The sequence below is a fragment of the Mirounga leonina genome, unplaced genomic scaffold, assembly GCF_011800145.1.
Source record: "Mirounga leonina isolate KUSES-001 unplaced genomic scaffold, KU_Mleo_1.0 Mir_154, whole genome shotgun sequence".
NCBI classification, from domain to species: Eukaryota; Metazoa; Chordata; class Mammalia; order Carnivora; family Phocidae; genus Mirounga; species Mirounga leonina.
The window spans coordinates 25,045,402-25,106,349 of record NW_023270389.1 but is presented as its reverse complement, the minus strand read 5'-3'; the positions used below and the strand labels follow the sequence as shown (position 1 = coordinate 25,106,349).

General features: G+C 43.2%; 2 protein-coding genes across 5 annotated transcripts in view; both read right to left on the bottom strand.

The window, feature by feature from the left end:
- Nucleotides 1-647: 647 nt before the first annotated feature.
- On the bottom strand, nt 648-36,265 carry RBBP5 (RB binding protein 5, histone lysine methyltransferase complex subunit). 3 transcript variants are annotated; one of them, XM_035010226.1, is made up of 14 exons: nt 36,109-36,265; nt 25,185-25,210; nt 24,105-24,277; nt 16,935-17,075; nt 15,930-16,092; nt 13,743-13,852; nt 12,607-12,726; nt 12,365-12,518; nt 12,197-12,268; nt 11,448-11,565; nt 9,696-9,765; nt 9,082-9,311; nt 7,845-8,036; nt 648-1,727 (listed from the first exon to the last, which is right to left on the bottom strand). In XM_035010226.1, the coding sequence occupies exons 1-14, from the start codon at nt 36,125-36,127 to the stop codon at nt 1,699-1,701; spliced, it is 1,617 nt and encodes a 538-aa protein (XP_034866117.1). In that variant the 5' UTR covers nt 36,128-36,265; the 3' UTR covers nt 648-1,698. The 3 variants fall into 3 exon arrangements, with proteins under 3 accessions (XP_034866117.1, XP_034866118.1, XP_034866116.1); XM_035010227.1 differs by having other exon boundaries at nt 7,959-8,036; XM_035010225.1 differs by lacking the exon at nt 648-1,727 and having other exon boundaries at nt 6,095-8,036.
- Nucleotides 36,266-56,127: 19,862 nt separating this feature from the next.
- DSTYK (dual serine/threonine and tyrosine protein kinase) overlaps nt 56,128-60,948 on the bottom strand; it is a 49,315-nt gene continuing 44,494 nt past the window's right edge. For both annotated transcript variants that reach the window (XM_035010222.1, XM_035010223.1), the window contains exon 13: nt 56,128-60,535. In XM_035010222.1, coding sequence (XP_034866113.1) covers nt 60,348-60,535 — 188 coding nt within the window. In that variant the 3' untranslated portion in view covers nt 56,128-60,347. The remainder of the gene's footprint in view (nt 60,536-60,948) is intronic.

The window sequence follows — 60,948 nt, the reverse complement described above, 5'->3', positions numbered from 1 at the left end:
ACACACAGGCAGAGGACACCGAGCTACTCTGCCCCTGTAAGTAGGGCAGAGACCTTCTGTATCACAGTTTGTGCAAGATCGAGATCACGGTGCACGTCCACAGAGAAATGGAATGGAAATAATGTGTGCAAAACAAAAAACCCGTCCAGTGAGCCACCTGCCAATCTCAACCACTGGTAGGATGTGAAATAAGAAATGAAATTCACAAAATGAGCATTTAAGGAAAAAAGCCGAAAAAAGCCGTGGCGGCTAAAAATACAGGCATTTCGCAACTGACTCAGGGGGAGCTCTTACTTCAACTACGGAATATTTTGGTTCTAAAAGATGGAGCAGGAGAAAGAGGCTCTTCCTGATGTAAGTCTACTTTGATTGCTATCCTAAAATCCCAAAGGTAACCCACTCGTGTGGGGCTGCCCACAGGAGCACCCAGCTGTTGGCGGGACTCTCCCCGGAGGATGCCGCACCGATGACAGCCCAGGTCAGCTAAAAGCTCTCTGCAGAGAGTCCTCTCCACACCTGGGACTCTGGGTTCAGAGAATTCTCAGAGAATTTCAAACACCTCAGGTACACGTCCATCCTATCTGCTACTTTGTATATAAAGAACAGCAAAAGCAAGAAGCAGGAAGTAAAAAAATTTTTTAAAAAACTAAGCAACCTTTCACAGAAAGGAAGAGACTGAAAACATGTCGTACGGAGGAGCGGGGATACAAGAAGGAGAAAATGTCACAACAAAAGGGAAGGGACAGAGATCCACACGCGATAAAAAAAATTTTTTTTCCTTGATCTTTGATTTGAACTGTGTTGTTGCTGCTTTGATTGTGGACGGTTTGACTTTAGTCCTTGCATAGATTCCCCCACCCCAATAAAAAAGAAGCTCGTGGAGAGACCCCTTGGTTTGTTTCCCTCTCTGGACACCAGCACAGGTGAAGCAATATGAACTACTGATGATTCTTTGCTGCAGATAGATGAAACTCGCTATCTTCAAAAACCATGATTAATGAGAATGAACCACTACTGGAGGAAAACATGCAATGGAAGGAAAACAAAGAAAAACCCTGACCCTCTTACAGCCCAGCTTCTGGAGCAAAATTGGGTATGCCAAAAAGAGGGGGCCTTTCTTATCTTTCTTCCCTTTCTGAAAACTTGAAAGCTTTCGAGCACTTTCTTTTCTGCCCATCCTCTGTACAAAATAGGGAAATATAGGAGGTATCTGGTGAGAGAGTTAAGTTTAAAAATGGAAGACAGAATATGCAACAGAAGTTTTTCTAGGATACCGGCAGCAAAACTTCAGATGAGAGTAAGTCACTCGAGGACATGCACGGAGGATGGAAGGCAAATAGGATAGGAAATGTCAGGTCAAAATGATCCTGGGCACAATAGTTAGATGAGCAAAACTGGTCTCTTTTCTCCAGCCACATAACTAAGCACTGAAGTCTGAATGAGTCAAAACTCCTGTTTGATGTCTTCACAAATCCTCATTCCTGAGAGCCTATTTGGACTTATGCTTGAAAGGGAAGGGCCGTGTACTCTTCTTCCATAATTCACTTCGTCATTCAAATATACGATGCACTCCTTCCACCTCCTGGGTTGGAGGGAGAGGCCTTTGTTTTAAATTAAAGTCAATCTCAAATGACTGACCACAGTGTCCAGAGGCCACATGATGCCAAAGTGGGGAAGAACGAAGAACTTCAAGCGTCTTCATAACAGTTCTGAGATTGCTCCCCCTGCTAAAGAGATGAGACACAAAAAAGACGTCTTTTAGCATCAACCTGGACCAGCAGCGTGCATGACCAGAAACACTGACCGATGCTGGATGATGCCTGACACGCCCACATGCGCTAAGAATTCCCCCTTTAAGTTAAAACCAATGCAACTCCCATTTACTCTTTACTGAAGCAACAAATAATCCAAATCCCAAACTCCCATCCTACTACTTCCCTTAGTACTGCCCCAAAGGGGAAAAAAAGGCAAAATGATCAGAGTTCTACACATTTTCTAAGCTGCTAACCATTCTCCAACATGTTGATAAATGCTTTATAATCCAAGGAGTGCAGTAAGTAGAGGAAAGGAAATTCTAGGGTGCTACTTCTCTTCATCTTTCATATATTAATGACTCACTAAATAATTAACAATGAGCAAGAGACCCTTTTCCAAGCACCCCTGGGCCTTAACTGACATTCTCCTCACCTTAGAATCCCAATATGGTGAAATGTTAATGAAACCTACTGCCGGCATTTCTATGTGCCAACAACTGATCAGTAAATAAAATCCTCAATAGTAAAATCAAATGAACACTTCCCTGATTATTCCATAGAAGCTGTTCAACCTCTGAGGGACATCCTTAAATGGGCTGCTGTGAAATATTAACTAGGAAGTGTAAGAAGAGAACAAGGTGAAGAAAATCCTCCCAGATGTCATCAGAATTGGGGTGGGGGGTGCGGGAAATATGCCACTTGAAGGTATAAAATGGTTAAAAAATAATTGTCCCAGTTATGAAAGAAAAGTATCCACTTCTAAACTTTGCTTTTAACCTGATTTTTAAAGTAAAAGTTCAAGCACAGATGAAAACAGGCAATAAAAATATATTCCCATTTGTCTGAGGACAGATGAGAAATTAGGAGATATAAACTCTTCTGGATGCTACATTGTTAAAAATCAAATTTAAACTTTACACATTTCAGTAAGAGAAAAAGTTTCTTTAGCACTTGCTTTTCAAAACATAACTTCTTGATTTTTTTTTTAATTTTTATTTATTTTTTTTTAGATTTTATTTATTTATTTGACAGAGAGATAGACAGCGAGAGAGGGAACACAAGCAGGGGGAGTGGGAGAGGGCGAAGCAGGCTTCCTGCTGAGCAGGGAGCCCAATGCGGGGCTCAATCCCAGGACCCTGAGATCATGACCTGAGCTGAAGGCAGATGCTTAACGACTGAGCCACACAGGTGTCCCATTGATCCTTGCGGTGGGGGAATCCACTCCACAGGGTGCAACACCATGCCTTTACCGCGTTAAGGCCAATCTGACTGAGTGTTCCCACAGGTACCCTGACCAATCTTCTCTTAGCCATTTAAAAATGAACACACCACTAACGTTTTAAGCCTAAATCACGACAGGAAAAACTGGTTTGATCACAAATCAATAGTATTAATAATGAGCACTCAAGACGACTAATGAGTATAATAATAATCATTATACTGATTATCTGAGGTCAGTTAATGTTTCAGTATAGTTCTCATTCACATGGACAGACCAAAATAAGTAAATAAGTAAAGGCTTGTCAAGGCATCAGGTAACAAACCAAAACCACAGCCAGCAATACTACTATGAGTAGATAAAGAGCAACAGCAACACAAGAGAAGAGCTCCAGGCTATTTAAAATTCTGCCCCGAGGATCCACAGTATTTTGCTGCAACATAAAGGAAATCGCCAGTAACATAAAATTAAGAAAAACTGGGCTCATGATGAGCTGTTACTGGTCCTCCCGACGGCAGCCAAAGCTAAGGCGGCCTAAGAAAACGCTGGATATGAACTCTCAAATATTACCTTAGTCCGCTAGTAAGATCACAAAGAATGAAAAAGAGTATCTACTAGCTATCTGATTTTAGTAGGAGTTCATGAATTAGTCTTTGAAAGACTGATCATTTAAAAAAAAAAGAGAGAAGAGGTGGGGAAAAAACCCCCACTCCCTACCAAGCACTCAAAACAATCGGATCGAGGAGGTGGCTCAGAGGCCTGGGGTGGTGCCCGGCACCAGGAGGGCGGTGGCACAGCCACACGCAGGGAAATCCGCATGGCGTCCACGCGCCCCCAGAAGTAGCACCTCTGCTCACTTTGGCCTTTGCCACCCCCAGGAGACCCAGGTATATACCAACCACTTCATGCCACCTTTCCAAGAGCCCTTTAGACCATGTATGTGATGGGCCACAACTCTGTCACACTTGCTACTGATGACATTTACTGCCAAGAAGCCCTAATTCCTGGGCAATCCTTGAGCCCTCACAGGACAACAAGGACCCTGCTGGTTCTGCTCAATGTCAAGTTTCTGTTCTGAGGACTGTACTCTGGAGAGAATCTAATAAGGAAATTTAGGGGAATCACATAGATGGTGCTGATGTTGATCGGGCCTTTTCGAGAAGTCCCAAGCTCAGGGCTATCCTCACTAAGTAAGCTTCCCCTGATGGGTCCTCATTCATCAGAGAAGGTGTGTCTTCATGGGTGTGGGTCCACTGATGCTAGCTAAGACCAATGAGCTGTTTGATAGGGAAGAATTTTCTGTAGCCCCAGATTCCAGATGGCCAGATTATTTCTATAGCAGTCTAGGTGTCTTCCAACCTTCCTGCATAATCTCCTATAGCAACGTCCAAAAGACCGTAGCAGCTTTGTCAGGGCCGGTGAAGGCTCATGCAATAGCTCCTTCCATAACTGGTCAACTGCAGATTTTAACAAACAGTTGCCATTTATCTAGGCTGAGCAACAACACAGCCTGCACCTATAATTCCTTCAAACAATTTAGCTCTAGGGGCGCCTGGGTGGCTCAGTCATTAAGCGGCTGCCTTCAGCTCAGGTCGTGATTCCGGGGTCCTGGGATCAAGCCCCACATCAGGCTCCCTGCTCTGCGGGAAGCCTGCTTCTCCCTCCCCCTGCTTGTGTTCCCTCTCTCGCTGTGTCTCTCTGTCAAATAAATAAAATCTTTAAAAAGAACAACAACAACAATTTAGCTCTGATGGAAAAGTAGGGCACTGGGGCAGAGGCGAGATCCACAAAGCCTTGAATCTGCAAATACAACCTCCAGACGGAACTGACTCTTGAAGATGCTTCAACCTCAGGCATTCTGGATCAAGTTTCGCTTCTTATTATCTCCCGGAAAATCTACAATGACCGCATACCGCTTTTCATGGAAAATCTGAGGTGTGGAAGGATACAGAACTCAACTGCCGAAGAGGTTTTTTTCACCTCAGTGGCCTTTGCAGGGAGAACCAAATGAAAATCAGCATGTGGCAGCCAACCTTTGCCCGCTCTGGACCCTGCAGGCCAACCCCGGCCTCTGCCCCAAGAATCCCACACAAAAGGTATGATAGGTTGTCTCGAAACTCAGACGTCTGATGGAGTTATAAGACACCCAGTTTCACCGCCTGTGATGTGCAGCCTCCACAAAGCTCCAAGCCACACAGGGTGCAGCCCTTCTGAGAAAGTCGTGGAAGCAAACCACAGTGCCCCCGCTTTGAGGTTTTTTTAAAGATCCTGCTCCTCAGCACTCTGGTTTAACCCGGCCACTGCAGTTTTGGAGATGTCCATTCAGGCAAAGGTCAAGGAACAGGGCCAGAGGAGCAAGGAGAAAATGGGAGGAAGGAAGTGTAGTTTACATGGGGAAGGATGCACTGCACACAGTCACGAGAAGCTGGTGGGATGTTTGCATCATCTACGCAGTTGCTCTGTGTGTGTGTCGTCAGAAAAGGTACCACCGCCCTGGCCTGTATGCGGAAGTCTCCTCCAGTCCCTTTGGAGGGTGAAGCTGTTAAAACAGCTGCCTCTCGTGCTCGCTTCGGCAGCACATATACTAAAACAGCTGCCTCTCTCTAAGGCTGATCAACTCAAGCACCCAATAAAAATAATGCACAAAGTGAAAGTCCAGTTTACAGCACCTGCTCAGGATACAGGTTCTAGCCTTTACTGAGGTCAGAACCTCATTTAATCTTGTCAGCAAAGTGAGCAGGAATACACTTCTAATAGGTCCTAGATCCTGGTATGCACTCTTGCTAGGAGCTTTCAAACACGACTTCTAATGCTGAAGTATCTATTTCACACACAGTTCAAAATTTCACTGCGAGCTATTCAATATTTTGAGAATTTCAGGAAATAAAAATGGCTGAGTAAACTTTCCGACATTTGATTTGGACTCTCGTTTAGACATTTTTGAAGTATCGCTGGGAAACACCACTGCTCTTATACTCTTGAGCTTAAAATCTAACAGCGGCTCATGGTGTCTCTGACAGAAACCCAAGTGGGGAAGGCCAGAGATACTTACTTACTGCTAGTGACCACATCAATTATAATTAAAAGTTGAAATCACTGTATTAAAGAGAGGAAAATGTGAATTTTCAAAAACTTTTAAATGGTTTATATGCCATACACATACTGTTAAAAAGCAAATGATTAATTACTGGCAGGTTCTGAAGAAGCTAGGAGACTATGTCCTACAGTATTTCAATTAATTCAGTATGTCTGGCCACATTTTATTTTAAGTAGGCCTCATGCCCAGGGTGGAGCCCAATGTAGGGCTTGAGCTCACGAACCTGAGATCAAGACCTAAGCTGAGATCAAGAGTGGGACACTTAACTGACTGAGCCACCTAGGCATCCCTCTGGCCATATTTTAAATCACCCTGAAGCATTTCAGCTTTTTAAGCCAGAGGAATCTACTGAAATTTAAACCGTGTTTTTCTGTAGTGGCACCAGCTTGTACAAAAAATAGGTTATAGAGGGATCTTTTTTTTTTTTTTACATCAATCAATTACTGACCTGCAATCTTCATTGGCAATGGCCATGTAACTCTTCTCAGCTATTCTAAAATATATAGAGAGCCTTAAGTGTACTGAACGTGGAGGTGCAAACTGGTATTCAGTGGAACACCATAAATACTGCTGTTGAGGAAAACATGTTGGTGGCTCAAGTGTCATGTGTTGGCTGTGAACACCTAAAATTTAAATCCAGCGCATGTGAGGTGGAATTACTCTAAATGAGTAACTGAGTAGGCTTTAGCTTCCCAACTGAAGAGAATTCCCGTTCACACGATTAACTGCAGGTGTACCTCAAACAAGGAACTCAGTTTCACCGTCTAGTCATGTGTCCCATCAGCACACTGGGGGTCACACCCTGAAGTTGAAAATTTTAAAGCAAGAGGGAAAAAACCTGAATACAACCACTGGTATTTTCCCAGTCCTATGTCTGAGTCTACTGAGCTAGCCGCAGGATATTCAGACCACTGTATTCACTAAAGTAGTGCTCATATACAGAACATTTTCCAAAAGCCCAAAATGTCTGAATACAAATGGACTCCATTTGATTACTGTTTTCCAAACAAGAGACCATCTACCCTACATTCACAAGTACTTGATAGGAAATTCAAATTGTTCTCCGTCCCCCAATAAACTCCCTCCATCATATAAAAGTGACAAAACTCAGGAAGTTTCAAAGGTGTAGGTGTTAAGAAGCTACACGGATACTGTAATTGCTGTCTTTTTGGTAATAATCTCCTATATGGAAAAACATTTCACCTTCTTCTTTAACATGCTGGTATTACTGACAAGTTTTTTGTTATTGCTTCTAGACTACGGAGAGAGAGAACCACCATCTCTGGGATTTGAATAGTTTAAAGAAAGACAAAACACTACAGTCAGGGTTGTATAAAGCAAACTTCTATTTCTGGTAATCTGTCTGGCTCTTTCATTTGAGGCAAAACAAAACAAAAAAATCTAGAAGCAAATACAGGCAAAGAAATGAATTAAACCAGGGGTTCTTACCCTTTTGGGGGGCCATGGATTCCTACAGGAATCTGATGAAAGCTATGGGCATATCTTCCCCACAAAAATATTCACATAGTATTTTGTATATAATATCAAGGGAATATAGATCCCCTGAGATCTACTGATGGACCCAAGGTTAAGAGCCACTGAATTAAGCCAAATCTGGTTTAGCCTACCCTTGGTGGCAGCCTAACACTCTGCGAAAATCCACCAGCGGGAAAAGGAGGGAAGGAAGGAAAGGGTGCTGCAGTTAAACGGAGTCAGGGGCTGTACAAAGCAAGGCCGCGAAGCAAGCCAGACAGCGCTCCCAGTGTGTCCTTACCTGCCAATGGCTGGCTGAGCTCCGCCTGCACTTTACCCTTCGCTGATCCTTCCAGAGGTAAACCTCTGTCCCCTTTGTAGAGTTTCGGTTTAAATGGAGAATCTTTCTCTTTACCTTTTGATCCTTTAGGCCGGCCTGCTTGCTTCTTCTTGGATTTGCCATCCCCCTTCACACCCAGTAGTGGATGGACTTCTGTAAAAGGACAGAGAGGCACGGGAAGGGATCCACACGCCGCCCATCCCAGCGCCCCAACCAGGCACAGGCCACACACCGTGACTACCCGGGAGCAAAGAGTGCTGCCCTCATGTCCCAGACCCCTTAATACCAGGAGAGAAGTGTGCATTTACTAACTATAAAACTATATAAGAGTGGCTATTGCAGGAGAAATCGCTGCTTGGCCACGGGCATGCAAGGCCTCCACGGCTCAGACAACAGCTCCAAACCAAAAAGGCGGCTGAGACACAGTGACAATGGAGCACACTGAGCCGTACCAGGAACGCACACAAGCACACTGGCAGGGGAGGAGAGAAAGGGAGTGGGGCTTTGGATCCAGGCCACCCGGGGCGACAGTCCTGACTCCTCCACTCCCCGAGACCTTGGGCAAGCCGCCTGACCTCTCCAAGCCTAAATTTTCTCCTCTGTAAAGCAGAGAGAGTAAAACAACTTGCGGAGTTGATGTAAAACTCAGCAGTGACACAGAAACAAAACAACAGTGCCTGAAGCAAGCAGGCGCACCATCAGCAGCATCAGAGAGACACAGAGCTGCATCATGAACGGACTGCGGTCAGCTAAAAGAGGGGGATGGCCAACAGTAAACACACACACATACACCCCCCGACCTATCCCAAGAGGTGAGAATAAAGGCTGCCCAGTCAGACTGTAAAAGCAGGGAGGAAGAATGAAAAGACTATCCAGGTCTGACCAGTACTTTACCACCTAATAAAACCACTCTACAGGAAAAAAAGAAGAATGGTATAATGAAACAAACTCTGAGCCAGAGGTCAGAAGACGGCACGTTGTCATTTAGGCAAGTACTAGAAGGCACAATTTCTCCACTTTAGAAGGGAAGTGAAAGCAGATGAAATCGTTACAAAGTCATAAGGAGTTATTAAAAAAAAAAAAAGACTCATGGGACATTTCCTCCGAGGTAAAATCACTCAAATGGGAAGTTACCAGACTGTGTCGGAGAGTAAGAAGTGATGTCTATCAGGCAAAAGGGAGAAGACGCAGCCCTTACCATCATTAGGTACTCCTTGAAGTTCTATATTGGTTGTTTTGGGTTTCTTCTTCGGTGGCTGGGACCCATCCGCTGAAGACTGCCTCTTCTTCTCTGAACTAGCCCCTTCATCCATCAGGGAGGTTTGGACAGCATCCGGTGGGGGGCCATAAGGATTTTCTTCCGGATCTTCTACCTCAGGGGCAATGGGTAAATATAATAGAGCCTTTGAATCTTCCAGCTCTTCATCACTATTTGGAACAGGATCAGGCAAGGGATTGGAAAAAAGAGGAGACAGTTGCTTAAACCATGAACCCTTCCTCTAGGGCAGAATCACCTACATTAACCATAAGCAACAGGTATGGATCTAGAACTTTAAGAAAGCCAAGATGATTAAGAGAAAATCAGACAATATGAGTAACAAAATCAGTAGTAAAAACAAACGGTATAAATGAATTATCTCAGTTTTCCTTAAGATTTTCTATCAGGGGAAAAGGGAAGGGATTTCTTGTACACCAAAGGACTTATTACTTTGAACTAACACACGCAGGACAGCCGGGGGAGGTGAGCGTACACCAGAGCCTGAGGAGGAGGGGGAGGAGCGCCCTGCGGCCTCGCCTGCAGAGGTGGCTCACCTGCTACAGAAGGCAGCAATTGGGTCCACGCTGGTGACATCCACTTCCTCATCCTCGGCAGCATCAGCCCCTGCAGGAGAGAAACGGCACAGGTGTAAGAAGAAGGAAAAACACGGCTTTTTACTTGCAGCCTAATGATTTCCATAAACTAAAATTCAGCAGAAACAAAGGAGGACAGCCAAACAGTTCGTTTTACTCAATAATTCAACAAGTAGGTGTTGAATCTCCACCCTATGCTGGGCACTGGGGATACAGTGATGACCAAGAAAGCCGCACACAGTTCTTCAGTAAAAACTTCACAGCCTAACCAGGGAGACAGGTATCAACAGATAATTTCCATTCAAAAAAAATTTTTTTAATTTATTTGAGAGCGAGAGCATGAGACGGGGGAGGGTCCTAGGGAGAAGCAGACTACCCGCTGAGCAGGGAGCCCGATGCGGGACTCGATCCCAGGACTACGGGATCAGGACCTGAGCTGAAGGCAGTCGCTCAATCAACGGAGCCACCCAGGCACCGGATAATTTCCATTCAATTCAGTAAGTGTGCTACGAATATGAGAAGGAGGAACAAGTTATCTGAGTTTGGAAAGGCTTCACACAACATAATCCAGCAACATCAATACAATACAGAACAGGCCGCCTCCCTGGTGATCCTCCTAAAACACGGGGGCATATATGTGATCTAATATCACACAAGTGAGGATCAGCACTTCCAACCTGGAAAAACCAACCTCAGTCCCAATTCCCTGATTCCTGGCACCATCAAGTGGTCCAGCAGGCGATGACCTGTGACATTAATTCCTTAGTGAGTAATTAACTTACAACCGGGAATACTAATAAGCATTCATACACACGAACCCCCATTAGATATAAAACCCTGTGTTAGACAACCATGCGGATTAAAAAGTCAAATCTTTATTCTAAAGGAGCTTCCTATCTAGTTCAGAAAATGAGATAAGAATAACAATGAGGGGCGCCTGACTGGGTCAGTCGGTAGAGTAGGCAACTCTTGATCTTGGGGCTGTGAGTTCAAGCCCCATGTTAGGCAAAGAATTTACTTAAAAAGCAAACAAACAATGAGCACTATCACAATCCTAATCGAAAATAACATCTGAATGCTTACCTTGGCCTAGGTGCTACACTGGGTCCCTTACACGAATTACTCCCCACAACCCTAAAAGGCAGGTTCTATTATTACCACTATTTTACAGATGAGGAAATTCAGGTTTAAAGAGTAATAAGGGGCGCCTGGGTGGCTCAGTCGTTAAGCGTCTGCCTTCGGCTCAGGTCACGATTCCAGAGTCCTGGGATCGAGCCCCGCATCTGGCTCTCTGCTCGGCGGGAAGCCTGCTTCTCCCTCTCCCACTCCCCCTGCTTGTGTTCCCTCTCTCGCTGTGTCTCTCTCTGTCAAATAAATAAATAAAATCTTAAAAAAAAATTAAAAATTAAAAAAATAAAGAGTAATAAGCTTTTGCCCCAGGCAGTTGGACTCCAAAGCTCATGCTGTTTACCTTTATCTTCCTGCCATGGGGGTGACAATACCTAATACAGACTGAGCACCCAGCATGTGCAGGTGATCAGGTGATCATCAACAATTCATCAGGAAACACAGTGATATAATAAGAGAGCTGTTAAACCCTAGTAAAAATGCTCACAGAGGCCCTCAGTTGGTGCGTTCCACACAGAGACTCTCAGAACACCGTCAAAACTGTGTAAGCGTAAAGAAAAAGAGACTGCAGTCGAGAAATATTACCTGTCTGCTCAGGCTCACTCTTATCTTCATCTTCAATATCAAACTCTGATTCCCTTTCCTCATATTCTACATTTTCATCCAACTCCTTGAAGTCTGGGGCAAATGCACTCCAATTTTCCTATGCCGCAAACAAAATACACTACTTAACCGTATGAGAAAGCAATGGTCTGTAAACTCGACATTACTGATAGAAATGAAAGATCGGAGCACATACAAGACTTAGAACTCTGAGAACAAATCTGGCAGATAACAAAAATAAGGTACCTATAGGTTTTACTGTCTTAAGGTATTTGGATCTTAAACGCTCCACGTTATTAACTACAGTTCTCTCATGAGAACTGCCATCTTTAATCTTTTAAAGATATAATTATCAGATAAAACACTGCATTTTCTTAGGAGTACACGGATTACAAACATGATTAAAGTTGTTCAAAATAAAACCAAGATGTAAAACAGAAACTAACTGAGCTGAAAATAAGAAAAGCAAAAGAAAACTCTCTCTCAGGTAACAGAAAAATGTTAACAGAAAGTACACCAGACTTTCTCCCTGAAGACAGAGGTAGTAAATCAGCTTTGGACCAAGACCTTCCCAACAAAATAAAGCAAAACTGAATCAATTTTAATTAGGTTACAAGAATCACATGCAAAAGAAATTAAATAGGTCATTTTTTGCTTACTACCTGTAAGGTTCTTTGATATAAAGAAAGGTTATCTAGCTTCAAAGCAATTAAACCAGAAAAAATACTTACTACTTGATTTTGTGCCCAGATAGATACCACTCCACTTGAAATGGATGCTATGATGGGTCGAACAGGGTGCCACTAAATTTAAGGAAGGAAAGAAAAATCAGCTCTAAGAATGGATCCAAGATTATCTGTTTCACATCAGTAACCAGAGCAACCTCTCATTCTACTCACAGCTACATCCAAGAGGAGTTCTCCTCTCGTCCCATGGAGAATCTTCACCAGGTTGCCAATGCTTTTCTCCCAGATGTACAAGGCATGCTGCCGGGCTGAACCAGCCACTATGTATTCTCCATCCCCAGAGAAACAACATTTCTTCCACGGGGTCCTGAAGGACAAAGAAAGTACCCAAGGAGAACCAGAAGCTGAGCTCAGGTCATGTATTGCCCCATATTCTTCTAGGTGGTGATACACACCTATTTACCAAGTCCTGTAACTTCTGCATGGGTTCAGGCTCTCCATCTCTTCCACAAGTTAAGATTTCTCTGCCATCATAAACTCGGATTATCCGATCTGCTGTGTTAATTAAAAAGCAACTAGAGAAAGGATAAAAATATCAACACAAGAGGTCAGAAATGTTTCTGTTAACATTTTCTATTAATATCTGTTACTTAGAACAGTACCACAGAACAACTACTCCACATAAGCTAGAACACTTATGTACTTACTTGTCACCTTTCAAAGCAAAATAGAATTTGAAGTGAAGATATGTTGTATACTTTGTGTATCCCTGAACCCTATATGCACAAACTGATCTTCAGTATTTATTTTTAATCTTTAGTATTTGATTGAAATCCATGACCTCTAAAGTGAAACCAGCTTGCTGAATTCACAAACTTATAGTTAGACATACAATGCATACTTCATTTCTCTGGCCTATCTTATACATAACATATTCTTCCTAATGAGTTAGTAAACTATGTCATTTTAAAGTGTTCTTTTACTGTAATGACATTGGAAATCTGTCTAAAATGTAAGTTATTTCACTACCTTCCTACAGATTTCACTAAGCTTTCCTGAATTCTAACGAATTTTGAACATGAATGTCCTCTAAGTACATGCATGCTCCTATACAAGACAGAAGGACTGTCACCTCTCATCCTGACACCAACAATCTAATTCTTCTCGTTTCTGTTGACATATCTACTTCTAGTTGGGTAACCACACTTATCAGAAAAACATCTGAAAGTAAAAGGGTAAATAGTTTTATGTAAATAGAGTGTATGTCCAATTACTATGTGAATTCTGTGACATGACTTTGGATTATAAAAACAGGTGATCTTTACCCAGAGCGTACTATGTGGCAGGCATTTTAGTTCTAAGCATATACCACCCCGATATCTTTTCTGCCTAATCATCTCCAGAAAAAGAGGATGTGACTACTGGTTCAATGCAATAAATTTTATGAACGTAAGAACCAGATACTGACAGTTTCTAGTTATTTTTTAAGTAAATTTTCTTAAAGATTTAATATACACAAAAACTGTGAATCTCAATGTATTTTTGCATTCTACTCACTTTTAAAACTGTCCCTAAAAAGACAAGGTCTCACCTCCCCTTCCGGGCAAACTCTATGGACTTAATAGCTGTGGTATTGCTTGTTCCAGTTGTTACTCTGAAGGAAGCAACAAGATCCTGAGAATCTGTTTTTAGGACCAAAATCTAAAGTTCAAAGGAAAAAAAAACAAAACCATTAAGTATTCTGATAACTTACAGTAATTAGAACTGGCTTCCATTTCTAAAACTGGGCAAAGACTGGGTAAAAATATAAACATCTCGGGGCGCCTGGGTGGCTCAGTCTGTTGAGCACCTGCCTTCGGCTTAGGTCATGATCCCAGAGTTCCGGGATTGAGTCCCGCATCGGGCTCCCTGCTCCGAGCCGGCTCCCTGCTCCACGGGGAGCCCGCTTCTCCCTCTCCCTCTGCCCCTCCACCCGCCTGTGCTCGCTCTCTTTCTCTCAGATAGATAGATAGATAGATAAAAATCTTTAAAAAATATATAACGTCTCATGTATTCAACCTGATTAACTGATACTGCCTTTTAATTCTTCAAATAAAGAACCATGTCTTAATCTATTCTCAAAATACAATGTTTAGTGTTATTCACAATAGTCAAAAGGTGGAAGCAACCCAAGGATACGTCAACAGATGAAGGGATAAACACAAGGGGGAATGTACTCCAGTGGGACAGTACTCAGCCAGGAAAAGGAGGGAAATTCGGGCACATGCATGCTGGGCATGAAGGAATCTTCAGGACATCAGGCCGAGTGAAATCAGCCAGTCACAAGAAGACAAATGCCATATGAGTCCACTTACATGAGGTACCTAGGGTAGCCAAATTCACAGATATAGAAAGTAGAGTGATGGTTGCCAGGGGCCGGGGAGGGAACAAGGACTAGGAGGTCCCTGCTTAACAAGTACAGAGTTTCAGTTTTATAAGACGAAAAAAGCTTTGGAGATACATGGTGGTGATGGGTACACAATAATGTGAATGTACTTAATAGCACAAAACTGTACACTTAAGAATGGTTAAGATGGTAAATGTTATGTTATATTTTATGTTACGTGTATTTTACCACCATTTCCAAAAATGGCCACTTTCTAAGGTAGCCATGAAATTATACTAGCCTATACACCCCAATCACCAAAAAAAAAAAAAAAATCAAGTTGCCTAATGGAACTACAAACTCTAACCTTTATTAAAGGGGCGCTGGCTCAGTCAGTTGAGCATCAGACTCTTGGTTTCGGCTCAGTTTGTGATCTCAGGGTCACGAGATCAAGTGGCAGGGAATCTGCTTCTCTCCCCCCCAACTCCCTCTGCTCCTCCCCTCCACTCGCACACATGCATGCACGCACTCTCTCTCTCTAAAATAAATAAATCTTAAAAAACAAAACAAAACAAAGTAAAACAGGACCTTAAAAGCCCAGCTAACCTCTTACTCCACAAAACTGCAGGTTAAGTGGGCTTAAATGATATAATATTTACAGAACTAGGTATTAAGACATTTTTATCAAATGTATTCCATTTTATACTATGACTTTTAAATTTTATAAATGAGGGGCGCCTGGGTGGCTCAGGTGTTAAGCATCTGCCTTAGGCTCAGGTCATGATCCCGGGGTCCTGGGATCAAGCCCCACATCCGGCTCCCTGCTCCGTGGGAAGCCTGCTTCTCCCTCTCCCACTCCCCCTACTTGTGTTCCCTCTCTCACTGTGTCTCTCTCTGTCAAATAAATAAATAAAATCTTTAAATAAATAAATAAATAAATTTTATAAATAAGTAACGGCCCTTCATTATTAGCAAAAGGCCCTTCTACGCTTTCTAGGCTGAGTAGTCTCTGATCACTCTAAATCAAAAGAACAGAAACTATCATGAAGGCAGGGCGCCTGGGTGGCTCAGTCGTTAGGCATCTGTCATCGGCTTGGGTCATGATCCCAGGGTCCTGGGATCGAGCCCCACATCGGGCTCCCTGCTCCATGGGGGAGTCTGCTTCTCCCTCCCCCACTCCCCCTGCTTGTGTTCCCTCTGTCGCTGTGTCTCTCTGTCAAATAAATAAATAAAATCTCTAAAAAAAAAAAGAATTATCATGAAGGCATGACAAAAATAGGCCACATTTGCCATAGGCACGAGACATGCTTAGTCCAGGGATAAAAGATATTTCAAAGGAAGCAGAACAAGTAAACATGAAATAAGCCAATGCACAGGATGACTGATGCTTATTTCACTAGCTTCCAGGCTTACCTTGCCTTTTGCATTTCCTGTATAGATATATTCCCCTCGCCTATCAAAAGATGCAACCACGTTCAAATCGGAGTCATCGTCTACCGGCAGAACAACATGCTTGGAATCTGAAAGGGTCAACATGACAGGAGCAGATTTCATGGGACACACGAGAACCTTGTTCCTGTTTAAAAATATGAACAGTACATTGGCTGTTGCTTTGGTATCAGAAGGCTGATTCTCCTGCCCTCTTCCCTGATTCCTGTCACTACCTCCATCAACTCTCCCAGCTCAAGCAAATTTAAAATAGTGAAAAAGCTTGAAGTCTAAATGTCTAACAATAGGGAAACGACTGAATATAAGCTATGGGATCCTAGTTTGACAAAATAAAATGTAGTCATTAAAAATAAATACGAAGAAGTAGCGAACTAGTAGAAGAAGTAGGTATGCAATAAAAAGGCAAAATGCTAACTAAAACTATGTAAAAATATGGAATTTAATACACATCTCATATGCATATAACTTGCTTTGTGGGCTATAAAGCACTAGATAACAAGCATTACACTTAAAGAACTTGACTAATAAAGAACCAAGAGAAATGAAGACAGTTATGTCTGGGTAATGGAATGGTGGGTAACTTTTTCTTAAATGTAGTTTCATTTTTTTTTAAATGTAGTTTTAATATTCGAACTACTTCCCTCTAAAGAAATTCAAATAACCGGCGGGGTGGGGAGGTGTTGGTGTGGAAAGCTCCAGGTCAAGGACCAGTTGTTATTCTTCTTCCTACCTCTGCCCACTTCCAAAGTCTGAATACTGCCCAGTTTTTAATTATATGATACAATAACACTCTCCTTAAAATCTATTCAGTAGAGACAACCTAGACAGAAACATTATTTTATGTAGAAGATTTGAAGAGATGTGTGCTTTTGCCTCCCACAACCTTAAACTGCAATTGTCATGAGCCTGGAGCTAGTCCACAGAGAATGAGACCCTGCCCCAGGAAAGAACAGCACAGATTAAACATACTGATCTCGTGGATGGTACTGGACTTTTAGGATGGGTGAAGGGAACCGAAACCTCTGGTCGCAGTCGCCTGAAAGAACATCCCACTGTGACACTATGTTATCAGTGGAAGCACTCACGAGCTTATGACCATCTCGACTCCAGCTGGAAAAAAAAAAGGTGGGTAATTTAGCATATATTCTAAGTTAAAGTAATTTAGCACAAATTCTAAGTACATTGTACTGCTCTTAAAGATAAAAATGTCTGAGTCACACATCTGCCCTAGCTGCAGGAGTCAACAGTATTCCTTTTTTTATATATATATATACTCAAATCCACAAACTTTCCCAACTAAACAATGAATAAGAATATTTCATGACATTTTTGTATGTAGTAACAAAAGCTCGTAGTAGTTCAAGATAACAGTAACAAGTGGCTCCAGGAAATAAGACTCAAACGTTTAAAAGAGTCTATCATCGGCTTGCCCTTAAATGTTGATGTAACAAGTATTTAGGGAGTGGGAGGTGAGGGAGTATCTGAGCTTTCTGAGGTTGTCCCAGAAATAGCACCATCACAGTGTAAACAAAACAGTAAAAATAAGTATCTGTTATTTAAAATAACTAAGAAAGGAATTAATTCCTCCTGCTAAGTATAGCTAAACACCCTGGACATTACACATAAAACACAAAGACACCGGCGGGCGCCTGGGTGGCTCAGTTGGTTAAGCGTCTGCATTCGGCTCAGGTCACGATCCCGGGCTCCTGGGACTGAGACCTGCGTCGGGCTCCATGCTCAGTGGGGAGTCTGCTTCTCCCTCTCCCTCTGCCTCTGCTGCTGTTCCTGCTTGTGCTCTCTCAACCTCTCTCAAATAAATAAATAAAATCTTTATTTAAAAAAAAAGACTCTGAAGGGCAGAGCAAAGACTGATTGGCTAGAGACTACAGGATATGAGGAATGACACAATAGAAAGTTCCCTGGATTTTCTTTTTTGCCTTATATATCCCAGACTGAGTGATGGAGAAGCCAACAGCCCAGTAACACCAACAGGCTCACTCACACAAATAAAGCTCAAGAAGAGCCTGCTTTCACTAGCCAAAGGACCAGGACTGGACAGCACAGCACAGAGAGACAGAAAACTTTTAGGCAATAATGACTCTTCCAGCAACCACCGTGAAAAAAACTGCAGCCCCACCTCCATCCCAGTCAACAAAATCTAAATAGAATCTAGACCTCCACCCTTGCCTAGTTACAGCAAGGTACCCTTCTCCACTCACCGCACTGGTGTCAGAGAAAGCTCAGGGGGCAGCCAGATTTCCATAGCCATCAGCCTGTAATAAGGACTCCCACTGAGTGTTAGTGGAGGCCACATGGAGAACAGGAACAAGGTACTCCTATCCTTCCCCACCAGCATGGTATCAGACCAGGAGGCCAGTGGGGAGCCTGAACTTCCCACCGCACCTAGCATAATGATGCCAAGTAAGAAGCTTGGACTTCTAACCCATCTGGCAATTAACAAGATAGTGCCCTCTCTTCTCTCCTCTCAAAGGAGGCCAGTTAAAACATAAGATTTAAATAAGCCCTACAGTCTTAGGATACCCAAAAAGCCCAAGTTTCAACTGAAAATGACTATCAATCCAAGGACACAAAAATCTCGAATGAGAAAAGACAATCAACAGATACTAACGGTGAGATAACATAGATGTTAGAATTATCTGACAAGGATTTTAATGCAGTCATCATAAATATGTTTCAATAAGCAATTATGAACATGCTTGAAATAAATGAGGAAAAAAAAAAAGTCTCAGCAAAGAAATAAAAGATGTAGAGAAGACCTGAATTTTAGAAATGAAACACACAACTAAAATAAGAAACCCAACAGATGGGTTCAGGAGCCAATGGAGAAAAAAGAGGAAAGAATCAGTGAACTGGAAAACAGAATAATAGTTATCCAATCGGAATAAGAGAAAAAACAGACTAAAAAAAATGAACAGAACCTCAGGGACTTGTGGGACTATAATAAAAGATCTAAGATCCACATCATCAGAGTCCTAGAAGAGAAGAAAGAATGGGGCTTCAAAGTATTGAAGGAATAATGGCTGAAATTTTCCCAAACGTGGCAAAAGATATGAAACCTACAGATTCAAGAAGCTGAGCAAACGTCAAACAGGGTGAGCTCAAAGAAATCCACTTCCAAGATACAGAGACAAACCTCTGAAACCTAAAGACAAAGAAAAAAAAATCCTTAAAGCAGCAAGAGAGGAAGGACATCTTACCTATGGAAACAAACAATACAAACAGGCAAACACACAAAAAATTCATGTGACAGCAGATTTCTCACCAGAAAGCATGGAAGGAAGTGGCACACTCAAGTGCTGAGAGAAAAAGAGCTGCCAACCCAAATTCTATTATCAGCAAAAATATCCTTCAGGGAACAAAAAGGTAAATCAAGCTATTTGGCCAGAAGATCTACCCTAAAAGGATGATTCAAAGAAGTTCTCTAGGGCGCCTGGGTGGCTCAGTTGGTTAAGCGACTGCCTTCGGCTCAGGTCATGATCCTGGAGTCCTGGGATCGAGTCCCATGTCGGGCTCCCTGCTCAGCAGGGAGTCTGCTTCTCCCCCTGACCCTCCCCACTCTCATGCTCTCTCTATCTCATTCTCTCTCTCAAATAAATAAATAAAATCTTAAAAAAAAAAAAAGTTCTCTAAATGGAAAGGAAATGATAAAAGAAGGAATCTTAGAACATGAGGGAAAAAGAACAATGAAAAAAAAGAATAAAAATATAGGTAAATAAGATCAATTTTTTTCCCTCTAGTTTTGACATTTGAACCAAAAATTGTAACACTGTCTTATGTGGGTCTCAATGTATATAGAAGAAATATTTAAGACAATTATATACAAAGAAGGGTAAATGGAAGTACGGTTTCTACACTTCACTTGAACTGGTAAAATGTCAACACCAGTGGACTGTAGTAAGTTAGGTGTACACAATGTAATACCTAGTAACCACCAAAAAGTTATACAAATACCCTCAAAAACACTATACAGTTCTCTCTTATCCATGGGGGATTCTAAGACCCCCCCAGTGGATGCCTGGAACCACCAATAGTATCGAATGCCATGTAGACTGTTTTCCCGTACATAACATACCTATGAGAAAGTTTCATTTATAAGTTAGGCACAGTAAAAGATTAACAACGACCAATAACAAAACAGAACAATTAACAATATGCTGTAATCAAAGTTGTCTGAATGAGGTCTCTCTCAAATTCTCTTACTATACGCACTCTTGTGATGGTGTGAAATGACCAAGTGCCTAAGTGAGGATGGGAAGCACAGGGAGGGAGGGACACAGGCATCGTGATGCAGCCTGAGGCCACTACCGCCCTTCTGACATGTCAGAATCATCTGCTCCTAACTGTGGTTGACCACAGGTAACTGAAACCACAAAAAGGGAAACCACAGGTATGGGGGACTACTGCAGATGAAGTGGAATTCTAAAAAATGTTCAAGAAACCCACAGGAAGGCAGGGGAAAAAATGAAAAACAGAAGGGACAAAAATAAATAAAATTTAAAACATAAAAAAAAAGAAACAGAAGGGACAGAGAAACCCAAAACCAGTATTTACCCAAATTTTACAATAAAGAGGAGTTGCTACTGAGGAACTTGGTTGGCTGTATACCTCCGTGGTTAAGAACATAGGCTCAAGAGTCAGACTTATGCTGAAGCCTGGACATTACTCCTTTTAGCTGTGTGATCTTGGGAAGTTATATATCCTTCTGAGCTTCAATTTCCTCCCCTATAACATGGGCTCAATAATATTACCTAACCAGCAGAGGACTGTTGGCAGAATTAAGATCAGTATATATAAAATTCCTATCCCAATGCCTGGCACATAGCAAGTGCTCAAAAAACATTAACAATTATTTGTATCAGAGACAAGATGAATGTATTCCCAGACTTGGGGCTCAAGGGGCAGAGGAAGGCAGGGGTAAAATAAGGAAGTGAATATAAAGGGATCAAGTTCAAGTCTGCATACGAAAGGACTCTTGTGCCTCTCTCCCACCAGCTCTAGAACACTTGCAGTCATGCTTACCCCTCAGAAAGGCAAGTAGAAGATCCTTCTAGAGAATGTGAACCTAAAAAAAAAGAGGCCTGAAGATGCCCTTCTGTTAGGATTCACAAAAAAAAGCCAGTGACCCACCCCATTTCAGTGAATGATAGAGGAGGGTAAGAGGGTAAGCTAAAACTTGCATACAGTGTAACAGTATGTCCATGGATAATTTCTGAAATTAACAAACCAAGAAAAAGTAACATACACATGTTATTTAGAAATATGGAGATAAATATCAGAAGAAACAGACAAAAAAATGAAAGCAGACAGGGGACCAGACCATAATGGAGTGGGGCGAAACAAGGGACAGCTTTCGTTGCTGTTCTTGTAAGCCTTACAGCGCAATCTGAATACAGAACAGAATGTTAGCTATCATTCCATTTTTTTCTTTAAGCCCTTTTGTACTACAATATCCTTTCTCTTTTCCCCACAATAAGCTTGTATTTCTGTTAAAATAGAAGGGACTCTAATTTTGAAAACAAAATTATTAACAAGTGAAAAGTAAAAGGGGCTCTCCCACTAAAAAACATAATATTAATATATCTGACAATTCCAAATTCCATAAGCAGGCACAAAATTAGAAGCTCAGGGAAAAAAACAAACACAAAAACCAGAAACTGGGATTATAGCAGTAAAACAGCAAACAAGGTTCATAAATCACAGCACTTACCATCTCGCAGGGAAGATACTCATAAGACAAATATTTGCAATAAAATAACAGGAGACACACAGCCATGATCTCAAACTTACATTTCCCCCCTCAATTTTACATTCGTATCTTCATGCAAACCAGAAGTCTAAGGACCATCCTAACTTCTGCACTTCACTCAGACTCCTCATCTGACTAATGACCAGGACTCTTACTTCTGCCCTCTCCCCTCTCCCCACCGCTCAGCCCCAGTCCTGCTGCCACTGTGCTCATCATCTCTAGCCAAGATCTCAGCACTTCCCTTATCTTCATTCTCTCTTCTTCAATCTCTTTAACACATGCTGTCCTAGAGATTTTTTAAAAAATAAAAAGCTCATCATATCACTTTCTTTCCTACAATGTCTTAATGGCTTCAGTTACCTACAAGATGAAGTTCAAATTCATACTATGGTAACACAGCATCCTCCATAAGGATCTCAGTTTACTGGCTCTTGCCATTATCACATCTCCCACACCACAATCCAGCTATCTTGAACTACCTGCAGTTCTCCATCTTATTGTGCTTGTTTGAAGCTGATGGACCTTTGCCTGGGCAGCGTCCTTTGCTTGAAATACAACTGGCAAACACCTATATCTCACAAGTTTGAGGTTAGAAATTATCTTGCCTAGGAAGCCTTTCCTGACCACTGTTCTCCTCCAGTACATGGATCATCTCTTCCTTTGCACCTTCACCTCCACTAAATCTCAAACACAGTTCTTGTATAGGAACCATAAAGCTTCAGTACCTGCACCTGCTACACAATTCATGCTCAACGTTGCTGAATGAATGTATAAGTGAACAGGTTTATGCACAAAGACGTTTACTAAACATGTAGCAGAGACACTAGCAAAAAACTGTTAAATAAATTATAATTTATCCATGAGAAGACATATAGCCATAAAAAAGGTTTTTAGAGGTATGCAAGTAGGAAACTGTCCGGTGTTAGGGAGAAAAAAAGCAAAATATAAAACAGAACATAGCATGATTACAAATTCTGCCTTTTTTTTTTTTTTAAAGATTTTATTTATTTATTTGACAGAGAGAGACACAGCAAGAGAAGGAACACAAGCAGGGGGAGTGGGAGAGGGAGAAGCAGGCTTCCCGCTGAGCAGAGAGCCCGATGAGGGGCTCAATCCCAAGACCCCGGGATCATGACCTGAGCTGAAGGCAGATGCTTAACAACTGAGCCACCCAGGCACCCCCAAATTCTGCTCTTTAAAAACTATATACAGAAACATACTAAAATCTTTACAGTAGGAATACTTGGGTGGTGGGACTATGGGAGATACTAGTACTTCTTTTTGCTTTGCTATATTTTACATAAGGTTCTAAATGATTATGCATTATTTTACAATAAAAACAAACGCATTATTTTTAACAGGTGGGAGTGGCTGGTACTCTCATTTTGCATATTACAGACAAGTTTTGGCCAAAGCTAGTTCATTAGCAGCCAAACCTAGACTGGGATTCAGGCCTCCTTCCAATCCAGTGCTTTACAATATAGCTGCCATTTCCATTTACACAAAAGGAAATAAGCTTCATAAATCTAGATCTGATTACGGGGCACCTGGGTGGTTCAGTCAGTTGGACGTCTTACTCTTGATTTTGGCTCAGGTCCTGATCTCAGGGTTGTGAGATTGAGCCGCACATGGGACTCATGCTCAGTGTGGAGTCTGCTTGTTCCTCTCCCTCCCCCTCTGTTCTTCCTTCCCCCAGCTCGCTTGTGCGCACTTGCTTGCTCTCTCTCTAAAAAAATAAAATAAAATAAAATCTTAAAAAAAAAAAAATCTAGATCTGATTAGGTGCTTTTTTTGGCCCCAAGTTCATTTAGAAGAGCTGCCCTAAAATAAAACTTTCCAAAGCAAACACAGTAGGTCCCAGAGAGTAAGAAAGAAATCAATGGGAATGTATATTACACTAGATTTTAGCTCAATCTATTTGACAGAAAGCCTTAACTATAATTTAGTGAAGGAAAAGACATGCCTACGATCACTAAAACTGATGGAATTCAAGAACCTGGACAAAGCTGAAGTAGAGGACTTCCAAGTTTCCCTCCTCATCAAGACTTTCCATTCTAAATGAAAGGTCAATATCACAAATACTACTACAGCTGCAAACTTTTGTAAATATCTCATTTCAGTACTGAAATATTCTCAGACAGAGCCTGATACAGATCCACAAGTACACTCAATTTCTCCCCCACAAAGGTATTCCAAGGACAGCATTTTTTTTCAAGGTCTACAGATGCTATGAGAAATTGTACTACTAATGACTGAACATTTAAAATGCTAAGTATTAAAATATCTAGTTCAATGAGACTGGCAATTTCACAGTCACCATTCATCCCCCTAATTCAACTCATATTCAACACATTAATATTAAAATTCCTTACCATAAAGAACAAACTGGATGGATGTGCGCACTAATTATTTTAGCAATGCCTCTTGTCAAGAAATCCCAGATGACAATTCGGCCATCATTACAGCCAACTGCAAGCAGTGTGCCCCACCTGTTAAAGGTGCAAGTCAGGGCCATGCTGATACAATCCAAAGTTCCATCGGCTTCCTAAAAATTAAAATGAATACAAGAAAATAGACAATGCCACCAGGTACCCAATTATTTCTTAAAGATTCTCTATCACCTATGACACTTCTCTTTTAATTTAAATGACGATGTATACCAAAAGAAACTCTATGTGTGTTCTTATACCTATTAAACTAGCCAAAACAAGGAAATATTTGTAAACAGATGTGATACATCCCATACATTACCAGTATGACTTTGTACCCACTGTGCACGGCAATTAGGCAAAATATAACAAGATTCATTGAAAAGAGTCATCCTACTGACCCAATAATCATAGTTCTTGGGATTTACTCCAAGAAAAATAATTTAAAACAAAACCCCTAGAACAACCTGTATGTGCAACATTAGGGAAGTCAAATACATTATTTTATATTCGTATCAAGCTATTTAAAATCACCATAATGGCTACACTTGAAATACATTTCAAATATTACAAAATATTTTTGCATTTATAAAAGTAAAGCACACTTAGAGCATACATATTATTACTATGCAAAAACACTGATTGAAACTAGAAAAGCACACAGAAAAAAAAAATCTACGTATAGGTGATGGTACCGTTTGTGAAAAATCCTTCAAAGTATTGAAGGATAAGGAAAAGAAGGAAAAAAAATCCTTCTTTTTTTAATTTACTGGGAAATGAATTGCTTAAGATTAAAAGGTGATGGTGAGATTTCCCACCAGTACTGCCTATCTATTTCCTCTCTCCTCAAAATTAAACACTGAGTTCTTTATTATAGCACTTAAAGCTTCTGTAGTCAAAGAAAATGGGCAGGGCGGGGGAATCAAATAACATTTTCCGCTCAAACACAAAAGCTAGCAAGTTACCATACTCCTAAATTCACAATAAGACTATACTCTTAAAAAAAAAAGACTATACTCTTACCTCTGGATAATTCTGCCCAAAGGACTCTGCAACAAAGCAAAGAAAGAGTTCATGGAGCATTTGCAACACAGCAGGAATCCTCCAGCTCTCGAATGGTGGATGCAATGGTTTGCAAAGTGTGGATGCCTGGCTCAGGGACTCCAGGGGGTCACACCTATTTTCATTATCATACCAAGATGGCATCTGCCTCTTTACTCTCCTGTCTCCTAAGTTTACAGATGAGCTCTCCTGGGGCCACAGCACCAGTGATATTTTAACACAGTGCATGCAAAAGTAGATGCAAGAATTCTGCCAACTTCTACTTAGGCAAGCATTAAGGACAAATTGTAAAACCGTGAAACAATGTTCTTCTCACTATTTTTGTTTTAGAAAAGTTATTTTTCACAAAAAAAAATGTTATTTATGTAAACAGGTAATGGGGTTATGCTGGTTATTTTGAATTACAAACTTTTAAATATCCAATCTGTCAAACTATCTTAAGTCGGATGAACTCTCTAAAACCTTCATGAACACCAGCCAACCAGCAGTGCCATTTCCTTCCTAATAATGACATTTATATTGTCACATAGTCTGGTAGTTGATTAAAGATGCAATTCTCTATATTAATTTCTTAAGCAAATGACATTTGGGGGCCAACACCCCTGAATGCTTTTCCTGTATGAAATGCAGTGTTCACACGAGACACAAACATCTCGAGCTGCAAATAACGGCATGATGCTACCCCCTGCTTCTCAGAAGTGTCCTGTCAGCAGTAACACTGTCTTTGTCAGGATGTACTTACAACATTACCTAAGTATTGTACTACAGTGGTTTTTAAACTATATTGAGAACTACAGATCCATGAAAGTTGTTTCACACATAAGGCACCCAAATCAGATTTCATTTTAAAAAAGAAGTCTACTGCTTAAAAAAAAAAAAAAAAAAAATTTATAAAAATTAACTGAAAACTAAAGAGTGGGGGCATCTGGCTGGCTCAGTTGGAAGAGCATGCGACTCCTGATCTTGGGGTCATGAGTTTGAGCCCCATGTTGGGTGTAGGGATTACTAAAAAAAAGAAGAAGAAAGAAAAGAAAAACTAGAGTGAAAATATTAAAACCAATCAAGGGGCGCCTTGGTGGCTCAGTTGGTTAAGCAACTGCCTTCGGCTCAGTTCATGATCCCAGGGTCCTGGAATAGAGTTCTGCATCAGGCTCCTTTGCTCAGCAGGGAGCCTGCTTCTCCCTCTGCCTGCCACTCCCCCTGCTTGTGCTCTCTCTCTGTCAAGTAAGATCTTTAAAAATAAATAAATAAAAATAAAACCAATCAAAAAAAAACACCGGCCCTACAACAAAAAACACTAAAAGAAAGATGAAACTAAAGGCAAATGTCCCCAAATTATCCTGATGTATCTAATGTGAACCAGATTTAAGTGGCTGACTGCATTCAATTATGAAAGAATGAACTGAAATGCTGAAACCAGATAGAGAGGTTTTATTTTTTTATTTTTAAAAATTTTATTTATTCATTTCAGACAGAGCGCAAGAGAGTGAGTTTGGGGGGTAGGGGCAGAGGGAGAAGCAGGCCCCCCACCAAGCAGGGAGCCCGGGAGATCACGACCAGGTCAGAAGGCAGACGCCCAGCCCAACTGACTGAGCCACCCAGGTGCCCCAGATCGAGAGGTTTTTGAAAGAAATATTCTCAAGTTACTGAAGTAATACATGTAATACAGAAATGTGTAATCAACAAATGATCGTTTCCTCCCTGCAACCCACCACCAAGGTAAAAAGCTTCCATATGTTTCTTTTTTTTTTTTTTAAAGATTTTATTTATTTATTTGAGAGAGAGAGAATGAGAGAGAGAGCAGGAGAGGGAGGAGGGTCAGAGGGAGAAGCAGACTCCCCGCCGAGCAGGGAGCCTGATGTGGTACTCGATCCTGGGACTCCAGGATCATGACCTGAGCTGAAGGCAGTCGCTTAACCAACTGAGCCACCCAGGCGCCCGGAACAATGCATTCTAATGTACATCCTTAGTCAAGAATGTTTGTGTAACGGCCACACGACCCTATCAGTAGATACTGAAAACACATTTGCTAAAACTCCATAATCACTTCTAATGAAAGAGAGGACTACAATAAATGATAAAATCTATCAAAAACACAATTATCATTCCAAAAGGTGAAATATTAAAACCATTTCAATTAATATCAGCAACTAGGAAGGGATATATCATTAGTTAATACCATCCTGATGGTTCCAGTCAATGGAATAAGAAAATGAAATAACTGGCTTAACCACTGAATATAAGGAGCTAAAACTATTTCTCTTTTGCCATCATTGAATACCCAGAAAACACAAGAGACTCTAATAAGAAAACTATTTAAATTAATAATAAAATAGGGAAGGGGCTCCTGGCTAGCTGAGTCAGAAGAGCGAGCAACTCTTGATCTCAGGGTCATGAGTTCCAGCTCCACGTTGGGTGCAGAGATTACTTAAAAATAAACTTTTTTAAAAAATAAGAAAATAGGGTAAGGTGGCTTACTACAAGAAAAATATTCAAACATTAATAGCTTTTCTTTACATTAGCAATTACTATCCAAAAATGGAAATACAAGGAAAAATTCCATTCAGAATGGCTACAAACATATAAAATATTTAAGGAATAGTAATAAGGTAATAAAGAAGACAGACATGTATGAAGAAAACTATAAAATCTTAGGTAAGGTCATAAAATCTAAATAAATGAAAAGACAATCTACATTCTGGGATGGGAAAACTTAATGGTTTTCCCTAAAAATTAATAAATTTTACATAATTCCAGATGGAATAAAGACAAATGTGAAAAAAATTCTAAATGTACTGTAAGGCTGCTGATATATAATAAAGGTGGCATTTCAATTTAGTGGAGGATTTATTTAACATATAGGGAATGACAAGTGACCATCTGGAAGGAGGAAAAAGTTATAATTCCTCTCATATTACATATAAATTTCAGGTAAATTAATGTTTTTATTTTTCTTATTTTTTAAGATTTTATTTATTTGACAGAGACACAGCGAGACAGGGAACACAAGCAGGGGGAATGGGAGAGGGAGAAACAGGCTTCCCACCGAGCAGGGAGCTCAATTAGGGTCTCGATCCTAGGACCCTCGGATCATGACCCGAGCCAAAAGGCAGGCGCTTAACGACTGAGCCACCCAGGTGCCCTGGTAAATTAAAGTTTAAAAGAACAAAAATCTTAGAAGAAAATCTAGGGGACTACATACATGTATAATCTAGGGTAGGGAAGACCTTAACCAAGTGAGGAACACCAAAAGAAAAGAGAAATAGGTTTAATTAAATAAAAATTGAACATTTTGCATGGCAAAAGCTCCCATAGGGGCGCCTGGGTGGTTCAGTTGTTAAGCGTCTGCCTTCGGCTCAGGTCATGATCCCAGGGTCCTGGGATCGAGTCCCACATCGGGCTCCCTCCTCGGCGGGAAGCCTGCTCTCCCTCTCCCACTCCCGCTGCTTGTGTTCCTGCTCTCACTATCTCTGTCTCTGTCAAATAAATAAATAAAATCTTTAAAAAAAAAAAAGCTCCCATAAACAGTCAAGATTTAGAAACAAATTTTCAAGGCAGATGACTGATAGGAGTTGATACCTGTATTACAAAGCAAGTTTATACATCAGTAAGAAAAAACCCAAAAGACAAAAAGAATATGAATAAACAAGTCACAGAAGAACAAAATCAGATGGCCTCTAAACAGGAAAATGTAATCAAACTCAGTTGTAGTTGGAGAAATAAAAATGAGATGCCACTTTCATCCAACAAACAGGTAAATTTAGGGACACGTTGGTGGCTCAGTCGGTTAAGCATCTGCCTTCAGCTCAGGTCATGATCCCAGGGGCCTGGGATTTGAGCCCCGCATTAGGCTCCCTGCTCAGCAGAGGGTCTGCTTCTCCCTTTCTCTCTCCCTCTGCCTCTCCCCCTTCTTGTGCTCCTGCTCTCTCTTAAATAAATAAGATCTTTAAAAAAAAAAAAAAAAACAGGAAAATTTAGGGAGAGAACACCTGGAGGTGGAGGGGAGGGCAAAGGGACATTTTTACACATTATCTGTAAAAATGGGAATTGTTATAGCCTTTTGGAAAATGGATCTGACAGCATCTATTAAAAGCAAAACATAGGGGCACCTGGGTGGCTCAGACGGTTAAGCATCTGCCTTCGGCTCAGGTCATCCCAGGGTCCTGGGATCGAGTCCCGCATCGGGCTTCCTGCTAGGCGGGGAGCCTGCTTCTTCCTCTGCCTCTGCCTCTCTCTCTCTCTCTGACTCTCATGAATAAATAAAAAAAATATTTTTTAAAAAATAAAAAAATAAAAGCAAAACATATATAGTCCTTACTTCAGCCATCCTACAGTTGGAAATCTAATCTCCATAGATGTAAACACAACAGTGGGACAGAAGTACAAATATTTCAAGTATTGTTCTTGGTGGCCAAAAAACAAAGAAAACCTACCCAAACTGGAAACAAAGTAAATGTCCATTAATAGTGGAATGGATGAATAAATTACATTGTATTCAAATATAAAAATACTAATAAATTATGCTAATTCTTAGAGAAATTTGCATTGGTGTTACTAAGTAGAAAAAAAGGCAAAACACAAAGTGTATATTATATAATCTCATTTTTTATTATCATGTGCACGTGCGCATGCACACACACACACAAGTATATATAAGCACAGACAAAAATATGGTAGTAAATACATGGGATTACCAACAAAAAGGAGGCAGCAAGGGAGAAAAAGACCACTTTTTTTTTAAAAGCATGGAAATTTTACCGTTAAAATTATGTATCCTGTGTGTGTACCTACATGAATGCATTAAAATCTATTTTTAGATCTATTATCTCCTAATGTGTAGGAATAGCATCCTACAGTGTTAAGTGAATAAAGCAAGTTTCAAATAATGTGTATAAAAAGGTTCTATTTCTGTAAAAAGGCAAAAACAAAGCCCTAATAAATTTGTTTAAATGTTTGTGTGAGCAAGGAGTAAGCTATAAAAGGATAAACTCTAGACAGTTACAATTTGGGGAAGGGGAGAAAGAGTTTTTTCTGCATGCGTGTTTGAACTGTTTCCACTGTTGTGATAAATATGTGCTATATTTGTTCGTTTGAAAAGCAAGAAATTAAAGAACCACAATGAGATTTCCAGACTTAAACTCACAGTGGCTCATCATTTCTCTCAAGTGCTAAAACCTGTATTTATCATTAGCAGCTACCCCTTATTGAATGCTGATGTGTCCGACTCTGTAGTAAGGTCTTCCATATATTCCCATTCAGTCCTCTCCATTCACTAGTAAGTGACTACTGCTGTCACCAGCTAGACCCCAAGACCTGACCTTTACTGCCCACCTGCTTGTACTCACCAACCTCTGTCCCACATTTTTCCTTAAGCTCTTCTTTCCCACTGATCTCTTCACTCACGCAAATGGAAACTGAAACCACCCCTCAAGCAGCAGGGACCAGACCACCCAGACCAGTTTGAGTATAACCCTTGCCTGGTGCCTGTGCAGGACCACGGAGTGACCTCCAACTACCTTTACCTCATTATAATACTAAAATCTCCGCCAGACGAGGAGCACAAGCCTCATTTACATAACAATATATGTATAGCAGGTTTCCTTAAGGGGCTTATGTGGCCTTCTGTTCACCTCTACGTGCAAGGACGAGGCTTCCCAACTAAATATTCATCCTAACCCTAAATAGAAGGAACCCATTCACGCTTGCTCAGAGTCATGGTTTTGGAAGTTATTCCCCATGATCTCCTTACTTGCTTCAAATAAAGTTTATTTTGTGCACCAACTCCATCTGCTATATCTGTAACTCACCAAGGAGCAAACTCCCATTGGTTCAGTGACACTATTACATTCCATTTCACAGATAAAGTTAGGCTTCAAGGTTAAGTCACTTCCCAAGTTCACACAGTTAAAAACCGGCAAAATTGGAACCTGACCCAGAAACCATACTCTTATCTACACTAAAAAGCCTCTAGAATCTTGCCCGAATCTGACCTCAAGGTTATTAGTCTATCATCTGTAAAACACAACACACCCACCCTTTATTGAAAGTCAAAATGTGTCCATGTGCTTTCCTTCAGTACATCTCCCTTTCTCTCCACAAATCTCAAAGATCACCACCAGTTACTCCGTCACGGCCAAGGAATGTAATTCAACCAAGAGAAGTGAGCTAAGTGACCTACCTAAAATCTCCACCTATTGAGGGTTTTTCTTGGCAACAACCAGTGTTCACTTTATTTGTTCCAAAAAACCATGCTTTTTCCCAGAAAAGACAAAAGAAAAATTAGAAGCTTCCCACTTCCCCTCTGCCAATAAAGCCCACAGGCGGCACACGAAAGGTCTTTGCTGAGCGCTGAATGAATAATTTTGGTATTACACCAACCAGCCCAACCAAGCAGGAAACTTTTTTTACTCTTCACTCTCCACAGAATGTTACAAACCCTTCCTAGTTTTACAATCACTTTTACAATCTTGGCCTTGGACCACACTAATTTTCCTGACACTGTTCTTCAAAACCTGTGCTCAGACCTTCACTTCAGCTATGCGCCCTTTCTTTGCAGCTGCCCTTCCGGAACCTGAGTTCACACTGCTTCCAGCACAGCCACACCAGCTTCCCCAGGGGCCTCCTCCTTTCTGTCCTGTGAACATCCCTCCTCCAACTGCCCTTCAGCTTGCAGGCCTTTCCAGCCTTCTTCCCCCCGGTCTCCTGACACGGAATAAGGTCTATTCTCTACACTGCGGAACATCCACCTCCTTAAAGACCTATCATGAGCTCTAAAACTGCACGGACCTTTTCTCCCAATGGCCCTATTATTTTCGATTCCAGCCAATTCCTCCCTGTTGTAACGGTTAGGTGCGGAGTAGCAGTCTCCATTGTTTCCTCAATCTAACAAGTGAGGACACAGTCGGTGGCGTTTCTTTTAGAGAAATGCAACTTGCAGGTGTCTAGATAACGGATCCCACCCCGCCCTCATCCGATGCCCTCACTACCATAATTACTACATGTCCTTGACTCCAGTCTCGCCTCCATCACAGAGCTGCCACAGCCAACTTCCAAAGACCCAAATCTCACCTGTCACTTAGCTGCTTAAAAATCTTCCTCACCCCACAATATACTAAACTTTTAAGTACAATTTTTAAAAAGTGATTTCATTCTGGCCCCAACCAGTATTTTCCACTGCATGTTTAGCTAACTTCCCATCAGCACCTAGTACAGAACCTCGCATAACCCACCCTAAGCACCAGCTGTAGATTACTGACCATTTCTTGAACATACCACATGCAGTCATGCCTCAGAACATTTGCCTCAACTCTTCTCTGCGCTCATTACCTTCTCTAACTACTTCCTCTGGAAAAACCCTACCCTATCTGTACTGTCTGGGTTAAATGACGCTTATCATCCCCAAATTCTACTGCCAACCTCAACAATGCAGAATTAATTGCTTTCAGCTGAACTCCCATAATGCATTCACTTATTACGGTTCCATATTAGACACAGTATTTATGTTTCACTCCCCCTAGTTCTACATATTTATTCAGGGCCAAGGCTGTATTTATTTCAGTGGTTTTCAAGCAGTAGGACCCAACCCACCATAAGTGGATAAATCAATTTCGTGAGCCCCAACAAGGTTTTTAATAGATTAGAACAGAAGACATCAGAGGACACTGGGCATAACAGGGATTAAGTATAATTTTGAGAAACTCAGTTATATATATTTGAATATATGACGGGTTGTGATAGAAAACAGAGTTCTTGGGCATCTTGGGTGGCTCAATCAGTTGAGTATCTGACTCTTGATTTCGGCTCAGGTCACGATCTCAGGGTTGTGAGATTGAGCCCCGGCATCAGGCTCTGCACTGGGCATGGAGCCTGCTTAAGATCTCTCTCTCCCTCTGCCCCTCCCTGCCCTCTCCCTCAAGAAAAAGAAAAAGAGATTTCTTACTGTGAGTTGTAGTAAAAATAGTTCTGAAAAACTCTTATTTAACTTTGTATCTCCAGTGCATACTGTCGGATACATAGCAAGGGCTCAAAAGTGATTGCAGAAATAAAATTAGTATCTTGAGTTCACATTAGGAGCGTTATCATTCCTTTCCTTTATCCAGATATTCTTTCATATGCATGCTCCCACAATCACTCACTTCTGCTCCTTTGAGCTTTTTATCTGCAATCATTAACTTTCTCCTTTAAACCTCAGTCATTTCCATAGAAATGTAGATTTATGGGCCCAGCCTTCTTTTAAATTGTCTAACCTTCCTTGGGTGCCTGGGTGGCTCAGTCAGTTAAGTGTCGAATCTTGATTTCGGTTCAGGTCATGATCCCAGGGTGAAGGGATCAAGCCCCACATCAGGCCCCACAGTCAGCATGGAATCAGTCTGCTTGTCCCTCTCCCTCTGCTCCTGCCCGGCCCCCAACATGCGCTTTCTCAAATAAATAAAATCTTTAAAAATAAATAAATTGTCTAAACTTCCAATGCTAAATATTCCTAAATTTCACCCTCCCAAATCTTCTGTATCATTCAAGAAAAACCTCTCCCATGACTATTTCTTTCAATGTACTAGCCTATCTATCACCTTTCCTCCATCCTGAAGTTTTTAAAAATAAGGGTCAACCTCTGGTCTCCACTCCGCCTCCCACACCTTCCTAAAATGACTGTAATCTGGCTTCCACTCAAGTTGCTGAGGGGTGTCAAGTGCCTAAGGACTATACCAAGCAGTCCTTTCTCAGCTCTCAGCCTCAAGTGCTCTTCACCTGGCTTCTGAGAGCACACCAACGAGTATCCTCTTCCACCTCTACATGGATAAATATATAGAAGCATGCAAAAATTTGCCTAGCTCATAATAAGTACTATATAGCTCTTAATTTAATGTCATTTATTCCTCCTCCTAACTCCAAAATATAGGTAATTGTCCAAGATTCTGCCCTCTGCAGTTTTCTCTTTCTGCCCCTCCCACCTTTTCCCCTGGTCTTGTCATCCACTCACAAGGTTTCAACAAGCCCACCTGCAGTAAAAGTACACATCTCTCTCATAAATCTAAACCTACCTCCTGAACCCCAGATCCACACTCAACATGCCCAATGCTCTCTTTTCCCAATTTCCTTAAAAGATTATCAGTAATACCACCATTGGCTCCCATGATTTTCACTTCATAGTTCCTCACCACCGGCACTACCACCAAATGCAGTCAATTCCCAAATTTTGTGAACTCTACCTCCTCAGTGTCTCTTCGTTCCATTTCCTAGCTCAGGCCTTCTTTATCACTCATTTACTCTAGACCTCCAAACTGGTTTGACACCAACCAAGACTCAACGACATGTTGCTGTCAGATAAATCTTTTTTTTTTTTTAAGATTTTATTTATTTATTTGACAGAGACAGCGAGAGAGGGAACACAAGCAGGGGGAGTGGGAGAGGGAGAAGCAGGCTTCCTGCTGAGCAGGGAGCCCGATGCGGGGCTCGATCCCAGGACCCTGGGATCATGACCTGAGCCGACGGCAGACGCTTAACGACCAAGTCACCCAGGCGTTCCACTGTCAGATAAATCTTTAAAAAAATAAATAAAAAATAAAAATCATAGCTCTGATTAAGTTACTTACCAGGTCAAAACCCTTCAATGGATCTGCCCTACCTCCCTTAAAAAGCACAAACTTTTCAGCTGGGCATTCAAGAGCCTCCACAGAACAGACAGCATCTCTTGGCCTTCCCTTTATTCACAGTACCCACAACCTGGCCAAGCAGGAACATTCTTTAGGTGTTTTCACACTGATGTCTTAGCTCAAACATTCCTAACACGCACTTCTCCTTATATCTTCATGCTTCAGTCTTTCACTATTTTACTAATCTTAAATGTCCACTCAAAACTCCCAACTCCTCCATAGATTTTTTTGTTCCTGGATACCCTTCTTCCCCTGCCTCAAAGACATTCACTCCCTCTTCTAAATGTTCTTAGCGCTTGGTAATGACCCTTAAAGGCCTATGTTCTGCAATATATTATGGCTATTTAGATAATCACCTCAATCTCCTTGCTTTACAAAAAGCTCCTTAAAGGTAAGGACAATTTCTTTAAAATCTCTGTAGCCCTTTTAACATCCAGTAGAACTTCTGAGTTTTGTTTGTGTTTTTTCTTTTAACTTTACAGCAAGTCATTTAGAAAATCTGGAAAACCTCAGATATCCCTAGGCTATCACGCTAAACACCTAATGAAAACCTAGAAGGGCCTAAGTTTTTAAACAACTTGGATAAGGGATAGGGAGGAAATGACTCACAAAGAGGTTGACAAAAAGCAACTGCTTCTGTAGTTCTCAGTGTTTTACACACCGTCCCCGGGAGCTGAGGGGTTAAACAGAAAGTCAAGATAACTGGATTCCAGTGCCAACTATGCCATTTACTCAGTGCCTTCCAGTCACTACCTCACTACCCACTAAGACTTTTTTCATCTGTCCAATGAGGGACTTCAACTAGAAGATCTCCAAGTTCCCCTCCTTAGGCATCCTGTATTTCTACAAAACAGTCTACCTTTTCCAGGCACCCAAACCCCTGACATGTCTTCCAAGCTTCACCTCAAGCCTCACATCCTCAGATTCCTTCTTCTCCAAAAACTCTGGTCCTGCCTGCTCTGGGCTACTTCAGCACCTTCGATCCTTGTAATCAAACCGAAATCACAAACTGCTTGCCGCTCCACCACTGATATGAAAGTAGCCTCGGGAAAGGCAATGCATTCTGCTTAGGCAGAAGGTGGGCTTCCTCCTCCCGTTGCTGTTCCATAACAGGAGCGCCCAATGATCCACAGCACAACTCTGTCCCTAAGGTTGCAGCCCGAGTCTCTCCCGCCCGGGTTCCCTCCTTTCCAGGACCAAAGGGTTTTCTAAGACGCAACCATAGCCCTCCTCACCCAGCAACTCGAGGTTCATCCCTGAGGACTCCGGCCGCCTGGTCTCAGCTCCAGGTACGACGCCTTTTCCCCCCGCCTGTTTCTGAGACCTGCGTGTAAGTGGGGGGCGCCGCAAATAGCTTAGCGCAAGCTCCGGAGACTTTCTGGTTTAGAAGACCCCGCGGCTTCCGCTTTCTTCCCCCGCCTTCCTTGTTCGTTTCGAATGGGCTGTCCATATAAATGCCTAATCCAAAAAAAAAAAAAGAACAAACTCCTCGGAATCATTTCAGGACGCTATTGACTAAGGGACAAAAATGTTATCGTCACTTAGTACTTTAAAAAGTGCAAGAATTTGAAGCCGTTTTCTCCCGAGTCATCTAAGTGAGCTAGAAATTTCAGGCATATAGCTAGACTACTAGGCCTGGCGGTGTTGTGTGTTCAGGGGCGATGTCCGGGCAGGCTGCTTCCGATGCCGCAGGAAAGGTTCCGGGCAAAGTCCGAGGGATGTAGCAAAGCGGGAAGGGTCCGCCCGCAGTGCTCCGGCGTGGAGCGGAGCTATTAGTCCTCAAGGCGCGTACTCATCAGTGTGTAGGCTTCTTGCTGTGTATGTTTCAGTCTCGTGAAAATTACTTCATATTTGTAAGGCTATGCCTTTGGTCCCACGGAAATGTACGATAGCATTTGTTAGGCCTCTATCTAAGGGTTTACAGTGTACCCAGCATTGAGCAGGACGCCGAAAACGAACTGGAATGAGAGGTGGGCTGAGGTCCCGGAGCTCTATCAGACGGGACTGTGATGAGATACACAAAGCAATCAGAGAAGGCCAGTTGGTGGCTTCTAACGAAGAGCAAAAGCTACATAAGCAAGTTTCGACTATGGGTTCAGAGGGCTATCCTAAGAAGGAAAATAATGGCGTAGGCTTTCTGGAAAAACAGGACTCGAGCTACATGCCCCTGTGTAGATTTAATGTCCGTAATCCCAGCTCCACTCCTTGGTGACCCCGCCCCTTGGGCAATGTTTTATTTTATGGAAAAATGTGGGTGATACTGAGAGGACCCGCAGGCAGGATTATTGTGAAGGTTAGATGAGCTAACGCATACGAAGCCCTTAGAACAGCAAGCGCCCTGTAAAATGTTAGCTATTATTATTTACAAATCACTTTACCCAGAATTATTTCACTTCTTGAGGCCCTTAAGGTAGATATCAGCCCCATTTGACCAAATTCAGTAATTGAGGCTCAGAGACAGGAAGCAGTTTGCGTTTGCTCACAAACCCAAAACGTGGCGAAAACGACGTCCCAAAATACCGGACTACCAACAGCCGTAACTAGGAGTACTTCTGCACGCTCTTGTAATCATTCGTTGCTATCAGTTCTCTCAAACTCTGCCAGTTGGATAGGGGGAAATGTCTTTGTTACATTTATTTCGTGATGAGCATGAGCAACTTTTCACATGTATCAATGTGTATTTTTCTCTTCTGTGAGGTGGCCTGTTCATGAACTTTGCCTGTTTGTCGGATGCAGTATTTGTCTTGTAGGATATTTAAACGAGGAATAATGTGATCGGATCGATGTTTAAGAAGGAAAACAAGGACAGTGTGAAGTAGGATTGATTTGAGGAGTAGAGAGCAGGTAGGAGATCACTGCAGTAATCCCGTGGAGAGATGAGGAAGACCTGACCCAAAGCCACGACAGAGGGAAAGAGGAAGGCAGTGCTTTCAAGAGAGGGGTAGGGGACAGAACTGATGGAATGGGGAAGATCTTTTGTATATGGAAAGCAAAGAACTTCAGGAGACTGGCTCAACTTCCATGTTTCTAGTTTGATGGGAGACTCCGTTCGACGGGGCAGAGAATGCAGGAAAATGAACAGCTTTGGCAAGGTAGATGAAGAGTCCAGACTGGGACATGTTAGGCTTTTGGATTTTTTTTTAAAGAGATATGCTCTTTTTTTTTTTTTTTAAGATTTTATTTATTTGAGAAAGAGTGTGTGTGCGCAAGCAGGGGGAGGGGCAGAGGGAGAGGGAGAAGAAGGCTCCCCCCTGAGCAGGGATCACTATGATGCGGGGCTCCATCCCAGGACCCTGAGATCATGACCTGAGTCAAAGGCAGACGCTTAACCGACTGAGCCACCCAGGTGCCCCATGGGACATGTTAGGTTTAAAGAGCCTGTGAGAAATTCAAATGACTATCCTGACTTGGAGTTCAAAGAAGAGGTTTAGGCTAAAGATCTACTATACGTCATCAATTCTGATATGCACATGTCCCCACATTTAAAAATCTATTCAATTGTATCTCGTAATTATTTAGCAATGGGCTTTTTCTTATTTTTTTTTTAAAGATTTTATTTATTTATTTGACAGAGAGAGGCAGTGAGAGAGGGAACACAAGCAACGGGAGTGGGAGAGGGAGAAGCAGGCTTCCCGCGGAGCAGGGAGCCCGATGTGGGGCTGATTCCCAGGACCCTGGGACCATGACCTGAGCCGAAGGCAGACGCTTAACGGCTGAGCCACCCAGGCGCCCCGGGCTTTTTCTTATTTAGTGTTACATAAGATAACTATGTATCTTATAAGTCATGGTATTTTTGATTTGATGAAAAACAGTATAACTAGTGGGCTCTGCTTTACAAGTGTTAGTTGGAGCTTATTAATACTGCCAACTACAAAGGAAGGTACCCTGATTTGTGTGTTGAAGGGGAGAAAGGAAATTTAACATTCTTCCTTCTTGGCCTGAAGCAACTTGTCACTGTCATTCAGACTCTATATGAGAAAAAAACTTATTTTTTTTTAAAGATTTTATTTATTTATTCATGAGAGAGAGAGAGAGGCAGAGGGAGAAGCAGGCTCCCAAGGAGCAGGGAGCCCGATGCGGGGCTCGATCCCAGGACCCCGGGATCATGACCTGAGCCGAAGGCAGACGCTTAACCGTCTGAGCCACCCAGGCGCCCTATTTTTGTTTTTTGTTTTTGTTTTTGTTTTTTGTTTTTTTTTAAAGATTTTATTTATTTGACAGAGAGAGAGACAGCTAGAGAGGGAACACAAATAGGGGGAATGGGAGAGGGAGAAGCAGGCTCCCCGCCGAGCAAGGAACCCAATGCGGGGCTCAATCCCAGAACCCTGGGATCATGACCTGAGCCGAAGGCAGACGCTTAAAGACTGAGCCACACAGGCATCCCCCTATTTTTGTTTTTTAAGATTGTATTTATTTGACAGAGAGAGACACAGCGAGAGAGGGAACACAAGCAGGGGGAGTGGGAGAGGGAGAAGCAGGCCTCCCACAGAGCAGGGAGCCCGATGCAGGGCTCTATCCCAGGACCCCAGGATCACAACCTGAGCTGAAGGCAAATGCTTAACGACTGAGCCATCCAGGCACCCGAAAAAACTTATTTCTTGGCTAGGTTGACTAAAAGTCACTAAAGACTTTTACAGATCTCCCTAAATTAAGCCAACTGATACTTACCTCTTCTCCAGGTAAAAATCAGGAATTCTCTGAGTGGAACACCTCCCAAGTCAGCCAGGATACACTCCGGCAGCTAGTTCAAATCATAGGAAATATGGTAAGGGCCAGGAGATTTTTGTCACATTTCAAGGATTTAACCCAGTAGTTCTCAACCTGAGCTGCACATTGCAATTTCTGGGGCACCTGAGAATAATACAAATGCCTGAGTCCCACACCCAGAGATTCTGCACCTAGAGCATTCCTAGGCACTGATATATTTAAAAGATTCTTAGTGATTCTCATGTTCAGACAAGGTTGAGAACCGTTTCCATAATACAAGACTGGGGGTGCCACCCAAATTATTGGCCTAGTCAGGGAACGAAGACTTTCTGAGAAAACGTACTCATGTACTCATGACCACCATCTGTGCTTACTATCAGCGATTACAGACTTCAAAGACCATGGGAGCTAAGAAACAAAGCATGAAAGAGACAGTAACGTCAACATAGCTCTCAGTTCTGGCCAGAAGGACTGGAAGGAAAGAAATAGATATATGTATATATGTATCTATGACATTCCCTTGAAGATACTCTCGAACAATGGGGAAAAGGCACACACAGAAGGTTATTCGTTGCAGTATTATTTGTAATTGCAATATTTTGGAAACAATCTAAGTGTTTGTACATTTATGGTACAATACACAATGGCATACTCAGCAGCTGTTAGAAAAAATGAGGAAGAACTGTGAATTGATGGAAAGTGGTTGCCAAGACATATTTCTAAGTGAAAAATGCAAAGCACAAATGCCGCCCTAAGAAAGAAGGGTATATAAGAAGATATGCTGCATTTGTCTGTTTGTGCAAAAGAAACACAGTACAGGAAAGATAAACCAGAAACTAAGGAGATTGGTTTCCTGTAGGGGATAGGTGGGAAAAAGATGCAAAGGGGGGTAAATGAGAATGGGGTAGCAGGAGTGAGGAGGTAGTGATACTCAGAGTATATATTTGTGTAGCTCTGACTCTTAGAACAATGGTAGTGTTACCCATACCCCCAAAATAAAGAAATAACTAAAACCAACTGGGACGTGGAGAGAGCCCAAATGGAATAAAAAATACTAAGTGAACCTACTGTAAGTTAAAAACATAGCCACACTAAAAAGGATGGGAAGAACTAACATGAGCCCTCGGTTGGATATCACAAGCCTAGAGACAAAAAAAAAGAACTGCAGAAAACACTTGCATTAGCTAAACATTAGTAATTGTTGCACAAAGGGCTATTGAAGAGTGCAAAAATGAGTGGGCAGAAGTTTGAAGAGAAGCAGAATTTGCATAGTCTCAGAATATCTCCTGCAAGATATCTATTAACTACAAAGGGAAAGATAGTAGTTCTACAGTGCAAAATCTAGCAGAAGCCACCTGATCCCTTGGTCCAGTGATAAAGGTCAACATCACCAGTAACAAGACAAAGAAAATCATGAACCTGATACAATGCACTGAGGACACAATGTTACCCATAACATTCAGCTTAATCATAAGAAAACGTCAGACAAACCCAAATTGCGGGACATTTGACAAAATAACTGATCGGTCTCTTCAAAAAAATCAAAGTCATGAAAGACAAAGTCAAAGGAGCTTTTACAGACTGCATGAGACTAAGGAGAAATAACTACATGCCATGTGGGATCTGGTCAGGAGCCTAGAACAAGAAAAAGTCATGAGCAAAAAAGCTGGTAAAATTCAAGAAAGGTCTTTAGTTAGTAGTATTGTACCAAAGTTAATTTTTTTGGTTCTGACAATTGTACTATAGTTATGTAAGATGTTAACATTAGGGGAAGATGCGGGAGGGATGTATGAAAACTCTCAAGACTATATTTGCACCTTTTCTGTAAGTCTAAAATAGTTCAAGGTAAAAAGATGGGGGGCTTTTTTGGTAAAAAAAAGGTTTGTTTTTTTTTAAAAAAAGGACATTAACTCCTTCATCAACTCTTATGAGGATGACTGACCCAAGTCAAATGCACACTTTGTACAACCGTCCAGATCATTGCCTCATAATAGAAAGGAAGAGACAGAAGACTTAAAAATCCAACTTATTCACACTCAAGCCATCCCACATAAAGTTACTGGATCTGGGAAGGAGATAAAGAAGTGGCGGGGGGCGGGGGGGAGGTGGAAAACATAACCCTTAGTCTAAGTTATGAATTCCAAAAACAAGAATCCCTCGTTCCAAGTCTTGACATATGGGGTCTAGAAATTCATTTTGGAGGCTCTTCCTCCAGGTCCAGAGCATGGAGCAGCCTCTTGGCACGAGACCTGTGCAGGCGTCCAGGGCCCTACACTTGGAAGGGTCTCACCCTTGGTTTAGTGTTCTGCTATTGCAATCTTGAAATCCTTAATAATCTTTGAACAAGGGAGCCCTGTATTTTCATTTTGCACAGGGCCCCACAAATTAGGTAGCTAGTTCAGTCTGCCTCCACTTGTCAACCATAATTTAGCAGAAAGAGAAGCCTCATTCACATGGTGCACCCTGTCCCCCCAGGCCACAGTTGATTGCTCTGGGATAAGCCCCTGACCCAAGATGAACCCAATTAGATTCCTTCCCAAGAATTTGGAATGTGGACTAAGTGGCCCCCATAGTCTGGCACATCTGTTGAAGAGAACAGATATGAATGAGAGGGCTACTGGCGTCCAACAAATGGAAACCATGGTAGTTGGCTTCAGATTGCACAATAAAGCAGAGGTTCAGAAGCAAATCAAAGATAATACTTTCTGCACCCAATTTGTTCCCAAGAACATACTGCATTAACATCCTCTCATTCTGTTAAATATCCTTGGAACTTTATAAAAGATAACCTTTTTTGCTTGTGCTATTCCAAAACATGTTCTGTTGAGTACAAAAGTCCTAACTCATTCCAATCCCCAACAAGGCAGAATGCTCAAACCCCATTTCTGTTGGAAGGGAATAGGGAAGGGAGTATCATTTCAAACTGAAAAGATTTACAAAACCATTTCTAAAACCAAAACAACCATTCAAAGTTGCTTTAAATAAAGAAAACCCACAGTTGCTCCTTGTCAAAAACAAAGGAAAATATTGCATAAAGGAAAAAGCAACAACAAAAAAAATTATATAAAGACAACATATTGGTTTCTTCTCAATTCTCTGAGTCTCCAATCCAATGTAGTCATTTCAATCGTCTTTACTGGACTGGATGCTAATATACTTGATGAAGTTCAAATTCAAGCCCTTTAAAAAAAAAATTAGATAAAACACCTGATGAGGTTTTCAGTGTAGCTTTTCCCCCTCATTTACATATTTTTCCTTCTATACCCCCTATTTTTACCTTTTTTCTTTTTTTAAAAGATTTTATTTATTTATTTATTTTAGAGATAGAGCATGAGTGGGGGAGGGGGGCAGAGAGAGAGAGGGAGAATCCTAAGTAGACTCCCCACTGAGTCTGAAGCCCCAACACAGGGCTTGATACGGGGCTTGATCTCACAACCCTGAGAGATCTTGATCTGAGCCAAAATCAAGAGTCAAACACTTAACCAACTGAGCCACCCGGGCACCCCTTACCTTTTTTCTTTTTTACAGAAAACTTACATAACTTGTTATACAAGTCAGACTTCAAGCTATGGGCACTTCAAGGAAAGAGAACTGTTCTGTTTGGCAATAAATCTGTATAGGGGGAAGGAAGAAGAGTTTATTCTCCAATGTCTCCCAACCTCAGTGACCTATAAACAGAATCTGAGGTCTACCTCATCCCAGGCCAGAATCCAAATACTGAGAGTGTTCATCTGCTAGGGGGTGTGGAAACTTCTGATGTAGTGCTCCCAGAAACTGGGAGGTTCTCTTGTAGAGGCTTATTCATCCAAAGAACCTCAAAAGGGTTCACGTCCAGAATATATAAAGAAATACGGGGGTACCTGGGTGGCTCAGTCATTTAAGCATTCGACTCTTGATTTTGGCTCAGGTCATGATCTCAGGGTCTTGAGATTGGTCTATATAGTTTTCTTAGGATCTTTATCAGGTTTTGCTATTGATATCACATTAGCATCATAAAATGAGTTGAAAAGTTAGTAATTCTTTTTTTTATTCCTACTTTAGTTTTTTTAAGTAAAAAATGAATGTCTTTATTTTTTAATACACTTTATTTTTTAGAGCAGTTTTAGGTTGACGGCAGTATTGAGCAGAAGGTACAGAGATTTCCCATACATCACCTGCCCCCACACATGCATAAACCTCCCATTATCAACATCTCCCACCAGAGTAGTACTCCTGTTACCTTTGATGAACATACAACAAATGACACATCATTATCACCCAAAGTCCTTAGTTTACATTAGGGTTCACACTTGCTATTGTAGATTTTATGGGTTTTGACAAATATATGACATATATCCACCATTATAGTGTCATACAGTGTAATTTTACTGCCCTAAAAATCCTTGTGGGCTCTGCCAACTTATCCTGCCCTACCCGCAACTGCTGGCCTCCAGTGATCCTTACATGATCTCCATAGGTTTTTTTGCCTTTTCGAGACCATGGTATAGTTGGACTCATACAATATGTAGCCTCTTCAGATTGACTTCTTTTACTTAGCGATATGCATTTTGTTAATAATTCTTTTAAGATTTTATTTATTTATTTGACAGAGAGAGAGGTAGCAAGAGCAGGAACACAAACAGGGGGAGTGGGAGAGGGAGATGCAGGCTTCCCGCAGAGCAGGGAGCCCGATGCGGGGCTCGATCCCAGGACCCTAGGATCATGACCTGAGCCAAAGGCAGACGCTTAATGACTGAGCCACCCAGGTGCCCCAGCAATGTGCATTTAAGTTTCCTCGATGTCTTTCCATGGCTTGACAGCTTATTTCTTTTTAGCATCAAATAATATTCCATTGTCTGGATGTACCAGACAATGTTTATTTATCCATTCATCTACTGAAGGATATCTTGGTTGCTTCTAAGTTTGTCAATTAGGAATAAAGCTGCCAAAAACATCCATGTGCAGGTTTTTGTGTGGACACACTTTTCACTTCCTTTAGATAAATACCAAGAAGTATGATCACTTGTTTGTGTGGTAAGAATATGTTTAGTTTTCTAAGAAACCATCAAACTCTCTTCCAACGTGACTGTACCAGTTTGCATTCCCAGCAACAATGAAAAGTTCCTGTTGCTACATCCTCATCAACATAAGGTGTTGTCAGTTTTCTGGATTTTGGCCATTCCAATAGGTGTATAGTGGTATCTCTTGTTTTAATTTGCATTTTGCTGGTGACATATGATGTGGGGCATATTTTCATATGCTTATCTGCCATCTTTGTATCTTCTTTGGTGAGGTGTCTGTTTAGATCTTCTGCCCATTTTTTAATCAGGTCATTTTCTATTTCTTGAGTGTTAGGAGTTCTTTGTATATTTTGGATAACTGTCCTTTACCAGATATGTCTTTTGCAAACATTTCCTCCCAGTCTGTGACTTATGTTTTCATTCTTTTAACAGTGTCTTTCACAGAACAGACCATTCTAATTTTGATGAAGTCCAGTTTATCAATTCTTTCTTTCATAGATCCTGCCTAGAGTTGTATCTAAAAGTTATTACTCTGTGCAAGGTCATCTGCATTTTTCCTATTTTAACTTCTAAAAACTTTGTAGTTTTGCATTTTATATTTAGTTTCTTTATTTATTAATTAGAGAGAGTGGGGGAAGGGGCAGGGAGAGGGACAGGCAGACTCTGTCCTGAGCGCGGAGCCCAACGTGGTGCTGGATCCCACAACCCTGAGATCATGACCTGAGCCCAAATCAGGAGTCAGCTGCTTAACTGACTGAGCCACCCAGGCACCCCACATTTAGTTTTGTGATCCATTTTAGGTTAACTTTTGTGAAAGGTGTAAGTTCTGTGTCTAGATTCATTTTCACTCAAGTAAGTTCTATGCCCAACGTGGGGCTTGAACTCAAGACCCCAAGGTCAGGAGTTGCATGCTCTACTGACTGAGCCAGCCAGGTGCCCCTAGATTCAGGTTTTTTTACAGGTGGATGTCCAGTTACTGCAGTACCATTTGTTGAAAAGATAATCTTCCTCCACTGTACTAACTTTGCTCCTTTGTCAAAGATCAGTGGACTGTATTTAGGTGGGTCTATTTATTCTTTCACCAATACCACACTGTCTTAATTAGTGTAGCTTTATAGTAAGTCACATAATGTCAATCCTCTGACTTTGTTCTTTTCCTTCAACATTGTGTTGGCTATTCTGGGTCTTTTGCCTCTCCATATATTAACATTAGAGTCAATTTCTTGCTACCCACAAAATAACTTACTGGGATTTTGATTGGGATTGCATTGAAACTATAAAGCAAGTTGGGAAGAACTGATCATGACAATAATGAGTCTTCTTATCCATCAGTATGGAATATCTCTCCATTTATTTAGTTCTTTGATTTCTTTCATCGGAGTTTTGTAGTGTTCCTCACATAGATCTTAGACATTTCTGTTAGATTTATACCAAAGTACTTCATTTTGGGGGTGCTAATGTAAATTGTATTGTGTTTTTTTAATTTCAAATTCTACTTATTTCTTGCTAATATATAGGAAGGCAATTGACTTTTGATATTCACCTTGTTTCCTGCAACCTTGCTATAATCACTCACTAGTTCCAGGAAGCTTTTGGCAATTCTTTCAGATTCTATACATAGACAATCAGGTCATCTGCAGACAAAGACAGCTTTATTTCTTCCTTCCCAGTGAGTATGCTTTTTATTTCCTATTCTTCCCTTACTGCACTGGTTAGGACTTCCAGTACAATGTTGAAAGGAGTGGTGATAGAGGACATCCTTGCCTTGTTCCTGATCTTAATAGAAAAGCTTCTAGTTTCTCATTATTAAGAATGATATTAGGAGCACCTGGGTGGCTTAGTTGGTTGAGCTTCTGCTTTTGGCTGAGGTCATGATCCCAGGGTCCTCGAAGGGAACTGCGAACTGCATTCGGCTCCCTGCTCAGTGGGGAGCCTGCTTCTCCCTCTGCCTCTGCCCCTTCTCTCTTCTTAATTAGCTTAGCTGAAGGCTTATCAACTTTAGTGATATTTTCAAAGAACCAGTTTTTGGTTTTGTTGATCTCCTGTTTTCAATGTGAGTGACTTATGATGTAATATGAATTTTTATTATTTCTTTTCTTCTGCTTACTTTGGATTTGATCTTGTGGAGTTTTTCTTAGAAAATATATTATAAATCCTAAGGAGTGATTGTGGAAGCAGCTGAAACATCAGCAGTGTTCCTGTTCTCAGGCTGTTGAACGCAATGTCCCCGTAGGAGCAGGATCCCATGATCCCCATGGGCAGGGCATAAGTTAGGAGCTATGAAAGAATGTAACCCTCAGTCTCCCCTTTCTGCACCTGGCGATTGCCAGCCACTCCTCATCCCATGAATGACTCCCACTCAACATCCCACTCCTCCCTTATCCCATGAATGACTCCCTGCATGCCTACGCAGAGGGGAAAATGCAAGCCTGCTTCATTTGCCATCCCTTTGTACTCCTTTCCCACGCTTGGAGGCATCTGTCCTTGCTTTTCTGATAAAAAATAAAACAAAAGCTATGTGTGGGGTTCAGCTGCTGCAACTCTCCCTTGCGGAGGCCACCCTGCAGAGCCGTTCGGACTGGTGTCAGAACTTTACTTCAGTGCGCAGTGACAGATCTGCTCTTCTTTTTCTAGTTTTTCTTAAGGTGGAAGCTTAGATGATTGGTTTTAGAGCTTTTTTCTTTTCTAATATATGCATTCAGGGGCATTTGGGAAGCATCTGACTCTTGACTTTGTCTCAGATCATGATCTCAGGGTCATGGGATCAAGCCCCACATCGGGCTCCGCACTGGGCTTGGAGCCTGCTTAAGATTCTGTCTCTCCCTTCCTCCCTTCTTCCCTTCTTCCCTTCTTCCCTCTCTCCCTCTCTCTCTCAATAAATAAATAAAATAATACATGCATTCAGTGCTATGAATTTCCCTCTAAGTACTGGTATATTAGTCAGGGTTCTCCAGAGAAATGGACTATGTGTGTGTGTGTGTGTGTGTGTATGGAATATATATGAGAGATTTATTCTAGGAATTGGCTCATGTGATTATGAAGGCTAAGAAGTCCCATATGATGCCTTCTGCAAGCTGGAGAACCAGGAAAACTGGTGGTGTAATTCAGTCTGGGTCCAAAGGCCTGAGAACCAGGTGGGACTGATAGTGTAAGTCCTGGTTCAAAGCTAAAGGCCTGAGAACCAGGAGTTCCAGTCCAAGGTCAGGAGAAAGGGATGTCCCAGCCCAAACAGAGAAAGTAAATTTATCCTTCCTCTGCCCTCAGTGGATTAGATGATACTCACCCATACTGGGGAGGGTTGTTCACTTCACTCAGTTCACCAATTCAAATGCTAATTTATTCCAGAAACACCAGCCTCAAGAGCTCAGTGGTGGGGTGCCTGGGTGGCTCAGTTGGCTAAACGGTTAAACGGGTAAACGTCTGCCTTCAGCTCAGGTCATGATCCCAGGGTCCTGGGATTGAGCCCCGCGTCGGGCTCCCTGCTCAGCGGGGAGCCTGCTTCTCCCTCTGCCTGCCACTCCCCTTGCTTGTGCTCTCTTTCTCTGTCAAATAAATAAATAAAATCTTTAAATCTTCTACCTCCTTGGGCCAGGACTTACCTTCTAAAATTTAATCTCTTACCTCCCCCAGCTCAACAGACCCACCAAAGACAAATGGAAACCTTCTCAAGCTGCCCAGAGCCCTCATTCTCTGCTCTGCCAGACCCTTCTTTTCCTGCTGTCGTGGCTCTTCTGGATCCAGCCTGTGGTATTGTCCAGCCAAAGGTCCTCCTCCTCGGGTCAGGGGATGGAGAAGTTACCTGTCAAACAAACCCCAGCCCAGCTGGTGACCCCCGCACCTCAACTCCACAACTTGTGAGCACCTGGCAGCATCCTCAGGCTGCCTGTCTGTTCACCTGCCCTGGCCTTCATCCCTCACCTCAGTTTCTGGTTCAGCAAGCTCTTCTTCCAAAGCTCTTCTTGTATCTCAGGCCACAGACTCCTCCTTCGTGCCTGAAATTGTATGGGGATGCCGTACCTGAGACTGCCAGACCCCACAGCTGGAAGGGAAATAAAGAAACCCGTCGGCCAGCCTGCTCTTCAACTCAGAGGGCCAATGGGAGCCATAATTATGAAAGGAGAACCAGCCTGGGGATCAGGAGACATGGGTGTTAGTGTTGTCCTACCCGCCAACTAGCTGTGCGACATCCTTACTTCTCTGCATCTCCATGTTCTTTGCTGTCACAGAAGAGCTTAGATGGGATGCTTTTTTTTTTTTTTAAAGATTTATTTATTTATTGGAAAGAGAGAGAGAGAGGGGGTGTGAGCGAGCAGAGAGGGGGGCAGAGGGAGAGAATCTTTCAAGCAGACTCCATGCTGAGCAGAGCCTGATGCGGGCTCAGTCCCACAGTCCACGAGATCATGACCTGAGCCGAAACCAAGAGTTGGATGCTTAACCGACTGAGCCACCCAGACACCCCTAAATGGGATGCTTTAAGTGGTCTTCCCAACTCCACTTCTGTCTCTGAAAGCCTCCTGAGCTGCTGCCCAGGGCTCAGGTGTCTCAGGAGAGAAAAAGGTAACAGCAGGAATATTTATCGCAGCTTCTCATTCTATTTACTAGGTCTTCCCGAGGCCACATGATGAAGTATGTCCCGAGTTGGTGAGGGCGCTAGAAGATGGAGGGGGAGAAAGTGCAAGTCTGGGGCGGAAGAATGCAGGCTCTAAGATCTGCCTCTGGTTCCAGTCCTGGGGCCAGAGACATGGGCTGTGCCCTCTCTTGGGTAAAACAAGCCGAGACCTTGGATTTCCTCCCTGCAGCCTCAAGGTGGGACAGGTGGGAAGTGTTGTCTGCGGCCTACAGCTCTCGGCGGCCGGCGGAGGCCTGCTTGGCCACTTCCTACGCTTCAGACGCCCCTGGGCTCCCTCATGCTTCCTTCACTCCTCACTGCTGATCCAAGGAGGCCCGAGGGCTCCCCGCTACTTCTTGCGCACGGGTCTCTGCCTCGGAGTCTGTGGCTCAGGAACCCGAGCTCTGGGAACGTGACACGTGGCCTGCAGGGTCCTTCGCCCTCGGGCCCCTGCCACTCTTTCCGGTCTTCTTTCTCTCCAGGGCCGCCTTGCCCGCTACCCCTCGGCCTCACCAAACTCTCAGCTCCCCAGACACCAAGTGCCCTCTTGAGCTCTGTGTGACTCCGTGCACGATGTTTCCACATAATTTGTTCAACACGCATTCATCATGCTACGGTGTCAACCACAGGAAAGAGAGGGCACACTCGAAACGGGGAACTGAGGAAAGGTGAGGGAAGGGCCGTCGAAAGGGCGGAAGCAGGGCGATGGGTGGCCGGCAAGGCGGCCAAGACTCCTAGCCCTGGAAGCCGGGAGCGCGATGGGTAAAGGGAGGGGCGGCGCGTGGAGGGTGCGGGGCGCGGGCTCAGGGCTCGGGGCGCGGGGCCGGCTCAGTCACCGGAGCGCGCCGCACCTGATCTCCCGGTCTGAGTGCGAGCCCCACGCTGCGGGGAGAGATTCCTTGAAAACAAGAAAATCTTAAAAAAAAAAAAAAAAAAGAGCTGTAGTTCAGACAGGAGCGCCATCAGACAGGAGCTCTGACCTTCAGGGGGAAGGCAGCCGTTGCTGAAGGTGAGCTAGGGTGAAAAATTCTGCAGCCTTTCTCCCGCCACCCTCCAAACTCCCACGAGAGCAACGGAAGCCCACTGGAAGCGCAGAGCAAAAGATCAGGTGCACAGAGGCCCGGGAGCTGACCGGAGAGGGGAAACAGTGGGTGTGGAGGGGCAAAGAGAGCACTCAGCGGGGCCCTGCTGTGTGCCAGACATGCGGCAAAACAGAAGAGCATTTGCCGTCCTTCCGTTTCCAGTCTCAAAGAGGACACTGGACTCGCATCAATAAATCATAAAAAAGTAATGAATATACCCAGTACTTTCAGGAACACATAAAACACTTACAAAAATTTACCACGAGCTAGCCCGCAGAGCAAGTTCCAACAAATTTCTAAAAACTGGCATCATACAGACCGTTCTCTGCCCACAATGTCGTTGTTATAAGTCATTAACAAAAACACAAAGAAATTCTTCCTCACAGTTGGAAATTTAAAAACATACCCACGTAAAACTCAGAGCAGAGAAGAAATAGTAACAGCAAACAGAAAACCCTGAAACTGAACCATAACAAACATGTTTCATAGTAAAACGTAGGGGTTGCAGCAACAGTTATAATTCAAGGGAAATTTGAAACATCAGCATTTGTGTGAGGAAGGAAGAAAATTGAAAATTCATGAGCTAGGGCGCCTGGGTGGCTCAGTTGGTTAAGCGACTGCCTTCGGCTCAGGTCATGATCCTGGAGTCCAGGGATCGAGTCCCGCATCGGGCTGCCTGCTCGGCAGGGAGTCTGCTTCTGCCTCTGACCCTCCCCCCTCTCATGTGCTCTCTCTCTCTCATTCTCTGTCTCAAATAAATAAAATCTTTTTTTTTTAAAGATTTATTTATTTATTTATTTGAGAGAGAGAATGAGAGAGAGCAAGCACACGAGAGGGGGGAGGGTCAGAGGGAGAAGCAGGCTCCCTGCCGAGCAGGGAGCCCCATGCGGGACTCGATCCAGAGACTCCAGGATCATGACCTGAGCCGAAGGCAGTCGCTTAACCAACTGAGCCACCCAGGCGCCCTCAAATAAATAAAATCTTAAAAAAAAAAAAAAAATTCATGAGCTAAATATCCAACTTAAGAAGATGGGGCAGGGGCCCTAGGTAGCTCGGTTGAGCGTCTGCCTTCAGCTCAGGTCATGATCCCAGGGTCCTGGGATCGAGTCCCTCTTCCTCGTAGGGCTCCCCACTGAGTGGGGAGTCTGCTTCTCCCTCCCCCTCTGCCCCTCCCTCCACTCGTGATTTCCCTCTTTCTCAAATAAATAAATACAAATAAAAACTTTAAAAAAGATGGGGGAAAACAGTGGACTATGGAACTCGCCCTTAAAGGGAGAACCAAGATGATAAGTAAGACAGAAGGAATTAGTGGGCTAGGAAACAGAGGTGCAGTTAGAGAAGCAAGCAAACCAAAAGTGGGTTCTCTGAAAAAGGGGCCCCGTCGCAGTACATTCACATATTAGAATGATCTCTCGCGGTGAGAACAAACTGCAGTGACAGCCAATTAGCTTGGATAAAAGCCAGACATAATGATTGAAGAGAAAAGAACTATAGAAGATGAAGTACAAGTAACACCATTTTTTAAAAAGATTTTATTTGAGAGAGAGCATGAGTGGAGGCAGGGGGCAGAGGGAGAGGGAGAAGCAGGCTCCGCACTGAGCAAGGAGCCCGATGCAGGATCGATCCCACCATGACCTGAGCCGAAGGCAGACGCTTAACCGACTGAGCCACCCAAGTGCCCCGGTAATACCATTTTTAAAGCTCAAGAACATGCAAACCAAAATTATATATTGTTCAAAATGCATGTATATTTGGAAAAGCTTTTTGTTTTTTGAGCAAGAGAATGACAAGCACAACAGTAACCATGGAGCAGGAGAGAGACACAGGGCTGGCGTCTGGAAGAGCACACAGGGGCTTCAATACTGTGGTAAGTTCACATGGTTTTAAAATTATCATGGTTCATAGCTTGCAAGGATGTTATGTATATATTTTTAGCAGGTATCAAATAGAAAGTAATAGTTTTTAGAAATTGTGAGCAAATCCTGCTCACTAAGAGGTCTCCGACTAAGCATTGTTTCTGCACATTCCCAGCTTGGATCTCAGAGCCTGAGGCTTCACATTGAGCCTGGCGTTGGCCCATCCTTCTACCTTTTCAACTCCTGGATTCTACATAGAGAAAGGCTGTCACTTAGCATATTCTTAGATGCTTGAGCATCTTTAGGATTGATCTCCTTGGGACGCCCTGCTGAGACAAGGAAGGGAGAAGAAAGGAAAGAGAAGCCAAGGGGTCTTCTCTTTGTCCTTCCCAGAGCCCCAGCCATGAGCCCTCCATGCTTGGGCTCCAATCTGTACATCTACTTTCACCGCCTTGCCTCCCAGTAGTGCCAGAAGGGAGGGGGTGGATGCTGAGCAGCTCAAGAGGTGAACTATAGTGGACATACGTCATCTGAGCCTGCCCTGAACATAGGTCCCTTTTCTAACAGTTCTTTGATTTCCTTTCAGGAATTACATCTCCTCCACTGAATGCGGTTTTGACGGGCAGACAGGTCTAGATGCCTGCCTCCCACCACGGAATCTGGAGGGGGCAGAGCCTTCCAGCTGTGAGCCAATACAGCTACGAGATGGGCCTGGGACTTGTGCTGGGTCAAGTGAGAAAATTCTCCCTGACTGTCGCCTCATGAGGGAGGGAAGAGGACTCTTCACAGCCACAGTGAAGCCCTTGGCAGCTGCCTGCAGATCTACCGAGGTTCCTACCCACTGGTCTGTGGGCCTGTAATATCTTTCCAATACCTATTTCTTTTCTCTTGAATTAGCCATCCCACTTATTTTCTTACATTGCAAGAAAAATAGATGTTCACAGCAGATGAACAAAAGAATAACAGAAATGCAATACATTGAAGTTGGAGTTCTCTCCCCAGGAAAACCCACTGTTATTCATTTGTTATGTATCCTTACAAACCTTTCTCTAGCCATATACAGAGAGAGAGACTAGATCTCTAGAGAATTTGGGGTTATGGGAGATGGGAGGGATTATTACCCCAAAAAGGGATCATATGAAATATATTCTTATTTATTCTTTCCCTCAGTGATCTAGTATAAACATTCTTGTCAGTACATAGCAATCTGTGTCATTCCTTTTAATGGCTGCATAGTATTCCATTGGGTGAGCACAATTTAATCCTTATCTGTTGCCAGACATGAACATTGCCTCCAACTTTCTAGTATTACAAATAATGATGCAGTAAATATCCTTATACTTACATAATTTTGTATAACTGTGAAAATACCTCTGTAGGTAAGGACTGCATAGAAATCATTTCAGGAGCAAAGGATATACGCATTTAAAATTTTCATAAAAGACACTGCTAAATTGTCCTTCTGCAGTTACACCCACTTCCCAACAACATAGGGAAGTGCTCACCCCCTGCTCACCCCCCAGTTATGAATAGTTTAATATATTTAGTAATTCGATAGATGGAAATCTTTGTTTCTCATATGCATTTCCCTATTGATGAGGATGCACATCTTTTTCAAAAATGTATTAGCCAATTTGCTTGTAGATTTTTTTTCTTATTGCTTGATTTCCTTATGTATTAGAAATGTGAACATTTGGGGCGCCTGGGTGGCTCAGTCGTTAAGCGTCTGCCTTCGGCTCAGGTCATGAACCCAGGGTCCTGGGATCGAGCCCTGCATTGGCCTCCCTGCTCGGCGGGGAGTCTGCTTCTGCCTCTCCCACGGCCCCTGCTTGTGTTCCTGCTCTCGCTGTGTCTCTGTCAAATAAATAAATAAAATCTTTTTTTAAAAAAGTGAACCTTTTATCAGTTATATATTGCAATTATTCTCTCCAAATTAGTGATTTGTCTTAAATCTTGGTTTTGGTGTCTTTGGCTGCATATACATTCTTTATAATTTTTAAGATTTATTTATTTTAATTTTTTTTAAAGATATTTTTTATTTATTTATTTGACAGAGAGAGAGCACAAGTAGGCAGAGTGGCAGGCAGAGGGAGAGGGAGAAGCAGGCTCTCCGCTGAGCAGGGAGCCCGATGCGGGGCTCGATCCCAGGACCCTGGGATCATGACCTGAGCTGAAGGCAGCTGCTTTACCAACTGAGCCACCCAGGTGCCCCAAGATTTATTTATTTTAGAGAGAGAGGGGGGAAGCAGGGGGGAGGGGCAGAGGCATAGGAAGAGAAAGTCTTAAGCAAACTCCTTGTTGAGTGCAGAGCCCAAAACGGGGCTCAATCTCACAACCCTGAGATCATGACCCGAGCTGAAACCAAGTCGGACACTCAACTGACTGCGCCACGTAGGCACCCCTACATTCTTTGTAATTTCTATAATTTTTTTCTTTATGGCTTTTGGGTTCCTGACCACACTCAAGAAAGTTCTCCCTGTCCCCAAACTCTCCATGAACACACTGACACGCATTTTCCCCCAGAGGCAGCATGTCGTAATGGTTAGTTGTAGAAGTGGAAATTCTGGAGCTAGCTGCACTTCTTAGGTTCAGATCCTAGCTCTGGCTAATCTCTCTGTGCCTTCATTTTCTCATCGGTAACATGGGGTTGTGGTGGTGGGGATTAATGAGTGAATATATGGAAAGCATTTAGAATAGCGCCTAGCAGATAGAAAAACTCCTTCCTTTATAGTTGTTGCTTTGTTTTGTTTTTACATTTAGATTTTCACCTTTTCTGTTGCATGATCTTTTCCTCAGGTGGAGAGCCAATTTTATAAAATAGTCCGTTTTCCCACTGACTTGAAATGCTACCGTTAGAATAGACTGAGGAGCAGGTCATCCCGAGGAAGGCCCTACAAGGCTTGACCAGCGCGCAGCCCCCCATGATAACCGCACTTGCAAGGACGCTAGTCAGTGAGTACTTGGGGGCCTCCGTGGGATCCTGCTAAAGGCAGACGTTTTGAAGCTGAATTAATAATGTTCAGACACTCGGTGGCCTCTGCCCTCTGAGCCCCACCAAACACAGGACCGGGAAGGTCACCCTGGTTACCCTGCGCGGTTGCCTGCTGAGGGAGGTGTTCTTGGGAAAGCAGGCCCAGGCTAAAGGTGTTACCACCAGCTACGTTCTCCAAAGTCGTCCTGGTAAGAGAGGAAGTGAAGCGAACTGTCCCGCTGAACTTGACACGAGGAGAAGAGAGAACGTGCCTCCAGGACGGATGCATTTCGCTGTGAAGGGTGGCTGGAGCCGGTGGGAGGTGTCTCCGGGGGGAGAGGCTTCTGTACAGGAACCGTCTATGGTGGCGGGGCGGGCTGGGAACCGCCCGGGTTCCACTGCGGCTTTTCCTGGAAGACTCGGCACAAACACAGCAACTGTCTGGGGTGTGCTGCCCCCTCCTGGCCGAACGGGTGCTGCAGTCGGAGCACCTGCTGTTGTAGCAAAAAGCGAGGCCGCCACGCTGGCAGGATCCTGTAACTCAAAAAAACCACCCCTCACACCCCCTGTGCGAGAGCTCGGCAGGCTGCCTGCTGACCTTCCACGGTGGCGGTGACGGCCGGTGGTGGCCCTCGGCTGCGAGGGGCCGATGCTGGTGCCCGCCAGGCAATGCCGAGCAAGCGGATCCCAACAGTGGGGTGAGCCCAGGTAGAAAATGCAGTTGGGCCAGTATGTAGCTTCCATCGTCAGATTCTCTCACAGCGGAACAGAGAGTAGTCCGGCTCGTGCACGAGCTCCCAATGCGGCAAGTCCATGCTGAAGAGAAGCTGGGGGAAAGGGTGTGAATCCAGGAAAGGCTCTGAAAAATAAACTGCTCTCACCCTACTTGCCCCTCCCATCCTCCTGCCCCAGCCTCTGGTAGTGGTAATGTCAAGCACCCAGAGATCCGGAGCAGTCTGGGGGAGTACGGTGCTCCAGCATCCTTCTGACCCCAGGAGGGAAGGGAAACAAAGCCAAAGGGAGGTAAGCTTCAAACGTTAATGTGATCTTTATTCTATAGCACGTGTGGTATCTGCAACCCCACAAGGATACAGAACACTCTATAAAACCAAACCCAACCACCCCAAACGACACTAGATGAAGATTTAACCCATAGGTATGACTCTTAAAAACAACACAGTCTCGTTTGCCGTATTATGGAAAGAGCACAGGAAGGGAGAGTGAACGACTGAGGTTTGTGCCAAGGTAACTTCCTCTTGTTATTGCACTTTTATTCTACACACTTAGTATGTTACACTTTTATTAACACTGTAATAGACATTAGTCCTTTAAAATAAACAAAATATTACATAAGGATAAAAGACAACATGCTGTCCAGACCGGTTTCCTTCTCAACCCTCTGAGTCAGGTGGCCAGGTATTCCCATGGTCTCCACGTGCATCTCGACAGGACTGGATGTTAACAAAGCAGATGAAGTTAAAAATAAAACCCTTTTAAGAACAGCAGTGTTCCTTGCAACCTCCAAAGGAGTTTGCGATGCAAGTTTCTGAAGGTTGCTCCCTCCTCACCCACTTAAATACAGCGCTAGCCCTAACCGTCCCCCCCCATATTTAGAAGGATAAACCCACTTTTTTCTTTTAAAGAAAAAGTGGGTTATTTGATCCAGCAAATCCAGAAGTCAAACTTTGAAAACTCAAAGAAAGCAACTACTCTTTTGGCGAAGGACTCTTCAAGGGCCCTTTATCCTGCTGCAAAGCAGTCTGGGCTTCGGAGACTCCCTGATTAGCCAGATGAACAGCGAGCCTGCCTCCTCTCCAAAGCGAGGCCACAGGGGACCTCTGCCCCCTTAGTGCTACTATAATCACCGATCCCTCTTGGCTTCTCAGTGCTAAATAATAAGCCAAAAAAATTAAAGTGTCATTCAGTGCAGTTACTACTTTGGAGCCCTGCTGCCCCAAACTCCTTCTCCCGTCTGGAAACAACTTTCAAGCCATCTTTGGCAGCTCAGCAAAGATGCACCAAGATGCACCAGAGAGCTGACACATACTGGGGGAGAGTTCTACCAGTCCCCCCGTTTCCATCTGTGGCAGTAATATGTCCTTTCCTTCACGGTTTCCTTGAATTTTAGTGTTAAAAATTAGGAGAAGCTGCTACATAGGCTCTGTCCCCTTGAAATTGATGGAGTCACAAGTGATTCTCTTTGGTCTGGGAAGAACCCGCACAGCCCTCCTTCCTAGAGAAGTGGAAGGCTTGCTCAATCAATGAGCCACTCTCTACAGAGGGTCAAGGAACTAGGGCCCGCCCGTGGAAACCTCAGCCAGACAAGCATTCCCCAACTCATGCCAGACTGACCTCCCTGCCAGCTCCCTAGGCACAGGGTCAGCCGCTCCGGGGCCCCACGCTCCGCCATGTCTTGATTGCTCTGCAAGAAGGTCCCTCACTCAGTTCTGAAGTAACGCAAGTGACTGGACTTCAAGCGTGTTAAAAATGGCCAGGTGATCATTTTCAGGCTGGGGTAAGTTGCCCTAATGAAGTTGATTAGAAGGACAGAACACAGTAAGGGTAACCCGTCCCATCCTTCCTCTTCCCCCAGCCACAATCTCACCTCACCACTTGGGAGCACATACAACCAAAGCTAGGAGGTAAAATCTTTAGGACTTTGGTCTTGTTGAGCCCGCTACAGCCCAAGTGCCCCCAGACTTCTTTGAATACCTAGTGTCTTCCCAAGTAATATACAGTACAGTACATTTCATGGCATTCCATCACTTTAGTAATAATGGGTGCCAAGGAACAAAGAATCCCAAATTAGCTGACAATGTTATAAAACAAAAGCAAAGTATGTATGTGTTATATATATGTATTCCCACACTCAGCCCGCTGAGTGTTCAAAAAACACCTCCAAATATCTCTACATGGACTTTGGCTGGCCTGGAGATCTTCAGGAATATCTTGCACCTTTTCTCAAAATACTTTTTTGTAATGAATTGTTAACAACAACTACTGTCTTACTTAGCATTAGTCCCTCCCATCCTCCCTTCTCACTCAGGCAAAAAATGTGGGAGTCTGCTAGGAAACTGGTGCCTGAGAGCAGATTAAGCTGCAGGGAGGGGACAAACTGAAAAGGGACACTGGGTAGAGGAAAACCTACCCCCCACCCACCAGCCCCTGCATGAATGGGGGTAGGAACTAAGACTTTGGAAGAATGTTAGAAATGTGGCTTCCACAACGTAAGCACAGACTCCTGATTTGAGCTGGAGTAAAGGAAGAGTCTCTGGGAAAGGGAACTATAGAAGACCTTTCCTGAAATTTCGTACAGAACAGACTGATTTTTCAGCAGGTAGACACTATTCACCTCTCCTCTTTAAACTTGAAAACCTGGCTTCCTGGAAGCCCCATCATAGTCCCCAGGAGGACAAACAAGTTAATGCAGACAAGAATAGAGTGACTTGAAGAAGTAAAGCTACAAATGGCTGTTAACAATTCTAAGAGATCTACTGAACATTCCACCAGAACAAGGCTGGAGCTTATATAGAACCCAAAGACACTGGGTCGGTCACTTAACTGTTTGCAAGTAAAAAGGTTCTTAGCACTGTACGGAGTTTCTAAAGGGCTCCAAGTGCTTGGAGGCTTACTACGCTCAAGTGTATCATCATCAGAGCCCAGCAGAGTCAAAGAGTGAAAACTGAACTTTAAGAGTTATATGAAAAATTTCTTGTAGATGCCATTTATACTCAATGTTTAAAAGACGGTCATTCTCTCAGAAACAACCCTACAAAATTCTAACAGCAAATCTGCCCATTTCCTTACACACCTACTCAGGGACCTGCTTCACAGACTTGGGGGCCAGGCACAGGGGAAAGACCACAGTGCTTGGAAATTAGGCAGATGGCTGGAGGCTACTCACCTCCACTGTCTATTCCTTCACCCACCTGGTGTTCTAAATCAAATGGACCATCTCGGTTGAGTGAGGCTTTAAGTCAAGATCTGAGATGCATCAACATGTAAATTGTCCCCCTCCAGAATTTCCCCACCTAGGCACACTTCCTGACACACGCTCCAAAAGCCCACCAGCACGCCTCCCAGCCGAAGGGGAGGGACCGTCCCAGACGCACACACACAGATGTGAAAGGAACACACAGAGCTACAAAAAGCATTCTCTTTCATCTGGTGCTTTCCTTCTTAAGTTATATTCAAAATAAAGTAAAATGAAGGGACGAGTTGCAAAAGAAATCTCGGTTAAAAAGCTCATTGATGGAATTTAAAAACATCAGTGGGTTAGATTCAAACACAAAAATGGGAATTTTTGATCCTTCTAAGTTTTAGAAACAACCTGGTATCCTCCTAGTAGGTTTGCAGGGAAGCCCACGGCCTCCAGATCACTGCCCATGTCTCCGGTCTCACCAGTTACTCCATACCGGTCAGTTTTACTCAGATACTCATCCCCAGATACCATGTTAACTGGAGTTTCCCCATCTTGAGACCAAAAACGGCGGGGGGGGGGGAATCAAGACCAAAGGGAAGAAGAAGAGATTCTATCCTAGGGTTAGCAGTAACTCAAAATCCAATCACATATGTATATATATATACATGTGTGTACACATTTTTTTTTCTTTTTGTGGCCTCTTGGTGATGGAACCGTGACACCCACCCCCAGAAGTCAGTCCTATAAATGTAAACACACTGGCACCAGAAGGAACAGACAGCTCTGTTTCCAGCCCCCTCACTGGGGCCTCTGGCCGCTGCAACCTGAGATCCGGGTGCAGGGAGCAGCAAGTCGCTGTTTTGCTCCTACGTTCTCACAACCCCGGAACTAAGTTCAAATTTCCTAAGGGTCCTGACGATGCGATAGAACCAAACTATTCCTAGCTAGAGCCAAAATTACGAAAATTATAGTTTTTAATACTATCGCCACTGCAGTGTCCCGCCTGTCTTAGCAACATACAGTGAACAGACAATTGGTACATTTGCCTCCTTTTCAGTTCTGAGGCTGGAACATTGCATTCTTCGGCGTTTACGTGTCCTAGACAATCTTTTGCTAATGGGATGGCTTGGGGCATCAGTGAGCTGCTGAACGTGACCCACAGCCAGCCAACTCTTCACTATCCAGGAGGCAATCACTGCCTGGGAAGGTCCCAAGTTGCCCAGCAAGCATCAGTTCCCTCGGGAGCTCTCTGAATAAATGTCAAATTCTTCCCATGGCCAAAAGGTGAGGGGAAGAAATAGAGAGTAAAGGAGAAAGGTCTTTGCTTTCAAGTAGAATCATCGAGTCCTCTGTTTGGCTGCTCAGAATTTGACTTGCATAGCCGGTCCATGATGCCCTGGAGCATGGGCTGGACGATGCCCAAGAGAGGTCTCTGAGAGGGGTCCCCGTCCCAGCAGGCCTCCATCAACTGCCAGCACTCCTCGTCAAACACAGGAAGACGCTCTGGCCGGGCCCCTGGAGAAAGGCACATGGAGACAAGGCCAGGGTCAGTGAGAGGGCCCGTGCCACGATGAGGCCCGACCAGCTCGCAGACCGATCGCCCAGGTGGGGCTCCGGAGTTCTGGCTTCAACTGCAAACACTGAGGTCAGAACCTAGTAGTAATGGTGACAACAAACTGGAACGTACTGGCATAGGAAGTTGAAGAATTGGAAAGGTTCAAGAAAAAAGCCTTCTTGAAACAGTTCAGTACAGGGACGCCTGGGTGGCTCGGTCGGTGAAGCGTCAGCCTTTGGCTCAGGTCATGGTCCCGGGGTCCTGGGATCGAGCCCCGCATCGGGCTCCCTGCTCCGCGGGAAGCCTGCTTCTCCCTCTGCCCCTCCCCCTGCTTGTGTTCCCTCTCTCTCCCCACCTCTCTCTCTGACAAATA

Bases quoted from the DNA above. Each gene is read 5' to 3' on its own strand.
- RBBP5 (XM_035010225.1), bottom strand. The intron at 17,076-24,104 runs GTAAGGAATTTT...TTTTTTTTCCAG, and splicing joins CATCCAGTTTGTTCTTTATG to CTGGAGTCGAGATGGTCATA. The intron at 12,519-12,606 runs GTGTGTATCACC...TTTGTCCTTCAG, and splicing joins TTACAGGACTTGGTAAATAG to GACCCCGTGGAAGAAATGTT.